The sequence below is a fragment of the Bombina bombina genome, chromosome 5 (assembly GCF_027579735.1).
Source record: "Bombina bombina isolate aBomBom1 chromosome 5, aBomBom1.pri, whole genome shotgun sequence".
Taxonomy (NCBI): domain Eukaryota; kingdom Metazoa; phylum Chordata; class Amphibia; order Anura; family Bombinatoridae; genus Bombina; species Bombina bombina.
In genome coordinates this window covers 492,394,312-492,466,400 of record NC_069503.1, presented here as the reverse complement: position 1 = coordinate 492,466,400, position 72,089 = coordinate 492,394,312, and the positions used below count along the sequence as shown (strand labels likewise).

At 34.6% G+C, this 72,089-nt stretch overlaps 2 protein-coding genes and 1 long non-coding RNA gene across 3 annotated transcripts; 2 read left to right on the top strand and 1 right to left on the bottom strand.

The window, feature by feature from the left end:
* Positions 1-31,702: 31,702 nt before the first annotated feature.
* Positions 31,703-38,289, bottom strand: IRX2 (iroquois homeobox 2). The gene is made up of 5 exons (XM_053714404.1): positions 37,609-38,289; positions 35,414-35,816; positions 33,776-34,462; positions 32,916-32,983; positions 31,703-32,370 (listed from the first exon to the last, which is right to left on the bottom strand). The coding sequence occupies exons 1-4, from the start codon at positions 37,843-37,845 to the stop codon at positions 32,940-32,942; spliced, it is 1,371 nt and encodes a 456-aa protein (XP_053570379.1). The 5' UTR covers positions 37,846-38,289; the 3' UTR covers positions 31,703-32,370; positions 32,916-32,939.
* On the top strand, positions 38,024-62,646 carry LOC128660509 (uncharacterized). Its single transcript, XR_008402539.1, has 3 exons — positions 38,024-38,303; positions 55,218-55,385; positions 62,305-62,646. It is a non-coding gene; the product is annotated as an uncharacterized LOC128660509 (long non-coding RNA).
* On the top strand, positions 48,045-51,333 carry LOC128660507 (catenin alpha-1-like). The gene is given in 1 exon segment (XM_053714403.1): positions 48,045-51,333. A coding segment is annotated over 1 exon segment (2,688 nt). The 5' UTR covers positions 48,045-48,183; the 3' UTR covers positions 50,872-51,333.
* Positions 62,647-72,089: the final 9,443 nt, after the last annotated feature.

Below are 72,089 nucleotides of genomic sequence, written 5' to 3'. Positions count from 1 at the left end.
TTGCCCTTCAATTTGATGCTTGGTTTTGGACTTGCTCTCTGGTTTTGACCCCAGGCCTGTTCACCGATAACTCTGCAGTTTTCTAGACTCCTGCTGCTGTTCTTTCTCTGCATTCCTGGTTCTTGTTTACAAATAATGTATCTCTTCTACTACCTGAATTATATTATATTATGCAAGTGTTAAAGCCTGTGTACACGGGCCAAAATGTGTAATGAAAGAAATATACCTTTTAGGAGGCATTGTGCACTTTTTCACTTTTACTCATCCTTATGGCAAGGTATGCAGCTGCCCAACTCCCTCCCCCCTCCCTCATTTACCCACCTCTCCCTTCAAGAACCTTTCCCAACCCTCTGATCCCTCCAGCCAATTGGATCCCCTCTCCCTTATCCCCCTCCCTGCCACTCTCAACATTTGTTTTTTCTGCAGCGCAGCGGCCCCACCCGCTTCTGCCCCATCCAGCGATGGGCCGCCCACCCACCTCAATCCTAACCCTTCCACGCTACCAACTATCGGCACCACTGCTGCCTAATGCAGAGAAGTACACAGAGTGTCCCTTTCTGCTTTTGTACCTCTGCAAGACTATTTCTGCACTGCCCCACTCGTGGGGCATGCAAAAATAGTGCAATCTCGCTACTTTTAGTGAGATCATGGCAGAGAGAGGTCCAGGACAGCAGCATCATATTGCCTGTACGAAGCTGGTCCTTAATTCCATAAGGGCTTAACAACCAGTGCCATCCTCGCGCTTGTTTTACTGTGCATCAGTGCTGGTCGTCAAGGGTTTAAGGCCAGGTATGTTTGTCTTGCACAGTCTCTACTACACATGACTACGTCGGACAAACATACCTGGCCTTTTATAATATAGTATTATATTATTTTACATTATATTATATTATACAATACTATTCTTTATTATATGATATTACATTACATTATACTATACTATTCTATATTAAATTATATTATTATATATAACATTATATTATGATACATTATACTATACTATACTATTTTTTATGATATAATATTATACATTTCTGTTGTGTTGGAGAGTAAAACTTCAGAATTTAATTTTTTTTTTAGATTTTTGCCATTTTGTTTTCTAGGTTGTTGTACTGTGCCTGTCTTTCTACTGATTAACACTTTAAAGCTAGGGATTATTTAATTTTGAAAATATAATAAAATAAAATGTAGTGGGTACAGCCAATTGAAAAATAGTATATCTGCTTGATTTATTCAAATACCATGTACTGTAAACCTAATGTTCTTATACTGTACCTATCAAATATCATAGGCACAATCCAACTGTTAATCGGGTAGATTACGAGTTTTGCGTTAACAGGGGTGCGGTGCTAATGAGCAGTTTTCTCTCACCGCTCACTTACAGACAACGCTGGTATTACAGGTTTTTACAAACACAGCGTTAAAAGACAAGAAGTGAGCGTAAAGCAAAATTTTGCTCCACTTCTCACTCCAATACCAGCGCTGCTTAAGTCAGCGGTGAGCTAGTGTAACGTGCTCGTGCGCGATTTCCCCATAGGAATCAATGGGGGAGAGCCGGCTGAAAAAAAACGCAGCGTTTAGCTCCTAAGGCAGCCCCATTGATTCCTATTGGGAAAATACATTTATGTCTACACCTAACACCCCCGACATCGCCGACATCTACATTATATTGATTAACCCCTAATCTGCCGCTCCGGACACTGCCGCCACCTACATTATACTTATGAACCCCTAATCTGCTGCCCCCAACATCGCCGACACCTACATTATATTTATTAAACCCTAATCTGCCACCCCTAACATCGCCGACACCTACCTACATTTATTAACCCCTAATCTGCCGTCCCCAACGTCGCCGCCACTATATTAAAGTTATTAACCCCTAAATCTAAGTCTAACCCTAACCCCCCCTAACTTAAATATAATTTAAATAAATATAAATAAAATAACTATCATTAACTAAATTATTCCTATTTAAAACTAAATACTTACCTATAAAATAAACCCTAGGATAGCTACAATATAACTAATGGTTACATTGTAGATAGTTTAGGATTTTTTTTTATTTTACAGGCAAGTTTGTATTTATTTTAACTAGGTAGAATAGTTACTAAATAGTTATTAACTATTTAATAAACTACCTAGCTAAAATAAATACAAAAGTACCTGTAAAATAAAACCTAGCCTAAGTTACAATTACACCTAACACTACACTATAATTAAATTTATTCCCTAAATTAAATAAAATTATCTAAAGTACAAAAAATAAACACTAAATTACAGAAAATAATAAAACAATTACAAGATTTTTAAACTAATTACACCTAATCTAATCCCCCTAACAAAATAAAAAAGCCCCCCAAAAAATAAAAAAAGCCCTACCCTACACTAAATTACAAATAGAATTCTATCAGCCAATCGTAGCTGAAGAAAAATTCCTATTGGCTGATTGGATCAGCCAATATGATTGAGCTTGCATTCTATTGGCTGATTGGAGCAGCCAATAGAATGCCAGCTCAATCCTATTGGCTGATTGGATCAGCCAATAGGATTGAACTTCAATCCTATTGACTGATCCAATCAGCCAATAGGATTTTTTCTACCTTAATTCCGATTGGCTGATAGAATTCTATCAGCCAATCGGAATTGAAGGGACGCCATCTTGGATGACGTCACTTAAAGGAACCTTCATTCGAGAAGAGCCGTTGGATGAAGAGGATGCTCCACGTCGGATGTCTTGAAGATGGACCCGCTCCGCGCTGGATGGATGAAGATAGAAGATGCCGTCTGGATGAAGACTTCTGCCCCTCTGGAGGACCACTTCTGCCCGGCTTGGATGAAGACTTCTGCCCGTCTGGAGGACCACTTCTGCCCGGTTGGATGAAGACGTCTCCCGGTAAGGTGATCTTCAAGAGGTTAGTGTTAGGTTTTTTTTAAGGGGGGATTGGGTGGGTTTTAGAGTAGGGTTGGTTGTGTGGGTGGTGGGTTTTAATGTTGGGGGGGGATTTGTAATTTTTTTTAAAGGTAAAAGAGCTGATTACTTTGTGGCAATGCCCCGCAAAAGGCCCTTTTAAGGGCTATTTGTAATTTAGTGTAGGGTAGGGCTTTTTTTATTTTGGGGGGGCTTTTTTATTTTGTTAGGGGGATTAGATTAGGTGTAATTAGTTTAAAAAGTGTGTAATTGTTTTATTATTTTCTGTAATTTATTGTTTTGTTTTTTTTGTACTTTAGATAATTTTATTTAATTTAGGGAATTCATTTAATTATACTGTAGTGTTAGGTGTAATTGAAACTTAGGTTAGGTTTTATTTTGCAGGTACGTTTGTATTTATTTTAGCTAGGTAGTTTATTAAATAGTTAATAACTATTTAGTAACTATTTTACCTAGTTAAAATAAATACAAGCTTGCCTGTAAAATAAAAAAAAAACCTAAGATAGCTACAATGTAACTATTAGTTATATTGTAACTATCTTAGGGTTTATTTTATAGGTAAGTATTTAGTTTTAAATAGGAATAATTTAGTTAATGATAGTTATTTTATTTAGATTTATTTAAATTATATTTAAGTTAGGGGGGGTTAGGGTTAGACTTAGATTTAGGGGTTAATAACTTTAATATAGTGGCGGCGACGTTGGGGACGGCAGATTAGGGGTTAATAAATGTAGGTAGGTGTCGGTGATGTTAGGGCCGGCAGATTAGGGGTTAATAATATTTAACTAATGTTTGCGAGGTGGGAGTGCGGTGGTTTAGGGGTTAATATATTTTTTATAGTGGTGGCGATGTCCGGTGCGGCAGATTAGGGGTTAAAAAATTTATTTTAGTGTTTATGATGTGGGAGGGCCTCGGTTTAGGGGTTAATAGGTAGTTTATGGTTGTTAGGGTACTTTTTAGCACTTTAGTTAAGAGTTTTATGCTACACCGTTGTAGTGTAAAACTCTTAACTACTGACTTTAAAATGCGGTACCAGGCTTGACAGGAGAGGGTCTACCGCTCACTTTTTGGAAGAGTCGTAATTCCGGCGCTATGCAAGGTAGGATACGCAATTGACGTAAGTGGATTTGCGTTTTTTCCGAGTCTGGCCAAAAAAGTGAGCGGTACACCTGTACCTGCAAGACTCGTAATACCAGCGGGCGTTAAAAAGCAGCGTTGCTTTTTAAGCCTAACGCACAACTCGCAATCTAGCCGAATGTTTTTTTATCATATTACCCATTTTTTAAGTGATAGCAAAAGTTATGTTTTTAGTTACCAATACACATCCAGTAATACACTAAAGAACCCAGAGTGCTTTTATATGTATTGTTCTAGAAAAAAGTGTGAATATTATGACAATAATTATTTTTATCCTAAAAAAAATAGTAACATTTCTATATTCCAAAGAGATTTAGATGATGTTTCCTTACCATCATAGCATGAATTACGAATGCAAAAAAAAAAAAAAAAATTCTCAATCCCTAGGTAAAACTGTGCTCCTTTAAATGATAATTACATTTTTCTTTTTGCTATCAGGTGAGTATTCCACTCCTAAATTATTCTGTAGACAGGGAAATACCAGTATGTTTTGATCATCTCATTTAAGAGATCAAACAGATGACAAAACAAAGAATTCCTTCAAACCATTTGTAAATAAAACTATTGAACTTAGAGCCTGGTGTTCAAAAATGTTTTTTTTTTAAAAAAAGTCTCAAGTCACTGAATCAACTAAACCAATCTTAAATTCCAGTTAGAGAATAAAACCTTGGAAGTATAATTATGATGAAGAATTATGCTGAACACAAGAGAGAGTTTTTAAGGATAGAATTGCTTTTCTTTCTCCACCTTGTCCTCAGCCGAGTGGCAGAAAACAGCTGGCCAGAATTTTTGAGTGCCTTTAATGAAGTGAATTCTTAGTCGTTGGGATTTGTTGATTAAATGAAAAAAGACTAATATTCCTAGGTGGGTTTTCAAAAATACGATTGCCTGAAAGAAACATCGGTCTCCAAGTGAGTCATGTCCTGTGAGTAGATTAAACACACACAAGCAAGTGTATCCCTTTGATGATATTTTCTTAATTTATTATAGTTATGTAATTAAACCTAATTTAGATTTTTCAGAGGTATTTATTTGTATAAACACATTTTTTTCTATTTTTAAATCTGTATATATAATATTTTAGCTCTGTTTTCAAAATTCAAAGTGTATCCTTATCATGTAAATGAATACATAACATTGTAGATTTAAGCACCTTATTAATTCAATTTGAAAGCATAAACAATCCTGGAAAATACAAACTCAGCATCTCCCAGATGAATTTCCTTTATTCAAAGAAGCATTTACTGATATGTTAAAAAATTTAAATTACAACTTAAAAAACAAACAAATGGAGCTGACAACCTAGTGGAGACTGTGTCATGAAATCATTACACATTATTTAAAAATAATTGTGAAAGCAAAATGCTACATATTTTTAAAAAGGGAGACATATCCATTTCATCTACCTATACATTTGTTTAAACCATTTTAGAAATTTGCTCTAATGAAAAGAAAATATCTCACTGAAATTAAAATGAAACATGTGCACATTTACATATTGCATACCCACATGTTTGTGCTGCATGTGTTTGTATATATATATATATATATACAGTATATATATATGTATGTATTTTATATATACAGTATACACACACATACACACACACACAAAGGTTTGGCTATCCCATAAGTAGTCTTACAGAAGGTGTTCTAGAGCAGTGGTTGCCAACCGCGGTCCTCAAGGACCCCCAACAGTCCTGGTTTTCATTATAGCTAAACCAGTGCACAGGTGAAGTAATCAGCTGATCTGTAACCAACCTGCTCTCATCCATCAGCTGATTATTTCACCTGTGCACTGGCTCAGCTATAATGAAAACCAGGACTGTTGGGGGTCCTTGAGGACGGCGGTTGGCAACCACTGTTCTAGAGCATCTGTATTTCTGTGGTGGGTGTACTATGTTGTTAAAATTAATCTGAGCAGGGGTCACTTACCTTTTGGTGGTTTGGATTTCAACCTTCACAAAATTAGTGTTGACTGAAATCATATTTGTTATTTGATAAAAAAGTAATTATGTTTAGTCTTCTGTCCAGAGTAGACCATATCTCCTTGTCTTATTTATGGGTTGTTGATTATACAGTGTAGAAGGTACCAAGGCTGAAGGCCTAAAGGTTAGCCCTGGGAGGAACTAATCTAAGTTTTAACCCTTTATATCTCGCATATCTGACCCTTTTGAAGACAATCTAGAGTAATCCATTTTAGTGTTCTTAAATGGACAGTCATCTCCAAAAATGTTATTGTTTTAAAAAGATATATAATCCCTTTATTACACATTCCCAGTTCTGCACAGCCAACATGGTTATATGAATATATTTTTTACCTCTGTTATTACCTTGTATCTAAGCCTCTTTTGACAGCCTCCTGATCACATGGCTATATATTTATTATCTATTGACTTGCATTTTAGCCAATTAGTGCAGTGTCATGCACAACTCCATAGGAGAAAGCACAATGTTATCTATAAGGCCCACATGAATTAGCGGTCTTCTGTTGTTAAAAGCTAATAAAAAAAGCATTTGATAAGAGGCTGTCTGTAGTGGCTTAGAAACAAGCAGAAATGTATTGGTTTAAGTGTTACAAAGTATATTAATATAACAATGTTGACTGTGCAAAGCTGGGGAAAGGATAGTAAAGGCGTTATTTATCTTTTTTTTCTTTTGTTTGTTTTAAAAAACAAACAATTTTGGTGTTGACTATCCCTTTAAGTATACTTGATGCTGCAATGTTTTCTAGTGTTTTCCAGTTTGTAAAATAAAACCTGTATCCCCCTAGAAAATTAAATTGATGATGATATATGATGTGATGATGATACATGATGTATGACTGCTTACCATATCTAAAGATTGTTTTATTACCTCATATGAACACCTTTGTTGAAGATTGCCATATTACATCAAATAACTACATACTAGACATTTGCATTTGTTTCATTACAATTGCATATTCATGATGAAAATACGAATATTCGTTTCCACAAAACAAATATCTGAACGAATGCATAAACTAAAAAAAAAAAATTCTATACTTACAAAATTAGTGTATATTTGTTCCCTTTAAATTAGCTTTAAAAGGTAAAATACAAATGTATATCATGCTGGGGAGCTGCACTAATTCTGACCTTTCTTCACAGAGCCCAGGGTCTCACTAATAGAAGGCTTAACGCATTGGATCCCAGAGACTGCGCTAAAGGAGAAGGTCCTTTAGCGCAACCTCTGGCATCCACCACGTTAAGCCTCCTATTAGCACAGCCCTGGGTTCTGTAAAGAAAGGTCAGAATTAGTGCGGCTCACCCAGCGAACTATAGGTAAGTATAAAAGTACAGGTTGAGCTATAGGTAAGTACAGGTTGAACTTTAGGTAAGTATAAAACTACAAGTCGAACTATAGCTGAGTATAAAATTACAGGTCGTGCTATAGGTAACTATAAAACAACAGGTTGAACTATATGTAAGTATAAAACTACAGGTTGAACTATAGGTAAGTATAAAACTACAGGTCGAACTATAGGTAAGTATAAAACAACAGGTCGAACTATAGGTAAGAATAAAACTACAGGTCGAACTATAGGTAAGCATAACACTACAGGTGAAACTATAGGTAAATATAAAACTACAGGTTGAACTATAGGTAAGTATAAACTACAGGTCAAACTATAGGTAAGTATAAAACTACAGGCTGAACTATAGGTAAGTATAAAACTACAGGTCGAACTATATGTAAGTATAAAACTACAGGTCAAAGTATAGGTAACTATAAAAATACAGGTTGAACTATAGGTAAGTATAAAACTACAGATTGAACTATAGGTAAGAATAAAACTGCAGGTCAAACTATAGGTAAGTATAAAACTACAGGTTGTACTATAGGTAAGTACAAAACTACAGGTTGAACTATAGGTAAGTACAAAACTACAGGTTAAACAGTATAAAACTACAGGTTGAACTATGGGTAAGTATAAAACTACAGGTTGAACTATAGGTAAGTAAAAAACTACAGGTTGAGCTATAGGTAAGTAAAAAACTAAAGGTTGAGCTATAGGTGAGTATAAAACTACAGGTTGAAATATGGGTAAGTATAAAACTACAGGTTGAACTACGGGTAAGTATAAAACTACAAGTTGAACTATAGGTAAGTATAAAACTACAGGCTGAACTATAGGTAAGTATAAAACTACAGGTTGAGCTATAGGTAAGTATAATACTACAGGTTGAACTATAGGTAAGTATAAAACTACAGAATGAACTATAGGTAAGTATAAAACTACAGGTTGAACTATGGGTAAGTATAAAACTACAAGTTGAACTATAGGTAAGTATAAAACTACAGGTTGAGCTATAGGTAAGTATAAAACTACAGGTTGAACTATAGGTAAGTATAAAACTACAGGTTGAACTATGGGTAAGTAAACTACAGGTTGAAATATGGGTAAGTATAAAACTACAGGCTGAACTATAGGTTAGTATAAAACTACAGAATGAACTATAGGTAAGTAAAAAACTATAGGTTGAGCTATAGGTAAGTAAAAAACTACAGGTTGAAATATAGGTAAGTATAAAACTACAGGTTAAACTATGGGTAAGTATAAAACTACAGGTTGAACTATAGGTGAGTAAAAAACTACAGGTTGAGCTATAGGTAAGTATAAAACTACAGGTTGAACCATGGGTAAGTATAAAACTACAGGTTGAACTACGGGTAAGTATAAAACTACAAGTTGAACTATAGGTAAGTATAAAACTACAGGTTGAGCTATAGGTAAGTAATAAACTACAGGTTGAACTATGGGTAAGTATAAAACTACAAGTGACAGTTTTCCACCTGCAGTAAAGGAACATTTACATTTGTTTTAATGAAAACAAATGTAAATGTTACCAAATATTCAGTATTCATTTTAAACTAAACAAATAGTGAATAAGACAGAAAACAAATATTCTGAAAGACAAATTTTTCAGACTATTCGTTACAAATGATTTGTTCTAAACCGCTGCTGTACAAATCTACTGCATAGAATAATTTGGTGATATTCAAATCTGAATGAACATAAGCCATGTAAAACCTTTTTATATTTTATATAAATCAGCATTAATATACAATACTTATTGTTTAAAAACACATTGAACAATATATTTCTATATCCATTCATCACATTACGTGCAGAATAAGCATATATAGATTATTTTTTGGGGATATATATTGGTGTAAAGAGTCAGGATTTACTAGTTATTGACAGGCAGAGCACATATTTTTTAACAAAAACTTGTTTTCCCGAATATTTGTTGGCATACTATTTGGTATTCATTTCATTTTAAACAAAATTAATAGTGAATATTCTTAGAAAATTTATATTTGTTTTTGTTAAACAAATATAAATGTTCCAAAGCTAAAGGTGAAACAGTTCAGCTATAGCTTTATACTTACCTTTAGCTCACTGGAGAGCTGTGCTTACCCATTCCTCTTCTTCACAGAGTCCCAGTTGCCCTAATAGGAGGCATAGCGTAGCGGCTCCCAAGCCTTCACTAAAGCAGTGTTTCTCAACCGCAGTCCTCAAGTATCCCCAACAGGCAAGGTTTTCAAGTAATCAGTTGATCAGTTACACCATGGTTACTATTCCTGCTCTCTCTCATCAGCTGATTATTTCACTTGTGCACTGGTTCAGTTACAATAAAAACTTGGCCTGTTAGGGGAACTTGAGGGTCGCGGTTTAGAAACAATGCACTAAAGAACCTTCTCCGAATGTGCAGTGTTTTTTATCTTCTCAAACTCAGAGGTGATATATGTATTGTAATTTTTTTGCTGTGTTTACTTCTACGTTGATTAATATTTTAACTTTTTTTTACTTTTTTTTTTTAGTACTGGCACTCATATGTGTGAGTTCTACAGGAAGTTTATATGTTGAGCTGGTTGAGTCATCCTGGCTTATAACTGCACACTTAAAAAAGTTAGTCACATGTTTAGATTGTGTATGTTGTGTAGGTTCAGAATCTGCTTCTTACACACCTCTGAATTGTCACTATTTGAGATGGACAGTCCCTGATTCTGAGCTCTGTCCTGCTGTCCCTCTGAGACAGCCCTATATCACTATATGCAGAATGTCCTTTTGCCCCACCCAGACATACCCATAAACTGTCCAGAAACACCCAACAACCACCCAGACACAACCATAATCCTGCCCAGTAACCACTCATGATCCCACCACTCATGGCTCCACCCACAAAATGGTGATGTGTGCCCATCAACCTCTAGATTCCCTGATACCCAGCCACAAAGGTTTGGGAGCTATGTTTTAGGATTATATTAAAGCACAATTTTCTTATTCTGATTGATCTATATGTTGAAAAGATGATGACTCTGGTGTAGGATTTCTTTGTTTTGCTTATTATTACTTTTTTATTATTTTTTTATTATTACTGCTCATAGACTGTTTGCATGTAATGTAGAGTAATTTAGCTGCAGTGCATAAAGACATTAAGTCAATTTAACTCTCATATGAACAAGCTGATCTTGTCTATTTAGTGTCAAAAAGAAAACAGTATTTTTATGAGGGTTTTGTAAATAAATGTTGGCCTGATAACACTCTAAACCCAGTGACTACTATTCCCATCTGAATGGCAGCACTTTTGGAAGAATACTTTTACAATGTTAGACAACTGTAAGAGCACTAATTAGCAGCAGTGTTTGCTACCATGCATTGCTCCAGACGTATGCACTTCATCAAGGAAGACTATGCAAATTAGACAAATTTTATAATAAGTAAATGTTAACCTTTATTAAAATGGTATGCTCTATCTAAATAAGGATAGAACATTTTGTTTTTTTTTATATTTCTTTAATTCACCTTTTTTGATCTGCCACTAGATGCATCCTATCTAATTTAAGTAATCTTCTTAGCATTCCTCACATTTTATGTGCAGTAAGTTATGTGTTAGAATATTTGATAGTCGTCTATGTTAGCTATACATTTTACAGCATATATGGTTACATTTGGAGCAGCTTTTTTTTTTTTTGTTTAAAGTTTTTATTGAAGTTGTAAGTCAAAATTACATACAAGGTCCGTCCATAGACCGGAATAATACACAAATAAAGTATAGATTAAAAGAACAGAAGCATTACATAACATACAGCTACAATGAGAGGAGATTGAACTAAGTGATCATTAAGGCTGCTTTAAGAACTTCGGGGTCTACATGTAAGATTATAACTGTCTGCCAATTGGTATTGGAGTCTACCGAAAGGGGAATAAATGAAAAAGTAAGGCCCTTAGATAGGCTCCTCTACCGCTTGGTAAACCGGACTGGACGGAAGAAAGTGGAACTTCATTTTTATGTTAAGTCGAGGACCAGATAAAAACAAATGGAAACAAATGAAAATGCTCCCCCCAATGTCAGAGGGGTCACTCTGGGATCTAAGTAATCTAGTGAGGGTAAAATACAGGGTGGGAGCTTATGAATTGGTCCTTCTCAGGTTAAGGTATAGAAAGGAGGAAAGGAGTGCAGCGGACAAGAGCTGCTCTTATTAGAAAAGAGGGGGGGAGCGGGCTGTCTGGGGTAAGCATATTAGTGTTGAGGGTGAGATGTTGGAAACATTCGGTTATGGGATCCAGGGATAGCTCTTAATGGGGGTATACATTACAATATTATAGATTTATATCAATATGAGATGGGAGACCTATCTAACTTATAAATGGAATTAAATATATAATCTTGGAAAGTGCATAGAACCCATAAGTCAAATAAGGTAGCATGAATATCTCCGGAATAGTAAAACCCCCAGGTCCCATTCAATAAATGACACTCTAATAGCAATAGTCCCGAACCGTAGCCTTGAATCATAAAAGTGTACATGGGGAAATCTTGTTCCAGGATATCTCAATCTGAACCATGTGCTAAAACAGGCTTGCAGTTCAGTTAAGCAGTATAGTAGTGCCTCTAGAAATCAATAAAGCTCTAAAGAAGGTGAAATACACTGATGCTCAACTAATAGTTATAGAATAACATTGTATGTAACTGAGCTAAATGCAAACAGTGAATACATTGCACATCTTATAAATTAGAGCATAGAATACTGCAATAATACAAGACTTTACATAGTGATAAGAAAACACAGTCTGTTTCGTGCTAGAAGTGTATTAAATGCAGTTTTTAAAAGTTACCATTGTGTCAAAGTTAGGACCAGGGAGCTTTTAGGCTGACTAGTGATATAGATAAACCCTCATGTATCTCCCGTGTAATCTGGGTATAACACCTCTAGAAAAGACTAAGTTAAAAAAAACATAAACATAACTTATGACGCTATAAAGTATGGGGATCTATGTAAAGAGAAATGTGAGCTATAACGTAGCTATTGGAAAGTGAGCAAATATGTATAGCATCTACATTTTGGGGAAGTATGAAATCTGATCTAGTAGGAGATAACGCTGTTGTCTAATATACATAAACATATAAGTGCCTGAAAGCAACAGGAATAAGTCCTGAGTAGTGTATGCCTATACAAATAAATTATAGGGGAATTACTCTGTAGCCCCTATGGGGTTTTATGTAAATGTAATAGTTTGCCTAGAGGAGAATCCCACATGACATTTCCAAAGGTTCCCTTGAGTAAATCACTTCACTATAGCTAGTTCAGGTCTCCTTTGTGCTAAAAGTAAATGAATTGGAGATAGCAGGAACCTGTGATAGGGGCTTACTGTAAATGACAGATATGGGAAAGAGAAAGTCCTAGAGTATTTTAATAAACATGAAACTCTAATAAAAACAAAGTAAGCTAAAAGTTCGAACAACAAATGAGTTAACAGGCACAAATCCATCTTTGTGGACTACACAGACTGATAGTGATGAACCTGTATGTTTTCCTGTCTATATAGAAGTCTCAAACTGACTAGGGAGAGTAATGTATCCGGGATTGCAGCCATCATAAATATCCTCTAGTGACAGGAACATAAGCTGTAATATAGTTCAGTTGGTGGGTATATACAAATGCTGCGCTTGATGAGCGTAGTGCCAAAAGGTAAAATGTAACATAAACAAAGGGTTTTTATCTCATGTACCCCACAAAACGATTCAAGCTGTTGTGGGCTTCTTTAATAGCCTTCCTCTAGCCAATACCCATAACTGTTGCCTTGCATGTCCCTAAGAGCCGTCTTGGAAAGAAGGGATCAAAGGCCTTTGATGATAGGCTCCACATGGTGCCTCCGTTAGGTGAGGTTGGGGGATCGTGGGTATCTGCCCTTCTAGAAGGCGAAAGACCTAAGGCAACTCCGGAAATCAGCTTGTGTGATGCCCCTTTCGTGAAATCCATTGGGTAGGTGTTTAGCTCCATATCTTTTGCTGACTTAGTCTCCGGCGCACTAGATCCAGGCCCCACTGCTTTCAAGCTGTCTGTCGGGTTCTCGCCGCTCTGGTTATAATGCTGCCTGCGAACTTCAGGAGATACAACAGCTGCTTTCTGAGAGACAGAGATTTTGGGACCATTTAAAACTTGCGTGCTAATAGTGCTAGCGGTTCCTAGTTTGTCCCAGCCATCTTGCACAGCATGTGAGTTAGGAAACTGTTCGCAAAGCTGCAGAAGTAAAAGGCTCATTTCGGAGTAATGGGCATCCAGAACGCTGCAAAAATGATCCTCAAACTTGTGTAGTGCAGCCTCTAGATTCATTCTGCGGGAGCAAGATAGGGACTCTTCAGAAGTATGAGATAGAGTTATACCCAAACTGCCTCGCCAGATAAAGCAGGCCCCAAACTGTGTCGCTATTGAGATAGATTCATAGTCCACAAATTAGAGGGTTATTTTTAGCAAAAAGTTAGTATACCGTATTACCCTTAACTACTAAGGCGTTGAGAAGTTGAAATCATTAGAAAGTTATATATTTGCTCAACTTTAGTTTGTTATAACATAGGAGCTCCATGAAGACACGTCTACTCTCCTTGTTAGTCAGCTCCGCCCTCCGCCGGAGCAGCTTTTTTTGTCAGTGAGCTTGTGGGCAGAACTTGAATCATGATTTTCAACCTGTTTTAGTTCAGACTCATTTTCTATCCTTGTCTGACAACTTAGTGTGATAAATTGTGAAAAAATAAAAAATAAAAAAAGAAGAGTGTGCATAGGAATAACATTTGTTAACAACGTATATGGACCTAATAACATTGATAAAGCGTTCTGGGATAAATTAGTTATACATCTTCACAAATTCACAGGCCAGAACCTTATTATAGCAGGGGACTTTAATTTAATAGCAGATCCCTCTCTTGATAGGGTTAAAGGGGTAAGTAGTCCTACCCCGGATAGAAAGACCCGCATTTTGCAGAGATTTTGTTCACAATTGGGATTAATAGATATCTGGCGGTTACAGAATCCGGATCTGAGATCCTATACGTGCTTGTCAAAAGGCCAGCAGGCACTCTCTAGAATTGATTTTTTTCTGATCGCTGAACCCCTGATTGGCCTAGATTGGGAAGCGGAGATAGGGGATATAGTGATATCAGATCACGCCATAATCTCATTAACTTGTAACTCTCCACGGCCAGATAGAGCAATGAATCAATCTATATTTTTTCCAAAATATCTAATGAACAACCTTAAATTTAATAATTGGTTGATCGAGCAATGGCGAGAATATGTGAGTTATAATCGAGACTATGAAAGCAAACCTGAAGTGTTTTGGGAAGCAGCCAAAGCTGTGTTAAGAGGCAAAGTAAAGGCGTATCTATGTAAAATGAAAAGGAAATCTAGGCAACAAGAAATTCAACTGTCCCATCATGTTAAGAATACATATAGTACATATCTTGCGGATCGCTCGACCCTTCACTGGCAGAAATATATTTCCGCTAAATCCACTCGAGATGTTTTTATTAAACAGAAAACTAGAGCAGAAATACTAAGGCAAAAGGCCCTCTACTGCGGTTATGCGGGTAGATCCGCTAAATTTGTGGCGAGATTGACCAAATCTAACAACAGAAACAAGATAAATGCCATCAGAAAGGGAACCGAGAGATTCACTTGTAGTAAAGATATCTCTAGAGTTTTTTATGAATTTTTTTCGGAACTATATGAGGCAGAAGAGCAAGATATAATAACTGAGACATTTTGGGGCAAATTTAAGGTTCCTAAAATCCCCCCTGAGAGCTTAGCAGAAATTAATGCTCCAATTACTATAGAGGATATTTTGGAAGCAATCGCAGCCGCTAAGAATAATAAGGCAGCAGGTCCTGACTGTCTGCCCTCTGAATTTTACAAAATTTTGCAACTACATATCGCTCCATCTTTAGTTAAGCTATTTAACTATTACTTTATCGAACATAATAAGTGTTCCCCCTACTTTGCGGCAGCGGTAATTTCTCTAATTCCCAAAAAAAACAAAGATCTTGAGTCGCCTGGTTCATACAGGCCTATATCAGTTTTGAATGGCGACTATAAATTGTTAACATCGATTATCGCAAAACGATTAAAACCGTATCTCGGCTTAATAATTCATGAGAATCAAGCGGGATTCATGGCTGGGAGAAACCCCTCCAGAAACACGCGTAAGATTATGACATTAATTGATTATTTTTGGTATAAGTTCAGCACAACTAGGCATAACAGGATGACAGATCTAGCACTTTTAACCATTGACGCGGAGAAGGCGTTTGATCGCGTCTCCTGGAAGCACTTATTTTTTTCCTTAGAGCAGTTTGGACTGAAAGGACATGTGCAAGAAGTGATTAGTATTATATACTCTAACCCAATCTCTTCATTGCTTATCAACGGAGAGTTATCACAACCAGTGGAATTACATAGGGGCACACGTCAGGGATGCCCCCTATCCCCGTTACTATTTAACATCTCATTGGAACCACTAGCAATTCTTCTGAGGCAACAACTAGACGGGATTCGAATTGGGGCATCGAAATTGGTTCTGCTGATGTATGCAGACGATATACTGCTCTGTTTAAGCAATATTAATAAGAATCTTCCGATATTTTTGGATACAGTTAATATCTTTGGTAAGATTTCAGGGTTTAAAATTAATGTATCCAAGTCTGAACTACTCTGGTTAAATAAAAAAGTTCGAACGATAAAACATCCCTTTAGAGAAACCGCACAGATAACTTATTTAGGGATTATATTAAACCCGAACCCACAAGAATGGTATAATCTGAACTACAATAAATGTTTTTCAGAATGCAAGAAAAAGATGGAAGACTGGATAAACCTCCCTATTTCTTTATCCGCTAGAGTCACGCTCATAAAAACTATTTTGTTCCCCAAAATATTTTACCTCATTCAGAATATTCCACTACATATTCACAAAAAAGACATAGTAAAATTTAATAAGGCATGCTCCAGATTTTTGTGGCAGGGCTCTAGAGCACGAATTTCGGTAGTACGATTGATGAACAATCTAGAAGCTGCTGGGTTGGCACTACCTAATATATTTCTTTACAGTCTTGCAGCACGGGTTAAAGTGGCAGTGGACTGGTTGACAAGACAAGATCAAGTATCTTCAATAGAATGGGAAACTGCATTAATAGCTCCTTATCGCTTAGATGCTATCCTACACTGCCCAATTACAGCTTTACCAACACAGATCTTTATGTTAGAAACTTTTAAGAATATCATTATAGCCTGGCAAAAGTTCTGTGTGAGTCTGGATATATCGCCTCATGTGTCTAAATACTTATCCATCACCGGGAATCCTATTTTTATGCCAGGAATTACAGATGAGGTTTTCAGATCTTGGTTCAGCAAAGGGTTAGTCTATGTAGCGCAAATGATGAACACAGATTTAGAACCTTTAACGTTCGGGGAAATTAGCAACCAATTTGGATTATCAAACAAAGAGTTTTATGCCTATCTACAGACAAGGCACCTTATATATGAACTTAAAAAAAATTACGGGATAGAATGGTCACTGTCCGAGATTCAAAGTAGAATTAACATCTTTCAAGGGGGGATCTATTCTATTGCCCCGTTTTATGCCCTTCTTACTTATGAATCAGATGTAGCTGAAATACAACATATTGTGACGATATGGGGAAAAGTATTCCCACAAATAGATAAGGAAACGATAGAGAATGCCTTTAAGGTGACTCAGAAAAGTTGGGTACAAACCACATGGAAAGAATCACAGATTAAAGTGGCCTTAATGGTATATTTAACCCCGATAAAATTAACCAAATGGTATAAGACATTGATTAGATGCCCTAGATGCAGCTCAGCTGAAGCCGATATGTTACATTGTTTCTGGGCATGTCCTAAAATAGCCCAATTTTGGGCCAAGGTAATATACTGGATGAAAATAACCCTTAAAATAGAACACGTGATACAACCCATAGAAATATTTTTTCTAATGAAGCCACAAACCGCGGTTAGGAATCATAAAATGATTAATATAATTATATTACTTGGACGTAATTTAATTTTAAGAGCATGGAAAGCTAAATCAGCACCAAATTTAAAAGAGCTGAAAAATGCATTGACCGCTCACTATATATTTGAGCAGCATAGTTTACAGAACCTAACAGATACCCAGCTAGCCAGTTTTTTGAAATGCTGGAAAAATTTTATTATCTCCTTTCCAGAGGAAACACAGAAGGCCTTAGTCAGGCCATTTAAAAACTCGGCTTATGTTCAACTTCAAGTTTTAGCAGGACAGTTTCCAGGTATATGGATAAATGATAATGAGGACAGAGATTAGACCAACCCAGTGGAGCCTGTGGGATTAGCAGTTTATCTATGTTCCGGGTGAATGACAGGGCGGATGGGGGGGGGGGGGGAGAGGAGAGGAGAGAGAACATCCTTTTTTTTTTTTTTTTTTTTCTCTTTCTCTTCTCTTTTCTCTTTTTGAGTTTGTTTTATGAAAGATAAAAAATTTTATTTTACCATACCTTTCGTACAATAGGAAGGAATTATACGGATAATGAAGTTTAAATTGTCTATATTAGAGTATATTGGACTACTGGGGGCCCTGCGTGGCGCATAAGGTAACTGACTTGTATATATGTACACCTTCTTGAAAATCAATAAAATATAAAAAAAAAAAAAAAAAAAAAAACATTTGTTAACAAGTTATAAGAAAAGTGTAACATAATGCAGAACTTGCAGGTCAGACAGGTATGTGGTTAGTTGAGAGAGTATTAATTATGATCTTGTTGTGAACCACAGTGAACAAAAAATACAGGATGACTATACAACTAAATAATAACTGGGGATTTGTTTAGTGAGGCTTGGTGGAAAGATTGTATGGAATGCAGACAAAACTTAAAGGAACATTAAACATAAATAGGAAGCTGCATTATAATGTAACTTTATATCTGAGAAGAAATTTGCAATGAATAATGCAGCTTTGTTTTGTCAAATGAGCATGCTTTTACTTTTTCTTCACAAATTTCCCTGTCTCCCAGAACAAAGAAACCCTTGCTAACCAATCAAAAACTAATATACATATATAGGATGTGATCATGAATTGTTGTTTGTGCAGGTACAGTTACAGGCAGAGACTTAGGGGTAGCCCTGTCCTCTTCCCTTAAGGTGGTTTAGCACTGATTCAACTTTATTAATGAATAATTAGCTATTAAACTGGTATTTGACCTGAACCATTTCCACTCCTGTGCTGAGCTGTTTTGGAGTCTTTAAATGCTTCTCACAATAAGCCCTGTTGTCGGTTATTTTTCAGTGAGAAACCTACACATATTATAAGCTGTTATTTTAATCACACCCAACAAATTCATATTATATAACTTTGATGTGTACATAGGGGCTCCAATGAGACTATACTCAAATAAATATGCATTAATTAATGCCAATTATTCACCAATATCACAGTAATATCACAAGTTTAGTAATCAAGGTTACACATAATGTTTTGTGTTTTTGTTTTTGTGTTTCTAAACTCTATAGACAAACAAGACGACAAGTTCATAGCCTTTGGATATATTTAAATAACTTTGATTTGCAGTTAGGGGCTCCCTTTAGCCTCTACTCAAAGTAATGCACATTTATTAACACCAGGTGATCACTCGGTGATTTAAATGTACAGTCCTGGCCAAAAATATTGGCACCTCTGCATTTCTGTCAGATAATGCCCAGAAAATTGTTGCAATTTTTGGAGTTTTGCAGGGAATGTGTCAGATTTGGCTATTTTTCTCCACTTCTTTGTGTCATACTAATAAAAACAAGAGAAATACACATAAGAATGTCTAATGCAACACTTTTCTGGCTGAAGTGGTGCATTATCTGCAGAAATGCAGGGGTGCCAATATTTCTGGCCATGGCTGTATATAGGTGCTTTATTTTAAAGAGGGATTATGGGATTTATAATAAATGGTTAGAGGGGGGGTCCCTAGGCCTTTTTATGTCATATCATAATAATGGGTATTGGAACATTTTTTTTATATATTATTATTTTTAAATAAACTTTTAGTTTAACATACCCAAGACACACATATGGTCGGTCTTAGGTGTTTCTAGGGCTTAAGGGTACTGAGATTGAGGGGTTTGAATATGTACCCCTCTATCGAGCTCCCTTAAAGGCACAGTTTACTCAAAAATGTTCTCCCCTTTAATTTGTTCTTAATGATCCATTTTACATGCAGGAGTTTATTAAATTGTTTACAGGTATTTCCATTACCCTTATATTGGCATTTTAAATAGTTGATTTAGCCTGTGGTATCCCCACCTATCTTGTGAAAGTTTTTTGCCTTAAGGCCAAGCTATGTAAACACAGCCAGTAGAATAATTTACTCTCAGTGGGGTATAGAAGAGATAAGGTGACAAAAAAAAATGTCAATTGTTCTCTCCAAGTATAGGTGATTGGTTAATGGGCAGATATACGATAAAGAAGCATGTATATGTACACAATGTGATAAAATAATGAGATCCGATTATACCTACAAGCTCAACCCATTTTATTAGGTTGTGGCTTCAATATATAAATACAAAATATATAAATACAAAACCAGCTAATTCATATACACAAATAAACCTTATAAAACAAATATTATACATTTTTTACTCTGCAGCTGGTAAAAAAAGTAATTGGAAACGCATTAAGGAAAAAACTATTTTATAGTATACTGTCCCTTTAAGCTCCTAGCTGCTGCATGTACTTCCAGGTCTCCTGGGCATGGGCCTGGTGATTTCACCATGGGGCTGATGATGTCACTGGCTAGATGAGCTCCAAAAGCACCAATTTAATTAAGGGTGGAATAATATTTTTATTTAGAGGTTAATTGTCAGATAATTAAAAATTGGGTATTAATTGTATTAAGAGAATTATTAAGGTAGATGGTAGTAAATCAAGTGGTAATTTGTTTATTAGGGTGACTATTAAGGTAGAGGGTAATTAAGGAAAGGAAACTCATTTCATAAAGAATGATAGAAAACAAATTTAGTTTGTTACTTTTATGTGTGTGTATTTATGTAGGTGTATATGTGTATGTTTATGTAGGTGTATGTGTGTGTGTATTTATGTAGGTGTATATGTGTATGTTTATGTAGGTGTATGTGTGTGTGTATTTATGTAGGTGTATATGTGTGTGTGTATTTATGTAGGTGTATATGTGTATGTTTATGTAGGTGTATGTGTGTATGTTTATGTAGGTGTATGTGTGTGTGTATTTATGTAGGTGTATATGTGTATGTTTATGTAGGTGTATGTGTGTGTGTATTTATGTAGGTGTATATGTGTGTGTGTATTTATGTAGGTGTATATGTGTATGTTTATGTAGGTGTATGTGTGTATGTTTATGTAGGTGTATGTGTGTGTGTATTTATGTAGGTGTATATGTGTATGTTTATGTAGGTGTATGTGTGTGTGTATTTATGTAGGTGTATATGTGTGTGTGTATTTATGTAGGTGTATATGTGTATGTTTATGTAGGTGTATGTGTGTATGTTTATGTAGGTGTATGTGTGTGTGTATTTATGTAGGTGTATGTGTGTGTATTTATGTAGGTTTATGTGTGTGTGTATTTATGTAGGTGTATGTGTGTGTATTTATGTAGGTGTAAGTGTGTGTGTATTTATGTAGGTGTATATGTGTATGTTTATGTAGGTGTATGTGTGTGTATTTATGTAGGTGTATATGTGTATGTTTATGTAGGTGTATGTGTGTGTATTTATGTAGGTGTATATGTGTATGTTTATGTAGGTGTATGTGTGTGTATTTATGTAGGTGTATGTGTGTGTGTATTTAAGTAGGTGTATATATGCATATTTATGTAGGTGTATGTGTGTCAGTGTATGTATGTGTATGTGTATATATGTTTATGTTTGTGTGTGTATAGGTGTGTGTTAGTGTGTAGGTATGTTTGCATGTCTGTATGTATGTGTACATGCAAACATTGTTTATTAATTACTTTTTATTCATAGTTATATACTGTACTTCTGTAGATTTCTGTAGAATATCTTGATGATAATAATTATATTTACTGAAGGACTAATGAAATCTGCATTAACCTCTGTGATAATAAGTTACATGGTTGCAGATGTGTTCTAAAAGAAAGCCCTTTTTCTGTCAAACAAATGATCCTGTACTGGAATAAAATAGATTGATGTAGGATTGTGAACTGTGTCATTGTCAACAAATAGAGCAGTTGGAATCAGTAAGCAATAAATCCCTAATTATGGGATCAGTTGTGCCCAGACCTGCACTTCCTGTTTTTTTTTTTTTTGTGGATTTTATTTTTTTTTAAATGTTTCTTTGAGGGTTTTTTCATAGGCATTATATATATATATATATATATATATATATACATATATATATATATATATATATATATATATATATATATATATATATGTGTGTGTGTGTGTGTGTGTGTGTGTGTGTTATTAACAGTATAATGTCCCTTTAAAGAAGAGAGTTGTTAGTAGTCTATTTATGGTATTATGCTAGGCTAAACAAAACTTTTATTTTTCCCCTTTTTCCCCTTACTGCATTATCATCAAATGGAAGATCCAGAAGTGAGGATATAAAATGTATGCAAACATTAGCTGATCTGATACTCCTTGTCATGCACAAGTATACTTGCTGCCTTTAAAGTTTTTTTAAAGTTGTGTTAAAAAAAACCAAAAGACACATATTACATGCATGTGTGACTTACTTTGCAGAATAAAAAGGTAGCATAATAATAATAATAATAATAATAATAATAATAATAATAATAATAATAATAATAATAATAAAATAAAAAAACAACATTGTTTCTATCCATGGTAAAATAAGCGTTTGTACTTAGTTGTTATATAGTAACTAATCCTGTTCCTGGGATGGGACAAGTCCTAATAAGCAAAAAGGAATGAGTGACAACTGGAAAAAAAAATTCTTAAGCTGTAGAACAACTTAATATATGTTGCTTAAGGGCTAATAACCATTTGTCCAGACGTCAAAATATATATAAAAATGCAGAGCAACACGTTTAAAGTATTTAGAAATGAAATCGTTTAACCTACTTAGGAGCCAACACGTTGTAGAAGAAGAATATTATCTTCTGTCGTTGAAAGATTAATTTTCTTTTTTAGTTTGTTATATGTTTTATTTTCTAGCACTAAAATATATATAACTGTTAAAAAAGTGTTTATTGGGGAGATTTTTCTTTCCTTTAATGCTTCATTTTCCAAGTGTGAAGTGGCGTCACTCCTGGGAATAAAACCAAGACTACAGAACGACGTCCAGCAACACTTTAGGTCTAATATTAATTTCCTGCTGATTTCCTACTTTTCGGAAAGTTACACAGCAGGAATCATTTAACAGAGTTGGACTCTTCTTTCGCCTGATATATTTATTCTGAAGTGAAAATCTAGTAGAGAAACACACAGAAACAATAATCCAAATAAACCCTTTTTTAGTAGTGCAGATCATACGTCCAGCAGGGTCTAAAACGTTGCATTATTATAACCAGGACAACAATTTAGGATCAGGACATAAACATAAAAATGAGGACGATTAAGAAGGGGACAGAGTGGATAGTTAGATTGATAAATAGATAGATATAGATAGATAGATAGATAGATAGATAGATAGATAGATAGATAGATAGATAGATAGATAGATAGATGATGTTAGACAGAGATAGATAGATAAATAAATAGATAGATGGATAGATGATAGATAGATAGATAGATAGATAGATAGATAGATAGATAGATAGATAGATAGATTAATAGATAATAGATGGATGGGTGGGTGGATGGATAGATAGATGATAGATAGAATATAGATAGATAAATAGATAGATAAATAGATAGATAGATGATAGATAGATAGATAGATAGATAGATAGATAGATAGATAGATAGATAGATAGATAGATAGATAGATGATAGATAGATAGATAGATAGATAGATAGATAGATAGATAGATAGATAGATAGATAGATAGATGATAGATAGATGATAGATAGATAGATGATAGATAGATAGATAGATAGATAGATAGATAGATAGATAGATAGATAGATAGATAGATAGATAGATAGATGATAGATAGATAGATAGATAGATAGATAGATAGATAGATAGATGATAGATAGATAGATAGATGATAGATAGATAGATAGATAGATAGATAGATAGATAGATAGATAGATAGATAGATAGATAGATAGATAGATAGATAGATAGATGATAGATAGATTAGATAGATAGATAGATAGATAGATAGATAGATAGATAGATAGATAGATAGATAGATAGATAGATAGATAGATAGATAGATAGATAGATAGATAGATAGATAGATAGATAGATAGATAGATAGATAGATAGATAGATAGATAGATAGATAGATAGATAGATAGATAGATGATAGATAGATAGATAGTGATGATGGATGGATGGATTTATTGATTGTTGGGTAGATGGATGGGTGGGTGGATGGTTGAAAGGTTTATTTGTTCAGTAGTTAGAACTCAGTAGGATATGTGGTAATGTTAGTATCCACAAAGATAATAGTTACCCAAGACTTCATTCAAACGCGTTTTCATGTAACAGTTAAAGGAATATAAATATCAATAATGTTCAGAAATACTGCATTCATTTTACTGGGGATAATAGCCAATAACCCGGTGGTTCCCATCAGTTGGTCGAACAAGTAACAATAATTATTCATGCTTTATCATTTGAAATTTCTGGTAATAGTTTTCCTCGTTTAATTTCAGGCCTTGTGACAATGTTGTTAGTGCTAAATAAGCATGGAAACTGTTAAGCTACCTTGCTTGGTGTTAAGTGTTCAGAGGTGATTATATTTGCCTTGTTGAGCCTTGTAAAAACCTGACTTAGTCATGTAAACTTATGTATAAGCAAAATAGAAAAAAAAGCTTCAAAGGGTCAAAAAAGCCTTTGGGGATTTATACTGAGACGCCAGCAATAGATACTAATCTGGCTTCTGAATTCTCACTATATTTGTCTAAGTAACTGGTACCAGTAAAACTTTTAGAGGTTGAGATAGTAGATTGATTCATTGTATATCTCCTCCGAGATTTCTGCCTTTGTTATACTCGTGTCAGAATTCTAAAGTCAATGGATGTCTGTTGGTCCAATATGCTATGGGATGAAGTTCAGGGTGGTAATTTGAGATAATGATTTTGTAACAGACTTGGGCAGACCTTGGGCAGGGAGAATTGAGAGATGTTATCACTCCTGCATTCCATTTAAAATGCAGTTTTTTTTTCATTCTCCTTGTTTACTTCCAGTTAGTCAAAACTACATTAACATTCCATACAGGACTGCTAAGGAGAATCTTAATTAGTCTTGATACTGTTGTGCAAGAGGTTTATTCATTGTACTCTTAACTAATGGTTGCTGTCAGTATATTTTTTTCTCTTTGGGGATATCGTGTTGTATTGCAAGGCATGACAGAAATGTAATGTGTATGGCAAAGAAAAAGTAGCAGATCAGGCATTGAAGGCCTAGGCAGACTCCAGTGATATCTAATGGAGAGATGATTAGTGCTAATGAGAGAAACATACAAAATAACTCTCCTCCTATCTGCTCAGCATCTCACACCTTTCAAAGTCCTGGTACTAATCATTTGAAAAGCAGACAAATACACTGACTCTTTCACATCTAGGCAAATAATACTGAAATCTAGCAAATTAATTATTAATGGGTAGGTTTGTGTGTTATCAGATACGTGGTTCTTTTAGTCCCTGTGCAGAACAGTAAAGTTTATAATATATATAGTTTTTTTGCATTCATATATCTTCTCAGCGTTTTCTTTCTTTTTTTATCTTATTCCTCTTTATCATATAATATAAGGCATTCTTATGAAACTTTAAGTAAAATATTCAGTACTGACAAACATGTTATGAGCTTTACATTGTATATGGGATTGAATATTTACAAACTCTTTACCTTATTTAAAGGAAACAGTTTTAATGTTTGATATTAAAGTGGAAATTGTGTATTGGTTGTAATTCTGTATGTTATTGTGACACATAACAACACATTTTCCCTTGCTATAGATGTAAATTAGACTTTTTTGTCCCTTTCAATATCTATTCACATCTATGGATAATTCATCGTTGCCCTTTATGGTGATCTGCTTATGTTTAGAAAGTACTTCTAAAAGTAATCAAGTATAAGTTTTTATTTATATATATAGATCTATACAAATGTATATATATATATATATATATATATATATATATATATATATATATATATATATATATATATATATATATATATATATATATATATATATATATATATATATATATATATATATATATCTGTTTATTTATATATCTATTGCCTACCAACCTATAGTATGCTAAAATATTTGACTTTACATAGCTAAAATATTTGGCTTACATAAAGCTTCATCTCCTTTGAGCTTTGATATTGAGAAAGTGCTACATTTTTATTTCAAGTTCTAACATATTAACCCATAAACAGGGGGGCTCTCAAAACCTATAGCAAACAAAATGCTATCCTAACAACTCATTGATGTGGTAAAATCTGTAGAAAGTCTGGCATGCCATTCGTTACCAATTAGTTTGTACGTTTGACCTGTTTCAGCTCTGTTAACTGTTTGTGTTTGTGCTGTAGACTGCTTCCTTTGATGTGACAAATTGTGTATAATCTAAAAACGACTTTTAGTGGTGTGAAAAATTCAGACCATGATGTCAGAACTGTCAACCTCTATTATTTTCTACTATATATTTCTCAAGCCATCAGAACAAAGAATAGTCGTTATTTAAAATGAAACTGCATCTAAGTCAACTGATTATAATAATAAATAACGTTTTCTTTGCATTCTCCATAATAATTTAAATTCTAGCACGTGTTCAACAATTTCCAAACCTGTTATAATTAGACCCAGTTATCAGTCACTTAATTTAACTCTTTCACTGCTAAAGAGGGCTGCAGGACCTTTATACTAACCAATGTGTTAGTGTGTGTGTGTGTGTGGGGGGGGGGGGGATGTACAGTGTATCTACTCATAATCTGGTGTCTGTACACAAATCTTCACTTACTGTAAAAAAAAAAAAAAAGTTTCCGGTATGCTAATTACAGGTTTCCTAATGCACTCATCAGCATTACCCAGCTATGTACTCAAGAGAATGCTAATTCTTGGTAATTAATACTTCAGGCATGTCATAGACCTTTAAAGAGATCAAATCGCTTTCTTTGTATTTTAAAAATAACATTTAAACTGGTATTTTTAATTAATAGTGTATTCAAAACAAGGCTTTTGTTCTTACTATGCACTCAGTGCATTTAACAAAACAATAGCTATACTAAAGGTGCTGGTTTTGTAAGTGTACAGTATATTTCTGCCACTAAAGAGCCTGCAGCATATATTTATGTGCTAGTCTCTATGGAAGCTATTGTGATTCGTTACCATGTAATTAAACAGTTTGTTTTCATACTTAGATCTGAACTTTATGATTAGAAAATTACTACTAGGTGTCTTTATGACTCTATTACAGTCTGCTACAGTAAACTAAGTCAATTTACTACAGCATTGAGTCACTCTCTCTTAATGTCAATCAGTTACAATACAATGCAATAATAGAATAAATTAATTTACATCTCAATCAGCTAATTTATTTTCATGTCATAAGCAATACACTGCAAACTAGTTTACTAGTGAATAAGTGTTAGAAATGATAACATTGCCATTCTTCTATGTATGCAGTTTAGTGACTATGTGCAAGTGTTTGTAGCTTTTTATGGATCTCAAATCGACCATTCTTCTTCAGTATTTGAAACGTTATTCTTCTTCGTTTAATCCACAATATGAACTAATTGTATAAGTTGATCACTACTTTATCTCAACAAAGATATACTGAATACAACGTCTTTATATATATATATATATATATATATATATATATATATATATATATATATATATATATATATATATATATATATATATATATATATATAACATTTCTCTGTTTAATAAGGACCATCATATATCAAATGGATCCACTTTGAGGTATGTTGTGTAATATAGCACTGATAAGAAAGGGTTAAATAAAAGAAAGCAGGCGAATGCACAGGTTAAAAATATGTAAAAACGTCAACATCAATCATACGTTGAAGTAAAAATCAGTCTAAATAGCAATACTGTTTGGACGTACTGAATAATAATAATAATAATAATACATTATTATTATTATAATTATTATTATTTAATGGCCCATATCTATTAAAATCGAAAAAATATGCTTGTCTATGTAACTTCATATATTCAGCTTGTCAGTTGTTTTGTGTTTCTGCTGTCCTAATGCATATATTTTAATTATAATATTGAATAGAATTGGAGTGTAATGAAAGCCAAAAAAAAGTGTTGTCTTTTGTTCCTAAACTGTAAAAGAATCAAAAATGTTCCTAATATACTGTAAACAACTATTAGGGAACAAATATCCTTTTGTTTGAATCTTGGGAATTAATAACGTCCTCAGAGTTGATCCTAGTGTATAAACTTTTTTTTTTTTTTTTGGGGGGGGGGGGTTGAATTGAGGCAAAAACTTAACCACAAAGCTAGCTATCAAATTTGTTGTTTATAATGATACACCTATCTCTTTATTTTTTTAAAAAACTTTGCACTTTTACCCATGCCCTTGCTCTGCACAGGACACTGGTTAAAAAAAGATGCTGCCTTGCAATTCCAGGTGCTGATTGCACATTTCGTGGTTGGACTGCAAGCAGATATTGAAGTCTGGGGTAATGCAGTTATAGGTTAAGAATCTAACCCATAATCAATTTTATAAAAATAAGTTTTCAACTATAACATTTAATAAACGAACAAGACCTTTGTGTTGACGTACATTGGCAAACAAGGCCCATATGCTGAAACGTAATTGTTCTGTAAACAGGTTTTATAGCATTTCCCTGAAAAAGGTGACCTAATATAACAACAATTTTATTATTTTATTAGTGATGAAATAGGTTATAGCAAAACGAGAATCTTATTATTATTATTATAAAGTTTACCATAGCTTCAACTGTTTTTAAAACACTGTAAAGGGACACTGAACCCTATTTTTTTCTTTCATGATTCAGGTAGAGCATGACATTTTAAGCAACTTTCTAATTTACTCCTATTATCAAATTTTCTTTATTCTCTTGGTATCTTTATTTGAAATGCAAGAATGTAAGTTTAGATGCCGGCCCATTTTTGGTGAACAACCTGGGTTGTCCTTGCTGATTGGTGGATAAATTCATCCACCAATAAAAACGTGCTGTCCAGAGTTCTGAACTAAAAAATAAAGCTTAGATGCCTTCTTTTTCAAATAAAGATAGCAAGAGAAGGAAGAAAAATTGATAATAGGAGTAAATTAGAAAGTTGCTTAAAATTGCATGCTCTGTCTGAATCAGAAAGAAAAAAAATGGGTTCAGTGTCCCTTTAATGGCTCCTTTGGCTGAATAATTATTTATAGTAAACTGAGCTAAAATTCTACACTTCAAAGATATTAAGTTATATTATTTTACCCTGTTTCTCCACTATATCACTCAAACGTGCATTTTTTATAATAACTACATTAATCTTTTGCTTATAGTTCTCAACACTCCAGACTAAATTGCAATTACTGAAATGCCAGGATTATTTCAGCACATAATTCATTAAAAGTTATTTTTGAAAAAAGGCATACAAAAAGTAATACATTTGTTAAAGTATGTTACTTGGCAGTTTTTGTTGTTGTTGTTGTTATATTTGCTTGCACAGCACCTTTAATATTCACATTTAGAGTAGAAAATCATTTTTACCACGTATTATGTACCTATTTTATTTTAATTCCACAAAATTAAATTTTAATATATAAAAAAAAAATCTGTTTTATTGGACTTAAAAAAAAAGTTATTGCTATTTTATTTTAGTAATATTATAACTTTTGCATTTTGCCTACATAAAATTCTAAATGATTTTAAATCAATATTATTTAAACACTAAGAATGCTTCATTCATAAACTAGCTTTATGTTGTGTTCTCTTTCTCTTAGATCTCCCCCCCCCCCCCCCCCCACCCATTCCACTTAGGGACTTCTAATACATTTATTTACACCGTGTGGGTTTAACATATTTTGTCTCACATATAGGTGAGACGTTTTTAAGTTTCAGAGGCAATTGGTGAACAGCTTTGTAGAAACAATAGGTCTATTATTTGGAACAAATGTTGACTTTTGAAGAAAGCTCAACCTGACCAGCCAGGGATTTTGCAGAGTGCTGAATGTGCTTCTAGTCTAGTTCCTCCAGATTACAACCAATCATTTCCTCTGACACCCCACCTGTGATTAAGAATTTAATCTATGAAAAGTAGAATGTAGACTGAGATGTTGTTTAAAAAATAAATAAATGTTAGGAATGTAAAAAAAAAAAAAGTTTACGTTATTACTTAACCTCTGAAACATCTAAATGTAAGATCATATTTACACGTAAGTTAAAATCAGCATAAAAATGTATATTATGCAAGTTTTGTTGTAGTGTACATGGTATTAAAAATACATATTAAAAAAAAAAAAGATTTCTGATTGTTATTCTTTAGTAGGCTGTTATAATATGTAAATTAAATGTATTCTATGTGTTAATAAAAAAAAAAAAAATTGTTGTAACTCAGGATGAAATGTCTAAATGTTTTATTGGTATCCTTTAGATCATCAGTATTAGTAAACCTCATCTATCTATATACTTTATGATTTATATTTAATCACAGTGAATTCAATAAAAATTTGCTGCAAATGTATGATGTTATTTGTATTCATATGCAGTATAGATGTTTGGTCTTACTTAAAAGTCCACTCGGAGTAGTTATTTTATTAGTAAAGAAATATATTTATCTCCCATTTACTACAATTAATTTAATAATTAATAATAAAAAGAATGTTAAAAAGGTGAACATTCTTACATTATATGCTATAACCTAAGACCATTAAGATCATATGAACTATTTGTCCCTATATTTAACATTACTAAATCACACACACGTATGTATTTGCATGTGTGTGACTTAGTTACTATACTGTATCAATCTGTCTGTCCACACACACATATATATCATTTAACGTCTTTCATTATTCTTTGTGTAACAGTAAGGGTGTAAAATGCTGCCATCAAATCAGCTACTGTTTAAAAAATGATTCCCATTACATTTTCCCCTTCCTTGAGTTAAAATGTCTTTTTATTCTGCTAACTGCATCTCCAGAAACTAAGATCACTTTCAAATGCCCTTTTTAACAAGATCAGAGCAAAAGGCCACTAATTTTCACTGAACAAAAAGCCACTAGAGAGAGATCCGTTTGTCAATATCAACTGGTCCAGCAATTTTCCATCTTCACACTCATCGGCCTATCTGAGCTGGCAGATGTTTAGACAAGATTTTATAAATTGTTCAATATCAGCCCATAATGAACCCCAACTGACCATTCTAAACAACTAAACGCAGACAGGATCTCCCCCGCTGGGATCTAATAATGCTCACATGCAGCAACATTATTAATCATAGAATAAAATAGATGAGGCTCTCGAAAAATAAGTGTATGATTGATTAAAGGGCAATCTAAAACGCTATTATTCTTGTTTTATTACCTTATGTTATATTCACTCAATTTATCTTTGTGGGAAACAAATGCTTGTTTTTTTTTTCTCTTCAGGAGCCACATAACATTACCTCTGTTAGTAATCTAGAGATTATGAGATAGGCAACAATGCATTGCTTAGTGCCAGCAACATTACCTTGATTCATTCAAATTGTTTATGTATGTATGTGTATATATATATATATATATATATATATATATATATATATATATATATATATATATATATGGCAAAGGCCCATTGCTAATATGTATATATATACATATATAAATATAAATGAATATATCCAAAGATTGTATGCCTACTACTAAGATATACTGAGTAAAATTATCACATACGAATGTCTTTCTCTCTCTATTTTCTTTCTTTTTCTTTTTTCTTTCTCTCTCCTTTCTTTCTTATTTCTTTTTCTTTCTCTCTATCTATCTCACTCTCTCTCTCACACTCTTTCTCTCTCTCTTTCTTTCTCTCTCTATCTCACTCTCTCTCTCACACTCTTTCTCTCTCTCTCTATCTATCTCACTCTCTCTCTCACACTCTCTCTCTCTCTCTCTCTCTCTCTCTTGTTACCTTCATTCTGTAGATAGGTAGCTGAACAGACACTAAAGTGCATTAACCAGACTAATCTGTGTTTATTTACATTTAAGGATATAAATTAGTAAAGAATACTGGTCGACAATCAGAAAATTTATATTCAACATATTTTTTTGTTAAATAAAAACCAGGCAGAATTTATTTACAAAAAGTTTTTTTCAATGTCTTTGCAATACAACTTGCATAAATTACTATAAGCTTTTTTTTTTTAATATCATCATTACAAAAATAAATATCAAATCTGTTTATGTTTTCATAATCCCAACTTTTTAAGTACTCCAGTTCATTCATGTCTTGAGTTATTATTTCTTTCCCATATTTTGTCAGTTTTGAACAATAGTTTTTTGTCTTTTTTCATTCACATCTTTTACAATAAATTCTATCACACCTATAGAATATATATCGTGGCAATGAAGCGATCAAGTCAAGAATATCCTGAGAAAAACAGATTGTTTTGCAAAAAGTCACAATATACATTAGGGCATCTATACTATACCAATATTTTCACATATGTCGAAAGGGTACTCTCCTTAATTATTTTAAAACAGTCTGATTTAATAGCGCTATGTGGGTCTTCTTTTATACAGTGGCACAAGATGTGATCCGCATTTAGATTTTGTTATATAGATTGGGGGGAGTTGATGGCTTGCTGACATTTTTTCAAAGCAATTGTGACACCTACCTGTGAATTAAGGAAAAAAAATCAGATCACTACAAATTCTTTTGGTACAAGTAACACAATATACAGCAAAAATTCTAGTGAAAAATATAATGTACTCGGGCTTTTTAAATTTAATATATTGCTACATATACCTTAAATAATAGTATTTTAATAACAGTAATACCTGAGTATGTACTTCATTAAGAAACAAAGAAGTCAATAATTTTACATACATAAATAAACAATATATATTAATACATGTATTCATTTGTTAAAAAAATATTTTGGTAAAAAGCACATCCAGGTACAATCTTATATAAATTTAAATTAACAAAAAAAAATTGCACATAAATAAATACATGTAATTATATGCAAATCACATAGAATAACTGTATTGTTGCTTACAGTTATGAAAAATATGATAAATTATATGCTAAAGTGCTATAATGAGTATTTAAGCACGATACTGGTTATAGTACTAGATATAAGTGCAGGTTATAGTTGTAAAGTATACATTAGACAGTCCCACATGATCAGGGCAATAGTAAAAAAAATGTATTACTTACTTGCAGTGCTGTCTGTTTGCACTTCTATAGGTATTGTTGTACTCCTACTGTGCAGACTTCAGTGGGATCTGTCAAAATATAACCGTCAGTTAGTCACAGGACACAGCCAACTAACTAGATTAGATGTTCCAATTCTCAAATGGACTAAATTCCCAGCCAGGATATTATAAAGATGCATTTAGTACACTCTTTGGTTTTCTATTAATGTGAATAAATCTAGAACCTGTAAGTGGTGTGTGTCAACAACATAAGTAGCATGTCATTTTATTTTAATAGATTTTTACATCGATCTTAAGTGCAAATTTCTAATTTGTTTCAAACGATGTTTACACCTTTATCTGAGTTAATATATTTCTAATTGTGTGTGTGTAGTTGTGTTTGTTTATGTAGGTGTGTGTAGGTGTAGGTGAGTGAGGGTGTGTGTGTAGTTTTGTGTGTGTTGTTGTGTGTATGTTTATGCAGGTGTGTGTGTGTAGGTGCAGTTGTGTGTGTGTAGTTGTGTGTGTTTATGTAGGTGTGTGTAGGTGTAGGTGAGTGAGGGTGTGTGTGTAGTTGTGTGTGTGTGTTGTTGTGTGTGTGTTTATGTAGGTGTGTGTGTAGGTGTAGTTGTGTGTGTTTATGTAGGTTTGTGTGTAGGTGAGTGAGGATGTAGGTGAGTGAGGGTGTGTGTGTATGTGTGTGTGAGAGAGAGCGAGAGAAAGAGAGAGATAGAGAGAGAATATTAAAGAAGGTTGTGTGTGTGTGTTATTCTGAAACAAAAAATCAAATATATTATTACGTAAAAAGTAAAAGGATTAACATTTATGGTTACACTGATCGATTATATCATTATTAGCTGTTAAAACGAGCATTACTCCTACCTTTTTTAGATTCATAGTTTGATGATCTGTAGTGCTGGTCTATTTGGTTGCTGGCAGTTTTTATAGAGTCACTAGAGTGTTTGTGTAGGGGGCTTGTGTTTAAAACTGCTTGACTTAGTCCCTCGCTTGAAGTCACTGCTGAATTATACCGTAAGATTCCTTGGCTTTGCAATGCAGTGAAATTGCCATAGTTCGTATAATTGCTATAAAAAGGTGATGTGTAATAAATATGCCTTCCAAGCAGTGAAGAAGAAGGATAAGGTGAATTGTGAGGTGTAGATGAGGAGGTGGCTGACGCAGTACAGCTCTGTCCCATATTCTGATGCTTAATGTCTGACGTGGCTATTTCTGCCAGTGACCACAGTTTGGGTTTATTGACTTGTGTTTGCGAACTTGGAGAAATCCTATTGTCCAAAGATGACTTATTTGAGTTTCTAGGGCTCCCTTCGTGCTGATGGTTCAAAACAGGTGCTTCTACTCCAGTGAGAGGTGATGAGGTCACTGGTTTAGTAGGGAGGACTCTGTCTTCTTCATCCTCTTCCTCTTCATCATCATCGTCCTCATATTTGTCCTTAGATTCTGTACCAGATTCACAAAGATGGTCCCTAGCTCTGCAAGGCAGCTTCTCCCCATCTGACTCTGCAGAGCACGAGTGATCTGTAAGGGAGTCCACGTGCAAACTAATACCTAGACATGGCAGAAAAATATGTTATTGACAGAACTTTGTAAATGCAAATAAATAATAATAATAATTATATAAATATATATATAAATATAAATATATATATATATATATGTGTGTGTGTGTGTGTGTGTGTGTGTGTGTGTGTGTGTGTGTGTGTGTGTGTGTGCTAGTTTTAAGCTAAAATATATATTATTTCAATACTTTATTATGGTGTTATGGTTTATATGCACTAATATAATAATTATAATGTTGCCTTTAACTTCATTTTTTAAGATATTTAGTTTTACAGACAGACAGACAGACAGACAGACTGGCAGACAGACAAATAGATAGATGTCACACATAGTTAACTAAAGGGTGAATAAACGTATCTAATGGGTGCAGTAATTATCATTTAATTAACAGAAAGTTTAAGGTCGTGGGAAACTAAACTATTACTCATAGCTATACTAAATTTCGGTATAAAGAGTCTGCAGCTAATCATTAAGGGTTATATCACAATCCATCAGAAAAGCTGATCAAATTATTTTTTTTTACAAAACTCTCCATTTACTTTAATGATGCATTTTATAGAAAATAAGTAGATAAGCTTTCCTACAGCATTGTGATCGCCCCCCCTAGTTAGGTATGTAATGTAAATGTACATATGCAAATTGACCTATAAATCTTATCCATAAAATGAGCCAGATGTAATAGACTGTATGTACCATTTTCACGGAAAACAGGGGGAGTTGGTGTAGTTTGGGGTGGGAGAAATGTTGGGGGTAAACACTGGAGGGTCTTGTGTCCCTGTCGCATTAAACTAGACTACCATAGATTAACAAAATGCTACTCAACGTTTACTATAAAGGGATTTGATACGAAGTTGTTAAATCTTTACTAAATGGTCACTTCAATATGAGAGAGGTTATGGGGTTTGGCCTATTTTATTCGTTGATGTACCTTACACTCACCTTCGTCCTCTGCAGATGTCTCATTGCTGTCATGCACTTTTAAATGCTCATCCTTTCCTCTTTCTCCATCGCCTTCGTCTTCATCCTCATCTTCACTTTTAGTCCTAGGTGCCCAGGTCATTTTGTTCTCTTTCTTGAGTCTCCTCCTGGCGTTGGCAAACCACGTGGAGACCTGGGTGAGGGTCATCTTGGTGATAATGGCTAACATGATCTTTTCACCCTTGGTTGGATATGGGTTCTTTCTGTGCTCCTGAAGCCAGGCCTTCAAAGTAGCCGTGGCATCTCTAGTAGCGTTTTTCCTATAAGCTGGGTCATTTAGTTGGTATGGATATGCTGGGCTTCCATAAGGGTGATAACTAATAGCCCCGGTCATACCAGTGGTGTGTGCATCGTAAGGAGAACCCTAAAAAATACAGAAAATAAAATATGAATTTTATTTATGTTCATGATTGGAATAACATCAATTTTCCCACATCAATATTTTGACATAATTTATAAACCATGATAAGCTACTTTCGCACCAAATTTGTTCTTATTTGGCCTTTTTCTAAAGCTAAAAACTTCACTTCTGTTAAGAGTCATTACATTAAATTTAAACACACATAAAATCTAATTTCTACTACTGATTGTGGTAAGAAGAATAAAATAGACAATTTAAAGGGTAGTTTATTATCAGAGATCTACAGGTAGATTTGATATAAATCAGTTTTCTAAATAGCTTCAAAAGGCAGGTTCTTTTACTCTTAAATAGTATATAACAATGGCCTCTCTGAGCGATTCACTGATCTAATGCATTGTAAAACCAATTTGCAAATCAGAAGATATGCATGGCTTAGAATTGTTCAAATGCAAGTCAATTTGCATTTTAATTCGGTCTTTAACGTTCAAATTGCCATTATTAAAGTTTGCATAATGTTGGAAAGTTAAGGATATGATCTAAGTAACTAAACACAATTTACACGCCAAGTCAACCTCTTCATATTATCTCAGCTTTTTAGGGGTTATATATAATATAAAACAAATTACACAGTGAAAAACTGAACCTATGTATAAAAAACATTTTCATCTGTTGTTTTTTTTTTTAACTATTAAATTTACATTAATCATATAATGTGTAAGAGGAAAATAAATCAAGATAAAGCATTAATTTCTATGTTAATTATATTTAAAGAGTTCTCTAATATTTTAAGTAAAACAAACAGTATAGTAATTCATTAATATTAACACAAATAAATACAACTAAATTCTATTTTTTTACAAAGAAGTCTAAGCAAGTAATATGATGTGTCTACAGTTTAAATTACCTATCCAATTATTAAATTAATAACCGCATTGCAAATTTAGAATCACATTTTCCCGAGATCATTTTTATGCAACAAAAATCAAATATTAATTAAAACTTCAATATGACTAATCATTAAAATGAATATCCGGCCTAAACTATTTTTTTATTATTATATTTTGATCATTTTATCAAATTGATTACGATTAACTGTGCACATAGTAGCGAATAATGTGTGTACAATCATTTTACAGCTGAAAGAGCACATTCAACTTAGTTTAAAAATCAATTGTTCGATTTTGAGAAAGCTTACATTGTTTTGAATATAAGAGTTATTGAACCAAATATGTTATAAGTGTTTGCAAATATTTAGTTGCCGAATACAAAAACAAACTGCCCAAATAAAAGAAAACATTAAATGCCTTAAAATATGGGGGGGGGGGGGGGGGGGATATGAGGAATGGGGAAACATTTATTATGTTACATTTGCAAACTGGAAATAGAAATGTATCTATCTAAAGCGATTCTTTTCAACTAGATTGTCAAACAAAATTAGTGCTGAGGTTGAAAAGATTTTAAATGTATTTAATGTTTAATTATTTCAGGATAAAGTCTTAACATTGAAATAATCAAGTCATACATTATTAAATAATCCATTTTTTTCTTAGATCACAATATTTATTTATTTTATATAGCTCTATTGAATGGAGGTCTACAGTTTTTGTAGACATGAAAAAAAAAAATGTAGGAGTCTCAAATGAATTTTAAAAAAAAGTACTAAAAACATCAAAAGGTTGGGAACCACATAAATGTAATAGATGTGAAAGATAAAGTAAAACAAACAAAAAAGTTAGAAAAAGCAGTGAAGTGGCACTAGTGATAAGAGGAAATGTGAGTGTTGCAGACTTCTTACCATGTAAGAAGGGAATCCGGTGGGGTCGCCTGAGTACTGCAAGGGGCTGCTGAAGCCTGTGGCTGCCTGGGCGCTGAAGGCAGCAGACCCTGGGTAAGGGCTGAAGGCTGATCCTGAAGAGGACCTGGCCAGTTCCTCGCTTCTAGGGGCAGCCAGTGCTGAAGCCCCATAAGCAGGGCAGGAATAAAGAGCCAACGAGCCAGGAGGCTGGTAGAGGTAACCCTGAGGATAGGACATTGCAGGTCCCGGTTGCTGCAGAACTGGATCACCGGTGCTGGTTGACTTACACAAGGATCAGGGTTGAAAAAAAGAGGAGGGGGCTTTGGGGTGGAGGGGGGGCGAGGTCAATAAAGACAGCGCTTCTGCTCTTATTCTTTTTCAGCTGTGGCTTCTAGCTTCTGTCCTCACTCATGCAAGGAAATAAAGTGTCCTGCCTCCTCCACCCTCCCCTCTTGTGCACCCACCACCACCAGCCGGAGATCAATCTATTATGTGTGTGATCATTTAGAGTTATAAATCCAATCAGAGGATTATTCAAAACGGTGAGTGTGATCGAGGGGAGAAGCAGATCATGAAGTGGAGAAAGGGAGAAGAGGCACTGCAAGGAGTTGTAGAGCAGAGTGCTCTAGGTGATCAGGGAAGTAAGCTGCTGCATAAGGAGCTCCTGCAGCCAGCCAGCTCCCCCAGCGCCTGCTGTGAGTATGTATTTTTTTAGGAGGAGGAGGAGGGTGACTTGTGGGTGGATTGTACGGGGTGGAGGGGGGGGGGGGGTATGAGTATGAAGTGAGGAGTTGAGGCAAGAAGCAGCGCTGGAGTTTTCAGAGGGACATTGGAAAACGGAGCTGTCCATCACAGCTTTGTCATCTGCATATCCATTGTGACCCGCCCCCCACCTCCTCCTTCACTGCTTGTGAACTGAGCAAGGGAGGAGGAGAGCCAGGCTGGCTTTTGTATTGTAAGTAATCCTCTCTCCATTAGCCAGTCAGCACTTGCTGGGAAGGCAAAGCAGCTTCTACAAATGATTCTTATTTCTCTTATGTGTTTACACTTAGGTGATTCTGGGGAATATAACTTATATGTGTGGGTGTGTATATATATTGAATCTGTTGGCGCTCTAGAAATACCTAATAATAATAATAATAATAATAATAATAATAATATATATGCACTGATATACAGTCTAACTAATTTATCTATCTATCTATTATATATCTATAGTTTACACACATATATATGTACACATACACAATATATACATATATATATGTGTGTGTGTATATATATATATATATATATATATAGTGTGTGTGTGTAATTTGTAGTGTACATTTATAGTAAAAAACATTTATTTTTAAAAATAAGTTAATAAAAGTTTGTTTAAATAAATTTACTGCATCATACCGTGTAATTATATGCGCTGTAAAAGTGTATTTCATGTATAAAAGGAAGAGACATTTTCTCTAATGAAGAGGTACTGTGTGTAGAAACACTATAGATTACAGTGTGTTTATGTGTAAATGAGCTTAGGTGGATAATTAATGCCAGCAAAAAAAAAGAGTAATAGTTACAGTAATTTAAAAGTTAAATCCTCATTTATCTATTGTTCCATTTGCAAGCTTTGGTTGCTAGATCTAAAACAGCAATAATACCTTCAAAGGTGACACAGTTTGACCTCTTTACCGCAAATAATTCACAACCTGATCCAGTTTCCAAGGCAAATTATACAGAGCTGAAAACACACTCAATTTGATTAATAAGGTATGAGAAACAAATATTTAAAAATAAAGGGTCATTTTGTTATACTTTACACCCCAAAAAGGATATAACTGACACAAAATAAACATTCCTATAGCTTTATATATATATATATATATATATATATATATATATATATATATATATATATATATAGATATAGATATAGATATAGATATATATATATGACATTCTATCAACGAGATACATTACAATTTATTTGTTAATAAAGACTTTATATATAAATAAACGTCTTCAAATCGTATTATACATTGCATCCCATCCGTTCTATAAATAATTTTAAAGATACAATTCTTAAAAGTGACACTTTTCTAGATTTACTCCACAGAGATAGATCTATGATTTGACCTGTAGGAGGTGCACTCATCCAAAAATAAAACAAGACTTGGTGGACAAATAACCAGCCTGACTTGGGGAAGATTTTACCCTGCTTGTCAATGCTGTGTGTCCTCATGAAATGCTAATCTCAAGACATAACACAGAGAAATGTCTGTCTATAGTCACCTGTCCAATAGTTTAAGAATAATGTTTAAATCGTTAAATACAGGAATATTATATTTAGTGGCATTTATATATTTATGTTTAAGTACTAATCAATTAAACTCATAGCATCTGAAAATTACATGCATCCTTGTATAAAATGCATTCATAATTTATATTTAGCATTTCAACTTACTGGTGTTTGGGAGAGGAAACTAGGTCATTTTTTTTGGAAGTAAACAGTAGTTTAAGCTATATTATTTTGTTCAATTATTTATATATATTTCCTTCAATTTCAAGTGCTACAATATAAAGCGATCCAGAATTACGTACAAGTTCCTCCTTTTAATAATTAGTTTTGAAACTGAGGTCAGGAACACAATGGAAGTTGTGTTTACAATATGTCATTAAGTGTATATAATTAGACGAATACTAATGAGATTGAGTACTTACGAATAAACCCAGTTGCTAGGCGTCTGATGATTTTAATATAATAGTTTTCAAAATAATACAGAAGACAAAGGATATTTGTAAAGTAATTCTCAAATCCCTTTACACACAAATTACTTATTTTAGTTCGAATAATCCATATGTGTGTGTGGCTTTATATATATATATATATATATATATATATATATATATATATATATATATATATATATATATTCACTGTTATACAGTGTAACCATTTATGCTTTTATAAATATATGTATCTATCTAATGATAGGCATATAGATACATAGATATATAGATAAATTGATTGATAGAGGTAATATATATTGAAGAACTATATCCTACATCCATGGGAAACAACATTACACACATATATACACTGCAAATGTCTTTTCTCTATTAAGCTAATCATAATCACATTAACAATAGGTAAATCAGGTACAGTTTTATATATAAAAAATATATTTTTTAAAACAGAGTCAAAATCTTTATTCTTAGCTTGTAGAGGGTGTTTGAAATGAAAATAATAACTATATTTTCTATAGTTCCTATGAAAAATTGGCACGGTGGTGACAGCCTACAGATACATTGTATGACTTTCTATATATTCAAGAAAAAAAACTTTTCAGTATTGTGCTGATTTATAGAATCAATCTATATAATTATAACATGGTCTTCTGATATCAAGCCTAAAATTAATTTCCTTTTTTTCATTTTTATTCCTCCCAAGTTGAAATAAACTAATGTTTCATCAATATAATTAGCCTACTATAGAAAACGGTTTCTTAGAATGAATATATACATACACACACACACACACACACACACACATATATATATATATATATATATATATATATATATATATATATATATATATATATATATATATATATATATATATATATATATATATATATATATAGTGAGTTAACTAAATCCACATTACGAAAATTTTCTCACTCAACACTAAAATAATCAGACACCTCAACTTTCACATCCTAGTTTAGTTTTTAGACATGCATTAATAAATAGGTTCATAATTCTTATTTTTAAACCAATAATAATTGAGTCAAAATGTAATTTAACAATAAAATCAAACCGAAATATGATCTGTAGCCTAAAGCTATAACTTACTTTTGTGGCTTTCATGCAATTGTATAGTAAAAATGTAGATCTTGGGTATGTGGTTCAACATGAAAGGATATTAGCAGTTAATTTATTCTACAAATGACACACGGTTATAATTCAGTTTATACACAAATTGGACAATCAATGTCATTGAGCCGTATAGATGTTATTGAATTTATTTATGGAGTCTCGTAATTTTACTGTACAGTATAAATTATTTGCAGATGTTGTGCCTTCCATATGTAGGGTATTAGTTACTTTGTTTGATGGAAGAACAACTTATGAACAGGGGTACTGGAAGCCATAGTTTTTTTTTTTTTCTTTTCAAACGCAGTTGTTAATGTTAACATTATTCTGATTTCATCAATAAAAATACTTTTACTTTATCTGTGAGCATATTTTCTTCCAGCTTGTAAATATCAAATAAGATAATTTAAAGAAGTGATTAGTAACTACCAGTCCAATTTAAACTTGCAGAAATTGAGATACTGCTTTACAGAAAGATAACAATGAACACATTTATTGTATGAGGTATAATAATAATTTATATAAATATAATATATAATAAAGTGTATAATGACTACTTATTAGATATTTAATATATGAAGATAGGATTTATTAAAATATTTGATTTTGTAATTTAATGCTATACCCATTCTGACCAAGAGAGGGCGATGTGGCAAATGGATTTAATGCGCTCTGCAAAACAAAATGCTAATAATGGCAAAATACATTTTTCAATGTTATAATGCATTCCATTATTTCTATATCACTTAGTGTAATTACCATTAAAGAATAAATTTGTCAAGGTATAGACTTTGAATTTTGCTCAATAAATGGGCATGTGAATTATGTACAAACTTGAAATCATTCTGTTAGACCATCAATGTAATAAACATGTTTGATGCTGCATGTATGCTAATAAATAGAGGTAACTCGTAATATCAAATATTAGAAAAAACTGATTCAAACGCAGAATTATGCAACAACCATATGTCTGTCTATGTGTTTGTCAGTTTGTTTTTCTCATGTCTTAGTGTGTGTTTTAAAGTCTAATTTATTTGAAGAAAAGAAATGAGTGGCACAAACTCTCTGAACAAGGTTATCATGTCAAGTTTGCAAATTTTCTAGGTTTCTGAAAAAAAAGTTTATGAGAGATTAGTTTGCAAGAGTTTCACTGCCTTACACACTGTAGTATATACCAGTTGAAGAGAACTGTGCAATTTATAAATAGTTTTTATATAGTTAAATAAATATAGCTTTTAAAAATTCGTAAATAAGTTAATACTTTTACATAACTAATGGATGTCTACAGCCGTAAATTAGAGGCAAATTCCATTTGCTTAATTTTTTAGCTCTGTGTTACACAAAGAAATTACAAACACGTTTGAAATGTTACAATTAAAAATATAATAGCAGTGAATATAAAAAACTGAGAAATAACACAACGTAGCTACAGCATTCCTTTTAAATATATATATGTGTGTGTGTGTTCAATCTATATACATTTAGGTCCTTGCTTTGTCTGTAATAGATTAGATTTATTAGTATTGGTTAATAGTTTAAAATAGCATCTGTCGTGTATGAATATATATGTATGAATGTGTATATATATATATATATATATATATATATATATATATATATATATATATATATATATATATATATATATATATATATATATATAATCTATATAAATGCAATTATAATATAGATTCCTGTTTATGTTTACAATTAAATTACATTAAATATAAAGTTCATTCAGAGCATCATTTATTTATCCATTTATCCAAGTAAATCTTAAAATAAAAAATAAAAAATGTTCATACAACACACACACACACACAAACACACACATATATACACACAGACACACATATGCTAACACAAAAACACATACACACACACACACACACACACAGAGAAACATACATACACACACATAAACACACACACAAACACACATATACACACACAAACACACATACACACAAACAGACATACATACACACACAAACAAACACACATATACACACAAACATACACACACAATACATATACACATATTTTATATATCACATACTATCTCTATATATCTGTTTACAAAAACAGAAATTTAATATATAGGTAAATTAAATACATTTTATTCCCAATGTTATTGATATCAGGCTACATAAATACTCTTGAATTTTTTCAGATCCATTCATTCTTTGACCACTAAATTCAGCCATATCCGTGGAGAAAAATAACCTATGTTATTTAATGTAAACATAGTGGGAAGCTAAAATTCTGGCAGCTGCCAGCACTGAGTTCTCTTTTCAGCACTTTTGACACTAGGGTGCACCTGTTGCAAAGAAACTTCTCTAGAGACTCAAAGTCTACTTCCCTTTTTATAGAACAAAAGAATACAGGTTTTCAACCTATCCAGTAAAGCACATGTCCACTTAATGTAAGTGGAAAAGGAAAAAAGCTAAAGAATAATCTATAATCAATCTATGTATCTATCATCTATCTATCAATCTATCTATCTATCTATCTGTCTGTCTGTCTGTCTGTCTGTCTGTCTGTCTCTGTCTGTCTGTCCTCCTGTCCGTCTGTCTATCTATCTATCTATCTATCTATCTATCTATCTATCTATCTATCTATCTATCTATCTATCTATCTGTGTCTGTCTGTCTGTCTGTCTCATTTTCTGCATGTCTCTCTGTCTGCCTGTTTGTCTGCCTGTCTATCTATCTATCTATCTATCTATCTATCTATCTATCTATCTATCTATCTATCTATCTACTGTATAAATACATTTAGTAAAATTAGACTGTGTATACTGAACAATGCTTACCACTAAAGCAAAGCTGTTTTGTATTCGCTTATTTTTTTTTTCTACTAAAACATTTTTTTGCTTTCACTTTAGACTGCTATAACTGTTTGCACGTAGTATATGACATTTGCACATATTCCTTGGTAAGTACAAGACAGCTGTTAAGGCATCAAAACCAGGCAAGGTGTCTGGTGCATATGGAAAGAAACAGCATCACATTTCACATTACTATACATACTCATTGCTCTATTCCCTTCAAGAATAATCCCCTAACTAGAGGTCCCCAGTTTAATAAGTAACAGGAAGCAATACAAAGTTACAAACCATTCCTGACATACTCTCTTTTTCCAAGAGGAATCACTTGAACTTTTAAAGGGGTGATTTGCAGTATATAAACAATGTATACAAAAAGATAATCAAGGATTAAATATGCACATTTATAATTCTTCTCAAAAAAATCGAAGTCTGAAAAGTTATGAGATGGACTTCCATAGGCTTGAAACTGCAGGCGCTCACCACATTGTACACAGAGTTACAGAATGCAATAAGAAACATTGTTACATTATAGTTTACATATAAATTCAGCTCCAAACAGCAATGCATTATTTATTCTGTCCTTATCTTATCTAGCAAAACAATGAAGAGAGGCATATGGGGATGTGCAGTCATAGGAGGCAGGGGAGGCACTGCCGCCCCTGCCATATTGCACCAAAGTTTAGTTAAATTAATTTTAATTTAAAATTTTTTTTTTAAAAAAATCATAATTTTTCCCCCCACCCATGTAATGCTATGTAGAGGCATCATAAATGACTGTATCTCTTCATAGGAAAACATGGATACATTTCTTCAATAGCAGCAGCGCCACCCACTGGTGGTAAAACTACCTTAAAACTACCTGAAGCAAAAATAATGACCAATAGGAGGCATCCTTCATGATGCCTCTTAGCGAGGGAGCCAATCAGAGAAGTAAAAACACATTTTAAACTCTTCTTGGCATTATTTGTTATGCAGAATGCAGGGCTGGCCCTGTCTGATGTTCACTGACTTGCTGTTACTGTGATCCAGTCTGGGACCCTCCCACTAGCACAGGCTTCACTAGAAACAAGAGGGGAGAATAAGGACTGCAGGAAGAAGTGCACAGCAAGGGGTAGGGTTTATAGCTTTCCTCATTCTGTTAAATGATAGTGTTAATATTAATGCTTTTAATGTGATCTGTAAGCTTTCTACTTATTAACAACGTTGGCTGTTGACTGTGAGGAGTGTTGGATATTGATAATAGTTTCCAACATTTTGCTGGTAGGTTATTTGAACTTTTTATTGTGAATATTTTGTTTTTAATGTGTTCTGGTAATTTGCTGCTTTTTAATAAGTTAACAACATTGACTGAAGAGCATGCTTTATTACTACAGCTCTCAGTAAGTAGTCTGACTGTTTAAGCCACTACAGACAGCCTCTTATCACATGCTTTTTTATTAGCTTTTTCACAACAAGAGACTGCTAATTTATGTGTGTCATATAGATAACATTGTGCTATCAGATACTATTCTAATCGTCATTGTGTAACCTGCTAATTTAATCGTAAATTTAAGTTACATCTATTAGGTTCATATATGTGCTTCTCAGGCATATTATAGCCACTGCCTCACTAGCCTATGAGCTGACCGCACGTGTAATCACCATTCACCAGCCTTGTTAAGTTTTGCATTGCACATTCACAATTCAAAACATGCAATTAAGAAACATAAAACAAAAAACTTTCTAATGTACTTTCATTATAAAAATGTACACAATGTTTTTATATGAACATCTTCTGAGGAACAAGCCCCTACTGAGAATGTGCAAGTTTCATAGTAAAAACTTATATGCATTTCAAGTCTCCTATACTTGCTATATTTATTAACATGACACTAAAGTCAAAATTAAACTTTTGGATTCAAAGTATGCAAGTTTAAAAAAATGTCAAATTTACATCCATAAGTATGTGCAAGAGTTCACAGTATATATGTAAATGCATTTGTGATTGGCTGAGTGCTGTCACATGAAACCGGTGGCAGTCTAATTAAAGGAACTTTGAAATTTGTCAGGAAAAAATCTTCTACTAATTTGAAATTCAGATTAAGGGGTCGATTTATGAAAGTTCGAGCGGACATGATACTATGTAGCATAGCATGTCCGCCGCACATCGATAAATGCAGACAGCATACGCTGTTGGCATTTATCATTGAACCAGCAGTTCTTGTGAACTGCTTGTGCAATGCCGCCCCCTGCAGGAGGTGTCAATCAGCCCGATTGTATAGGATCGTGCGGATTGATGTCCACAGCCTCAGAACAGACGGACAAGTTATGGAGCAGCGGTCTTTAGACTGCTGCTTCATAATTGCTGTTTCCGGCAAGCCTGAAGGCTTGCACGAAAACAGGGGCATCAAGCTCCATTCGTCATTCTATTATGCATTTGTTGGTTATGCAAATCTACTGTATTTATTGATCCTTTAAACAATGTGTTTAACCTCTTTGCATGGTTAAAGGGACAGTGTACACCAATTTTCATATACCTGCATGTAATAGACATTGCTATACAGACGAATATGCACAGATACTGATCTAAAAATCCTGTATAAAACCTTTTAAAAACTGACTTAGAGCTCCCAGTTTAGCGCTGTGGATGAGGTTAGGCTATGTGGTTAAAGTTGAATTTCAATAAAAGGATCAACTGCTTTTAAAATGGAATCTGACTTTACGTTTTAAACCAGTTTGTATAGCAGACTTATTGTTTTTGTGCAGACTTTAAAAAGGCAAAGTCAGTTAAAATGAGTTCAAACAAAACAGACCCAGTTAAAATTTATTTTTATCACCAAACCCAACATTTTTCTTTCATGATTCAGATAGTGCATGTGATTTTAAACAATTTTCTAGTTTATTTTTTATTATATAATTTGCAACATTTTATTGGTATCCTTAGTTGAAAAGCATACCTAGGTAGGCTAGGGAGCAGCAATGCTTTACTGGAAGCTAACTGTTGATTGGTGGCTGCACATAAATGCCTTTCTTCATTGATTCACCAGATGTGCTCAGCTAGCTCCCAGTAGTGTATAGCTGCTCATACCAAGAAAATGAAGAACATTTAAAGGGATAGTAAATCCAAATTAAACTCTCATGATTTAGATAGGGCATGTCATTTTAAACAACTTTGTAATTTACTTTTATCCTCAAATTTGCTTTGCTCTCTTGTTATTCTTAGTTAAAAGCTAAACCTAGGTAGGCTCATATGCTAATTTCTAAGCCCTTGAAGGTGCCTCTCATCTGAATGCATTTGACAAATTTTCACAGCTAGAGGGTGTTAGTTCATGTGTTTCATATGAATAGAAGTTATTTAAGAGTCAGCACTAATGCTTGTGTCTTAAAATAAAACGTCTACCATAGGAATTTGTATACTACGTCACTTCCGGTGACGTATAGTCAGCTGGTGGAGGTTTGTAGCGCTCACTGCACATGCGCTAGAGGCACAAACTCCTTACAACAGCTGATGAGAATTCGATCAATTATGTGACTCGCGCACGTTACTAATCATTGAACATTGGTGGAGTTATGTGTCTGCCTGTCAGGGGAGTGGATGCAGGATATGATGTTGAGCATAATGACACTACGAGTGTATAGTAAAACAACAGCATTGTAAACTATGCATTTGTATTGTAGACGTTTTAATTTAAGACACCGGAGCTCTATTTTATGCTTTGATCTCTGTAATGTGTGTCAGTACAGAACTTGGGTGAGGCAAGAGCACAGCCGGTCTCATCCTGTTTCCTTTGAGTTCACTGACTGGGATAAAGTGGAATTTGAGAGTTAAGACAAAGCGGCTGCCATTGGCCTGAGCCTCCGCCCTGGTCATTCTTTCTGGATAAAACATCGCCGGAGAAATGACTCTAAATACAGGAAATATAAATTTCAAATGGGACCCGAAAAGCTTAGAAATACGGACTTTAGCAGTTGAGCGGTTGCTTGAGCCACTAGTTTCTCAGGTGACAACCTTGGTAAACTCAAGTAACAAAGGCCCGTCCAATAAGAAGAAAGGCCGTGCATCTGTTGAACAAGCAACCCAAAATTTCTTGGAGAAAGGAGACAAGATTGCGAAGGAAAGTCAGTTCCTCAAAGAAGAGCTTGTTGCAGCAGTAGAAGATGTTCGTAAACAGGGTGACTTGATGAGAGGTTCCTCTGGAGAATTTGCTGATGATCCTTGCTCTTCAGTGAAACGTGGAAGCATGGTCCGAGCAGCACGTGCTTTGTTGTCAGCAGTGACTAGGTTACTTATTCTGGCAGACATGGCTGATGTTTATAAACTACTTGTACAGCTGAAAGTGGTTGAAGAAGGAATAGTAAAACTAAGAAATGCTGGCACTGAGCAAGATTTAGGAATCCAGTACAAAGCACTAAGGGCTGAAGTGGACAAATTAAATGCAATTACTGTAAAACGTCAGCAGGAACTGAAAGATGTGGGTCACAGAGATCAGATGGCTGCAGCCCGTGGGATTCTGCAGAAGAACATCCCTATACTTTACACAGCTTCACAGGCATGTCTACAGCATCCAGATGTAGCAGCATACAAGGCCAATAGGGACTTGATCTATAAACAGCTTCAGCAAGCAGTCACTGGCATCTCAAATGCTGCACAAGCGACTTCATCTGAGGAGAGTGCTAATCAGCCAGGAGGTGGAGAGTTAGCCTATGCTCTCAACAATTTTGATACTCAAATCATTGTGGATCCTTACAGCTTCAGTGAAGAACGATTTAGGCCTTCCCTGGAGGAACGCCTAGAGAGCATAATCAGTGGAGCAGCCCTAATGGCAGATTCGTCCTGCACACGTGATGACCGTCGGGAACGTATAGTGGCTGAATGTAATTCAGTTCGACAAGCTTTGCAAGACCTGCTTTCATAGTACATGGGAAATACTGGACGTAAAGAGAGAAGTGATGCGCTCAATTCTGCTATAGACAAAATGACAAGAAAGACCAGAGACTTGCGTAGACAGCTGCGTAAGGCTGTTATGGACCATGTTTCTGACTCTTTTCTGGAGACCAATGTGCCACTGCTTGTGTTGATTGAAGCAGCAAAGAATGGAAATGAGAAAGAAGTTAAAGAATATGCCCAAGTGTTTCGTGAACATGCAAATAAACTTATTGAGGTTGCCAATCTGGCGTGCTCAATATCCAACAATGAAGAAGGAGTAAAGCTTGTTCGTATGTCTGCTAGTCAGCTTGAAGCGCTTTGCCCTCAGGTGATCAATGCAGCTTTGGCATTAGCAGCCAAGCCACACAGTAAAGTTGCCCAAGAGACCATGGATCTTTTCAAAGAGCAGTGGGAGAGACAAGTACGTGTTCTGACTGACGCTGTTGATGATATTACATCAATTGATGACTTCTTGGCTGTTTCAGAGAACCACATTTTGGAAGATGTCAACAAATGCGTCATAGCTCTACAAGAGAAGGATGTTGATGGTCTAGATCGTACAGCTGGTGCAATTCGAGGTCGCGCTGCAAGAGTCATACATGTTGTTACTTCTGAAATGGATAATTATGAACCTGGTATTTACACAGAGAAAGTTTTAGAAGCCACCAAGCTTCTTTCAAACACAGTAATGCCAAGTTTCACGGAACAAGTGGAAGCTGCAGTTGAGGCTCTCAGTGGAAATACAAATCAGCCAATGGATGAAAATGAATTAATTGATGCATCACGTCTAGTGTATGATGGCATTCGTGACATCCGAAAAGCAGTACTGATGATAAGAACTCCGGAGGAGTTGGATGATTCTGACTTTGAGACTGAGGACTTTGATTTGAGAAGCCGAACCAGCGTGCAGACTGAGGATGACCAGTTGATTGCCGGTCAAAGTGCAAGAGCTATAATGGCTCAGCTTCCACAGGAACAAAAAGCTAAAATTGCTGAACAAGTTGCAAGCTTCCAAGAAGAAAAAAGTAAATTGGATGCTGAAGTGTCTAAGTGGGACGACAGTGGAAATGATATCATTGTATTAGCTAAACAAATGTGCATGATAATGATGGAAATGACAGATTTTACAAGAGGAAAGGGGCCATTGAAAAATACATCTGATGTTATTAGTGCTGCTAAGAAGATTGCAGAGGCTGGATCAAGAATGGATAAGTTGGGAAGAGCAATCGCTGACCAATGCCCAGACTCTGCTTGTAAACAAGATCTCCTAGCATACCTGCAGCGTATTGCCTTGTATTGCCATCAGTTAAATATCTGCAGCAAAGTCAAGGCTGAAGTTAATAACCTGGGTGGTGAACTTGTTGTTTCTGGAGTGGACAGTGCCATGTCCTTAATACAAGCTGCCAAAAACTTAATGAATGCTGTAGTACAAACGGTTAAAGCTTCCTATGTAGCTTCCACCAAGTATCAAAAGTCCCAAGGAATGGCATCTCTGAATCTTCCAGCCGTCTCATGGAAAATGAAGGCTCCAGAGAAGAAACCTCTTGTCAAACGAGAAAAACAAGATGAAACGCAAACTAAAATTAAACGTGCATCACAGAAAAAACATGTCAACGTTGTTCAGGCTCTCAGTGAATTCAAAGCTATGGAGAGCATATAAATATATGTATTTAGAATCAACTATCTTTTATTTACATTACTTTTTTTTTTTTTTGATTCACTAAAAATTGCGTAATATAATTAAAATATTGTGTGTCTTATCTGGTGATAAATAGTTTGAGTGTGAGTGAAATATTTTGATGGGGAAAAAACATTTTAGTAGCATTTATACTCAGATCTTTCATTCTCATTTTTACTTTACTCAACATCTAAGAGCATTCGCTCAAATTTTAAAATAACTTTATATGTACCACTTATATTGAATGATTTTTCCCCTCAATTTTTTATGAAAAACCATTTAATTTCCACTACAATCTTTTGATAGCAAGTACTGCCAGAATATTTTAAATGCTTTGTATAGATTAAAAATAAAAGATTTTATTGTATACAAGACTGGGGCACAAAATGCTACATTTAATTTGAAATGTGTGTTTGTGAGTTGTTAATAAAGCTACTTTTTTTAGTTATTAAAAAAAAAAAAAAAAAAAAAAAAAAAAAGAACTTGGGTATGGATTGGGATGGGTGTGAGAGAGAGGCCGAATCAGTGATATTAATGTTTTCCAGCGCTTGTCGATTTCCAGCTGTCTGTTAAGGGTCCAGCCCTTTAGGGAGAAGGAGAAGTCCGGTGTCTTAAATGAAAACGTCTACCATATAAATGCATAGTTTACAATGCTGTTGTTTTACTATACACTCGTAGTGTCATTATGCTCAACATCATATCCTGCATCCACTCCCCTGACAGGCAGACACATAACTCCACTAATGTACCCAGACTCCCTTAACTAAACATGGAATAGCTACTCAATGTTCAGCTATCACCCTAGCTGGTTCAATGATTAGTAACGTGCGCGTGCCACATAATTGATCGTATTCTAATCAGCTTTTGTAAGGAGTTTGTGCCTCTAGCGCAGGCGCAGTGAGCGCCACAAACCTCCACCAGCTGACAAACGTCACCGGAAGTGACGAGGTATACACATTCCTATGGAGTAGACGGATTCCTTTAGAACACCTGAAATGCAAGTCTGTCAAAAGATCTGAGATAAGGAGGCAGTCAGCAGAAGTTTAGATACAAGGTAATTACAGAGGTAAAAAGTATATTTCTATAAGTGTTGGTTATGTAAAACTGGGGAATGGTAAATAAAGGGATTAGCTATCTTTTAAAACAATACAATTTTTGGTGTTTACTATCCCTTTAAAGGGATATGAAACCAAACTTTTTCCTTTCATGATTCAGATAGAGCATGGAATTTTAATTAACTTTACTTTATTATCCCTTTTTCTTCTTTCTCTTGGTATCTTTATTTGAAAAACAGGAATGCAAGCTTAGGAGTCAGCCCATTTTTGGTTCAGAACCTGTGTAGCACTTGCTGATTGGTGGCTAAATGTAGCCACCAATCAGCAAGTGCTACCTAGGTTCTGAACCAAAAATGGCAAGCCACTAAACTTTACATAATTGCTTTTTCAAATAAAGATGCCAAGAGAATGAAGAAAAAAATGATATTAGGAGTAAATTAGAACGTTACTAAAAATTGCATGCTTTATCTGAATCATGAAAGAAAAAATTGTGTTTCATATCCCTTTAATAATAAAAGTAAATAGGAAAGTTGTTTAAAATCACATGCTCTATCTAAATCATGAAAGAAAGAAAAAATTGTGTTTTTTGTCCCTTTAAAGCACAACTGAACACTGTAGAATAGCATAACATAGAAGTCAAAACAAAACTTTAATAATTCAGCTAAAGTGTACAGTTAAAAAAAAAACTTTACATTTTAATTCTATTTACAATTTCCCTATTTTCCTTTATATTCTACACTGAAATTTAGGGGCCAATTATCTAAACCTTGCCAGATCAGAAGTGTTTTTTTCATGCCAACCCTCGCAGGGGCTGCACTGGTGGAATTATCTCAAAAAAGGGTCAGTCCCTGCGAGTGGTGAAATGTCTCCTATTGAAATTAATCAAGCGCGCTGGAAAGGGAAACTTTGCTGAGAAGGGGGCGCACTTTAAAAATTAAATCCTGTAGTCAATATAAATCACATTACACTGCTTTCTGGGTATAGCATCTTATAATTATATTTTTTAAAGCATGTGTTTTTCTATTAGGGTATTAAGTATTTCAAGTATTTTGTCACAATCTCGCAACACATTTTCATTTGTGAGAAAAAAACTATGAAAACTGTAGGGCAGAAATGTTTAGAGAATTACGCTGGGATTTGAGAAAAAATGTCATACACACCTTTGTTTAGCCTATTTTACGAAAAAATATGTACAAATTTGTATGTGTTTTTATGCACATTTAATGTACTTAAATTATGATTTACGCTGTGCATTTTTAACATTATTTATTCCGGTGTAATTTACATACAGGTTTTACGTTTTCGATAAAATACGACTTTTTGTGAAGAATTTTATTCAAATTTATGATGCACCTTAAAGGAACACTCAAGTCAAAATTAAAATTTCATGATTCAGATAGGGCATGCAATTTTAGAAAAACTTTCCAATTTACTTTTATCATCAAATTTCCTTTGTTCTCTTGGTATTCTTTGTTTGTTGAAAGCTAAACCTAGGTAGGCTCATATGCTAATTTCTAACACCATGAAGGCCCCCTCTTATCTCAGTGCATTTTGACAGTTTTTCACAGCTAAACAAAACTATTTAATGTGAGCCATAAAGATAACATTGTGCTCACTCCCATGGAGTTATTTATGAGTCATCACTGATTGGCTAAAATGAAAGTCTCTCAAAAGAACTGAGATAAAGGTGTAGTCTGCAGAGGCTTAGATATAATCTAATAAAGAGGTAAAAAGTATATTAAAATAACCATGTTGGTTATACAAAACTGGGGAGTGGGAAATGAAGGGATTATCTTTTAAAACAATACATTTTTTGGAGTAGAGAGTCCCTTTAACAATACAATTTTTTTTCCTGTGTATTTTTAAAGTGAATAGTTAAAATATTTGTTTTGTATAATTTTTAAATTACGCATTTAATTGTACACTTTTGTAATGTATGCATCTCCTCCCCATAGGAAAAGGAAGTATATGCCCCTTAGGGCTCGATTTATCAAGTCCTTCGTCTGCCTAAGACTGCAGGTTCTCACAAGAGAATCTGCAGTCAGTATTTATCAAGCAGCAGTCATCACCCTGTCTTCCCCAGCTTGATATATCGATCCCTTAGGGAGACACCCAGTTTTCATGGTAAAAAATGTCTTTATATAATTCCACCAGGGAAACAGAAGGACTGCGAGTATTCTTATACAATCAGACCGGCCCAGAGACCTTTAGATAATCCGTCCCTTAGTTCATTTGTATGAGAACATACTGAGGTAGACTCAGAAGAGTGCACATGTTCTGGGATCTATTACATTGTTACAAACATATTTACAAACATACAAGTGTACAAGTACAAGAATATCCAGAAAAGCACTACATTTCAACAAACAATACCAAAAAAGCAATAAATGTGATATCTATTAATTATTTTTTAAAAGTAAGCTGTGTTTACATTATAAATTTTTGACTTACATGTCACTACAACTAAAAATAATTGCCAGAAATTATGTTTAAAATTGACATCTATAATTTAATTTTAAAAAGCAGGCCATATAAATTATTTATATTGGGGGAATACATACACTAGGGAGAGATTACTTGAATTTTTAAAAATGTATATATATAAATGAAAGCTGTCATCTGTAGATGATAACATACATTTGATATTATTAGAATTTGGTTCATAAGGACCATTAAACAAAGTAGAATTGCATAATCAACAATCACATAATATAAAGACAATGGAATAACACTTATCTCCTACACTGTCCTTGTGGGAAATTCTATGTGGGGAAAACAGTGGATACCTTGACAAAATGTATGACAAACCATATGGCAATTAGTGTAGCCATAGAGAAAAATGAATCTGAACAACCAATGACTAGGCACTTTACTGAGTCTCTGACATAAAGTATACTATAATAGATCATATACCGCCACCAATGAGAGGAGGGGATAGCACAAGAACCCTACTCCAATGCGAGGCAAGCTGGATCTACAACCTAGACACTCTGAGCAATCTATTAGCCCAGTTTTACCTATTTTGGGAACCATCATGTGTATAGAATAAGTATATGAAAAATTTACAAAGGTACAAAATAGTGCATATTATTACATTTATGGTGTATACATATGATCCCATAGAATAGAGATAACAATGGGTAACTGGGGCCCAGTGGTATGACAGAATACAATGAAGTGACCAACCAATAATGATCATGTGGATTGTTTTTAAATATATGTCTTTAACTTGTCACTTACACACTTTTGATGTTATCATATTACACATATTAGGTGCACTACGAGTTACCTTGGACGCTGTGTGGTGGCGCTGGGGTTGACATAGATCCGGGCATGTTATGCGTGGTTAGAGGGCTACGGACGCATGATGAAATCAAAGGCTTCCGGAACGCCGCCGACAGTGGATTGGCAAACACTTGATGTTGAAGGGGTATAAGTAAGGTAAGAGGAGATATTTTGTGTGTAAATTGTTGTCTGAGGACAGGGGTAACCCCGAAATGTTACATATGGATTGTATTTCTTTATTTAGCATCAAGACTCTTTGAGTGTTTTTATTTTTGGGAAGATCAATATACGTATAAATATTTATATACTTATACCTATATATATATATATATATATATATATATATATATATATATATATATATATATATATACACCTATATGATTATATATAGGTATAGATATATAGATATATATAGGAATATCTCTTTAGAAATACATAGAACATATTCTTCTATGTGCAGAACATTGGAATGTGAAATATTTACAGTAAATACACACTATAACACTTTAATAAATATGATATGAGAAATATGTTTTTTCATGTTTTCATCTACTTAACTGAAAAGGGCTCTCTTCTAGTTCGCATTGCACAGAAGCATTGTGCCCATGAGAGCCTGCTTCCATAGACTCACTGCATGAGAACTAGTGCAGCGAAGGGGGTAAGTCACGCAGCAATGGGCAGCAATTTTAAAAATGTATGTATGTATATGAATATATACATATATATTTATGTGTGAATATGTGTATATACACATACTAACACATAAATATGTATATATATATATATATATATATATATATATATATATATTATACAGTAAATACATATATATTTACAAGGAACACACAGTTCCCATAGACTTTCAGTGCCATTTTGCTAACAACCCACACCCGCCAACTTTAGCACCTTATAACTGCTTTGTGCAGTTTCTTTATTAAAACATAAAGATGCTACTACTTTTATTTTTTGATAAAGATTACTATACTGAAATTTGGGGGGTAAATGGGGGACATTTAGAAATTAACCCGAGGTCTGACCTCTGGTTAATTTTCTGAGCGCTAATTGCTACTGGAAGCTCGCAGTATCAATAACCAGTCACTTGTAATGGCTGGTTATTTATCGCACGCTGCAAACGGGCACATTTTCCCATTTACCGGCGAGCAATAAATTAGCACTCCACTTGTAATCTAGCCCTAAAACGTTAAAAACAATCACTCTGCAATTATTTGAAATTAATATTAACATAACTATAAGTATTAATTTTAAATACACATCTCTAGTTAGTTTTGTTGACTTTGTAATGTTTGAAGCATATTTATTAATCTTGGCACAATTTGAAGTGAGGGCAATGTCAGATAAAGGGACATTAAACACTAATACATGCTAGATAAAATAATTTATTCAAACCAAAGTGCAACCTGAGAAAAATATGTAGATTTATAAAAAATTATATTAATTGTTTAAATATTGAAGATATACTGCCCCATTTATCTAATGACTGTCAGCCCAGAACATGTCCGCCCGGCATCGTACATGAGCAGGGTCTGTCAATCACCCCTATTGGACAAGTTAGCAGTAATTTTTATAGGTTAGGAAATAGCAATCTGATGACCACTGCTTCTTAAAGGGACAGTTAACATCTGACTTTTTGTTGTTTAAAAAGATAGATAATCCCTTTATTACAAATTCCCTAGTTTTGCATATCTAAGCCTCTGCAAGCTGCCCCTTATTTCAATTCTTTTGACAGACTTGCGTTTTAGGCAATCAGTGCTGACTCCTAGGTAACTACACGTGCGTCAGTACAGTGTTATCTATATGACACATATGAACTAATGCCCTCTAGTGGTGAAAAACTGTCAAAATGCATTGTTATAAAAGGTGGCCTTCAAGGTCTAAGAAATTATCACATAAGCCTACCTAGATTTAGCTTTCAACTAAGAATACCAAAGAACAAAGCAAAATTGGTGATAAAAGTAAATTGGAAAGTTGTTTAAAATGACATGCGCTATCTGAATCATGAAAGTTTATTTTGGACTTGACTGTCCCTTTAACTACTGGCTGCACATGAAAGCCTGCACTGAAGGTGCTCCAAAGCTGCATCCACAGTTTGATAAATGAAGACCAAAAGATTTAGTTTCTATTAAACATATTAGTTTCTATAAAGTAATGCAGGTTGTCATGTTGAAACTAAGGTTTCCCCATATCTATTTCTTCTGTTGAGGGCAAAAAAGACAGATATAAAAGTGAGTGTGCAAAAAATGCGATACCTAGATTTCAACATGGCAGTGACCGTTACTTTATAGAAACTCAGTGAAATTGAGAAAACCAACAATTTTCTGAGTTATATTGCAGGAAATGTAGAGAAATAAATAATTAAATATATTGCAAAAATTGTTTACTACACAATTAAATAATGTATACTGCAATCTCAAAGTGTTTAGTGTTCCATTAAAACAGGTAAAGAAAAAAAATTAGAGTCCAGGTGAAATAATAAGCTGATCAGTAACCATGGCTACTAACCTACTCTCACCCTTCAACTGATTATTTCAGCAATGTACTAGTTAAAGTATTGAGGAAAATGTGGCATTTTAGAGATACTTTTAGTGATGTCGCGAACCTAAAATTTTGCGTTCGCGAACAGCGAACGCGAACTTCCGCAAAAGTTCACGAACGGGCGAACCGGGCGAACTGCCATTGACTTCAATAGGCAGGCGAATTTTATAACCCACAGGGACTCTTTCTGGCCACAAAAGTGATGGAAAAGTTGTTTCAAGGGGACTAACACCTGGACTGTGGCATGCCGGAGGGGGATCCATGGAAAAACTCCCATGGAAAATTACATAGTTGATGCAGAGTCTGGTTTTAAGCCATAAAGGGCATAAATCACCTAAAATTCCTAAATTGTTTGGAATAACGTGCTTTAAAACATCAGGTATGATGTTGTATTGTTCAGGTAGTGTAAGGGTTACGCCCGCTTCACAGTGACAGACCAAACTCCCCGTTTAACGCACTGCAAACAGTCCATTTGCACAACCGCAAACTACCCATTTGCACAAGGTTGGATACCAAGCTAGCCATGTCCCGTTCCTTGTCCTCACTGATGTCACTGCACGTGCAATCACTTCCTGGGGTAACAGAAAATGCTCCACCCACAAGATGCTCCTATTATATTACTGCACTGAGGATGCTGGTGGCACTGAGCAAGTAGGCACAGTATATGCTGTGAGCCTGACACACAGGCTGGCAGTGGCAGGCTGGCCTGGCAACTGAAATTAGATTACACTAGCAGACTGATGTAAAAGGTTTTTTATTTTTTTATTTACACTAATGTTACACCAGATATGAGTGGTTGCACTGAGCAAGTAGGCACAGTATATGCTGTGAGCCTGACACACAGGCTGGCAGTGGCAGGCAGGCAACTGCTATTAGATTACACTAGCAAACTGATGTAAAAGTTTTTTTTTCTTCTAAATTTACACTGCTGTTACACCAGATATGACTGGTGGTGGCACTGAGCAAGTAGGCACAGTATATGCTGTGAGCCTGACACACATTCTGGCAGTGGCAGGCAGGCAACTGAAATTAGATTACACTAGCAGACTGATGTAATTTTTTTTTTTTAAATTTACACTACTGTTACACCAGATATGACTGGTTGTGGCACTGAGCAAGTAGGCACAGTACACTGTGTGCAGAATTATTAGGCAAATGAGTATTTTGACCACATCATCCTCTTTATGCATGTTGTCTTACTCCAAGCTGTATAGGCTCGAAAGCCTACTACCAATTAAGCATATTAGGTGATGTGCATCTCTGTAATGAGAAGGGGTGTGGTCTAATGACATCAACACCCTATATCAGGTGTGCATAATTATTAGGCAACTTCCTTTCCTTTGGCAAAATGGGTCAAAAGAAGGACTTGACAGGCTCAGAAAAGTCAAAAATAGTGAGATATCTTGCAGAGGGATGCAGCACTCTTAAAATTGCAAAGCTTCTGAAGCGTGATCATCGAACAATCAAGCGTTTCATTCAAAATAGTCAACAGGGTCGCAAGAAGCGTGTGGAAAAACCAAGGCGCAAAATAACTGCCCATGAACTGAGAAAAGTCCTACTGCCAGTTTCTGGAAGACACCTTCTTCAAGCAGTGGTACAGGAAGAAGTCTGCATCCTTCAAGAAAAACATGATTTTCATGCAGGACAATGCTCCATCACACGCGTCCAAGTACTCCACAGCGTGGCTGGCAAGAAAGGGTATAAAAGAAGAAAATCTAATGACATGGCCTCCTTGTTCACCTGATCTGAACCCCATTGAGAACCTGTGGTCCATCATCAAATGTGAGATTTACAAGGAGGGAATACAGTACACCTCTCTGAACAGTGTCTGGGAGGCTGTGGTTGCTGCTGCACGCAATGTTGATGGTGAACAGATCAAAACACTGACAGAATCCATGGATGGCAGGCTTTTGAGTGTCCTTGCAAAGAAAGGTGGCTATATTGTCACTGATTTGTTTTTGTTTTGTTTTTGAATGTCAGAAATGTATATTTGTGAATGTTGAGATGTTATATTGGTTTCACTGGTAAAAATAAATAATTGAAATGGGTATATATTTGTTTTTTGTTAAGTTGCCTAATAATTATGCACAGTAATAGTCACCTGTACACACAGACAGGACACTGAATACACTAGCCTAGCTATCGATTTCCATATTAAATTAGCAGCTACACTGTCCCTCCTCTCACTAGCAATGCAGCTTCCGAATGAATCTAAAATGGCTGCTGTCCATGAGGTGTAAGGGTCTGGGATGGAGGGTCTGCTGCTGATTGGCTGGAATGTGCCTGCTGACTGTGAGATACAGGGTCAAAGTTTAGGCAATGATGATGAATAGGGGGCGGATCGAACATCGCATATGTTTGCCCGCCGCTGCGAACAAGCTATGTTCGCCGGGAACTGTTCTCTGGCGAACTGTTCGCGACATCACTATTGAGAACTGGAGTTGAGAAACACTGAATTGCATTATTCTTTAGTGAAGTTCCTTTACAAGTCAGTCAAACCCAGCAAATCTTGAAATATTGTATAAATTGTATTCATTACATTAAGTCAACGTTAAACCATGTTGTAGCATGTTTTGTTTAGGTATATTGCAAATGAAACTTATCCTGTTCCTCAAGACTCCATAACTTTGTAAGTGTCTCTGTTTTAAAAATCCTCAAGGGGGGTGATATAGCCAATTAGAAAGCAGAGCTTTTGAACCAGTGTTTTCAAAGACAGGAAGTTCACAAGTGCTCCTTAGATAAAGGTAGCTCATATACAATGTCTCTCCTATTGAGGCAATGAACACTCAGGAGCATGCTGCCATTGAAAATAATGACTTGGACACTGGCCACTGATTGCTATGTCAACAGACTATTAAAAAAATAGTCACAACAGTGGTTGTATGCCTAGTTTTTTTAATATGCATAAATCAAACTTCTACAGCATATTTTAAATGGTGTCTTATAATTCAGTCCTCATGGTGAATTAAAATGAATCCATAACTCAAAGTTCCATTTTAAATGTACAATCAAAAATAATATCTCCTCACAGAATGTAAAGGCATCAATGCATTTAATGGCAATCTAACACTAGGATCTATCCTATATCATAGGGGTCTATTCACTGCAATATGACTATGCATCTGTTAAGATTTGGAAAAGTGAAAATTATATAAAATGTTTTCATTATCCCATAATTGAATGCACACAGTAGCGTTACATTTACTAGATTCCTGATTTAATAAATGCAAAAAGAAATACAAATCTAGTTTAATTCATACTTTTAAATTATGGAAATAAAACTCAAGTAAAATATAGTCAGCAGAATGTTCATTTATGATTTTAATAAAATGTATTCCTGTTTCAAAGAAATGTACAAATAAATAGTACATATAACTGTATAATAATATATATACTATTATATATAGCAGTGAAAACAAACTAAATTCAAATATATTAGACAGTCATTAATTATTTAGGGCTAAATTACAAGTATAGCACTAATTTATTGGACACCCATAAACGGACAAATTCGCCCGTTTGTTGGCGCAAGCTAAATAACTAGCCATTACAAGGTTAATGCTACCGCAAGCTCGTGGTTGCAATTAGCGCTCCGAAAATGAACCAGAGATCATATCTCTGGTTAACTTTAAAAATGTCCCCCATTTGCCCCCCCAAAAAACTGTATAGTGCCTTTTGTAACAAAACAAAAAGTAGCATCTTTCATTGTTAATATAATAACTGTACAAAGCAGTTTTTAGGGGTTAAATTTAGTGGCTGTGAGGTGTTAGAAAAAAAATGGCACTGAAAAGTGCCGTTACATTGCAGTTTATGGGGATTGTGCGTTCACTGTAAATATATCTGTATATACCCTTTGCTGCCCTAGGTTCTCTGCCATGTCTCACGGCATAAGAACGAGGCTCCCATTGGTGCCTATGGAAGCGCAAAGCTTCCCTTCAATGTGAATGTGAGGTTGCGTTCGCATTGCGTCTCACCTCTAATACTAGCACACAATTGCGTGTGCTGTAATTACTAGTGGAGTGTGACTATCGTGCTTGCAAAAGCGCATTTTTGCTCTCCAATCTGGCCCTTAATAAAGTAATAACCTTCCGTGAAAGTTTACGAAACCCAAATTGCAAAATCTGTAAAATTCTCATTTCTCATAGTTTTTGGAATGGAAAATTTAAAAAAGATTACCTGACCTTAAATTCTTTAGTCTGGATTTAATTTTTTTGACAAATACCCAGCATGCATTTCGTTAACTCACTAGAATGTCCTTTTATATATATCTCAACATTATTCCAATCAATCAGTGAAACTGGCAAAATGACAAATCATCCTGAAAAAATATTTCCTGGCTTCTGGCATTGTTTTTGTTTCAGAGCTTGGAAATAAACCAAACTGTATTTTTAAAAGACTGTTTTCAAATGCTTAACATTTATATTAATGATGTTTTGAGGGGTTTCTCGGGGCTCATGTCATTTTAAATATATTTTTACAGATGTTACACAGTCCTTTTTTTATTTTATTTTCATTTCAGAATGAGAATGAGTCCAAAGAAGGCTGACAGTTCAAAATCACATACAAAGAATAGGAAGAGTTGTATCATCAGTTCATATCAGAAGAAGCTGCGTATGGAGTCCCAGTTAATGTCAATATGGAGGATCCAGTAGCAGTCCGACTCAACAGAGGGCCCTGGTGCAAATATTTTTTGGCAATCCATGAAGTTAACTCTGTAATAAGCAATAGTAATATTATACATGCTTATTGTCTTTATTATGATAATGATATATATATATATATGTGCGTGTATATATTTATATTAAACGTGCATTTGTTTCATTATAAATGCACATTAGTAAGTGAGACAAATATCCAAACGAATGCAGCACGAATAATGCAGAATTTGACATTATTTATTTGTTTCCTTTAAATTGTTAAAAATATTTACCTATGCGCGTTGGAGAGATGCGCTACCTTGCTCCTCTACTTTACAGAGCCCTGGCTGCGCTAACAGGAGGCTTAGCGCGGTGGCTCCAATGGCCTGCACTAAAGGAGAATGTTCTCCTTCTGTTAGCTCGGCCAGGGCTCTGCGAAGGGGAGGAGCTGGTTAGCACGTCTCTCCTGTGTGCATAGGTAAGTATTTTAGTCACTATAGGTGAACTTTTTTTACCTGTAGCAGTGGAACATGTACATTTGTTTAATAAAAACAGAATGTAAATGTTCAATGAATGGCTGGAATTTGTTTAGTTTAGTTGTTTAGTTAGTGTAAAAAGTTTAAGAGCAAGCAAAACCTATCTCACGCTAAGCAAAGGACTTTGTGATATTGTGACCGCGCTAACGTTTTCTCCCCAAAGAAGTCAATAGACAGCGCAGAAGAAAATACCTAACACCTGTCACCCATGCACTAGCCAACAGGAGTTATTCATATTTCACATTCCAATGTTCTTCACTTACAGAACAATATAAATTTAATTGTAAATATATATTGCTATATATTTCTATATACACCTATACCTGTATATCTATACCTATATATCAGCCAATAGGAATGAGAGCTGCTAAAATCCTATTGGCTGATTTGAACAGCCAATAGGATTTCAGCAGCTCTAATTCCTATTGGCTGATTTAAAATTTTCAGCCAATAGGAATGCAATGGTACCCCCAGTATAAAAGGGGTACCTTGCATTTGAATCCTCAGTGTGTGGCGGACGATTGTATGAAGTGTACCTCCTCGTCCGATTGATAGACCTCCACCTGGACCTCCGCCTTGGACCTTCGCCTGGACCTACACCTCTGCGCATCGACCGCTCCTCCTCTGCAGGGATGAAGAAGATGCCGGTCCCTTGATGGATGAAGATGGAGCCACCTGGATGAAGATGGAGCCGCTGGGATGAAGATCGTTCAAGCCGGACTTTCATACATCTGTGAGTACCTAAACAGGGGTTAGTGTTTTTTAAGGTTTTTTTGGGGTGTTTTAAGGGCAAGAAAAAGAGGTGAATGCCCTTTTAAGGGCAATGCCCATACAAATGTACTTTTCAGGGCAATGGGTAGATTATGTTTTTTAGTTAGGTTTTTTTATTTTGTGGGTTTGGGGGGTGGGAGTTTGTAATCTTAGGGGATGTTTGTTTTTATACTGTAGCAAAAGTGCTGATTTCTTTAGGGCAATGCCCTACAAAAGGCCCTTTTAAGGGCTATTGGTAGTTTATTATAGATTAGAGTTCTTTTATTTTGGGGTGTTTTTTTTTAAAAAAACGGGGTATTAGAATAGGAATAATTTTTATTATTTTGTATAATTCATTTGTTATTGTGTGTGTGTTTTTTTCAGGACAATGGTTAGATTAGGTTTAACTTTATTTTTTTTGTGGGTTTGGGGGATGGGGGTTTTTTATACTGTTAGGGGTGTTTGTTTTTATTTTTTAGAAAAAGAGCTAATTTCTTTATGGCATTGCCATACAAAAGGCCCTAGGAAAAGGAATAATTTTTATTGTTTTGGATAATTTTGTTTGTTATTGCTTGTAATGGTAGTTTTTTATTTTTTGTAATGTTAGTTTTTTTTTTTTTTTGTAATGTTAGGTTTTAGTGTAAGGCAGCTTAGGTTTTACCTGTGAAATAAAAATGAAACCTAAGCTAGCTACAATATAACTGATAGTTATATTGTAGCTAGCTTAGGTTTTTATTTCACAGGTAAGTTTGTATTTATTTTAACTAGGTAGTTAGTAAAAAATAGTTAATAACTATTTACTAACTAGTCTACCTAGTTAAAATAAATACAAACTTACCCGTGAAATAAAAACCTAAGCTAGCTACAATATAACTCAGCTTTATTGTAGCTAGCTTAGGTTTCATTTGTATTTCACAGGTAAGTTTGTTTTTAGTTTTAAATAGGTATTATTTAGATAATAATTGTAACTTTAATTTAGGTCTATTTTAATAATGTTAAAGTTAGGGGGTGTTAGGTTTAGGGTTAGGGTTATGGTTAGGTTTAAGGGTTAATATAGTTTAATTTAGGTTGTTGCGATGCGGGGGGCTGGGGGCCAGTGGTTTAGGGGTTAATAGATTTATTTAGTGGCAGTGATGTGGAAGTCCAGAAGTGTAGGGGTTAATAACTTTATTTAGTGGTGGCAATGTCAGGGAGCGGCGAAATAGGGGTTAATAAATTTATTTTGGTGGCGGCAATATCGGGAGCAGCAGATTAGGGGTTAATAACATTATGTACGTGTCTGCAATGTCGAGGGCAGCAGATTAGGGGTGTTTAGATGTGGGGTTAATGTTAGGGTGTTAAGTTTAAACGTAACTTTTTTTTGCCCCATATACAGCAATGGGGCTGCATTACAGAGCTTTTCATTCCGCAATCGCAGGTGTTAAGTTTTTTTCTAACACTCTCTCCCCATTGATGTCTATGGGGAAAGTGTGCATGAGCACGTCAAAGCAGCACTTGTATTTTGTGCGGTATGGAGGTTAACACAACCATATCTCACGCACAAGGCGGCTTTTCAAGAACTCGTAATGGCAGTGCTATGGAGGGTGAAATAACGCAACTTTTGTTGCGTTTGTTTCGCACCCTCTATAGCGCAAAACCTGTAATTTAGGTGAGTTTGAAAAACATAGTAATGTAAAATATGTGTAACCCAATTCACTGTTTGTGCTTTAGGTCTAATGTAGTGTTGGGTTAGCCTACATGAAGAATTGCTAACCTCAATGCTCGTTATTTAAATATTAAATATTAACAAATATTAGCAATTATTATTAAACATTATTATACGTACTGTAAAAAAATCTAAATAACCCAAAGAATATATAAAAATATATATTTATATATATTTATAATATATATATATATATATATATATATATATATATATATTACATTATGTATAACATTTTTTTTATAATTATTATTAATATTTTATTAATATTTATATTTAATATTTCATTCACTTGTTACACTCAGTTAATGATCTAGCACCAATATGGGACAAATGGTATTCCTTCTCAAACCATTAAAAGTATGCATTTAAAAGACATCAAGTAGTTGCACAGTTACTTAAGCAAAAATGTACAATATATAATGGCCAGTTATGACACCATTATGAAATTAATGTTTTGAGGCCAGTCTATGGGGGGAAAATAAGCAAAATATATGAGATTACTTACTTAAAAGGATATTTTACTCCAAATTTTTTATTGTTTAAAAAGATAGATATTGCCTTCACTACCCATTCCTATGTATTGCATGCAGTCGCTCTTTTTGTGCAGGTGTAAGTTAACGTTGAGTTCACGCTTCCATCCGACGTCGGATTTCTTGAAAATCAAGTTAGTTGTTATGGTAACCCAACCTTTCACTATAAAATGTACGTTTACTGTCTGTGCTCCTTATCTATGATCACCTCTAAAGAGAAACAAAAACAAAGATTCACTTATTTATAATACATATTTTTTAACTATAAGCAAATGCTATATTTTATTATTATTATATTTTCCACTTTATTAATATATGTAATATTTATTGCTGCTTTAGGCATACATTTTTATATGTAAAGAGATACTGATATTCCAATAAGAACATAAGTGCAACTATTCCTTTTCATGGGACAACGCTAAATATTATATATACAAATTATTTCTGAAACACTTGCATTGTTTGCAAGATTTATTATTTCAATTGAAATCAGGCCTATTACAACTAGTTGAACTGGGTGTATTTTTTTCTCAATGTATTGACAGCCTCTGATAGTGTATTAATGGTTTGCGCTTTCATTGGAAAGCTGGTCTAAGTTATGGCTTAACACGGCTTCTAATACTTTCTATGGGGTCCAGCTGCCAATATTGAGGTATAACGCGCCATCAGAAGTAATCGATAAACTAAATTGCTTCTGACAGAATATTTATCGGTTTGTGAAATTGCACAAACCTAATTACGGCTCAGTGGAAATGAGCCCTGAGTCAGCACTGATTGGCTAAAATGCAAGTCTGTAAATAGCACTGATATAAGGGGTGAGTTTGCAGAGGCTTAGATAGAAGGTAATTACAGAGGTATATTAATATAATTGTGTTGGTTATGCAAAACTGGGAAATGGGTAATAAAGGGATTAGCTATCTTTTTAAACAATAAAAATTCTTGAGTAGACTGTCCATTTAATATAAAAAAACAAAACTTTTTAAACTTTTTGTCCATGTAATTCAAACATACAGGTGTGTGTTAAATTAAGACAAGGCATTATATTAATCTTAAATATTTAAAATATAACTAAATCTATGTTGATTATCTTATAAATGTACCAAAACACATTTATGCATTATAGCATTTTCTTAACGTAGATTTGTGTCATTTTAATTAATACACAAATTTTATTTTTTTAGTATATATATTTCAGATTGCTCTCTCTGGCAATATTACCAGTCATCTCATGACTGAAACTTCAACTATACTCATCAACTGTCTGACAAATTTTTTATCAAATTAGTGGACCCAGCTGACTGTTCTGCCATATAAATTTAACACAGGCAGTCAGCCTTATCTTAATATATTATGCTCATATTTTTTAGGTGAGCATTTTATAAGTGAGGCATTAAGAATTAGGCAAAATAATTATATAATAATTGTATACTATTGTAATATTGTGTTTTGTGTGTTTCACTGATTCCCTTTTTTGTACAAATCATACATATCTTCATGTTCCTTTTTGCTACCTCTTGTCTCTATAACATACTATTTTATTATTTTACTCCTTCTCTCTTACCACCAGCCACATTCATTGGCCCATCTATTTTATTTCCTAAACTGTCTATCTCCTCCCTGCACCTTTTCCCAGAGACACTCTCAATACTGCAAAACCGCATCTCATCTTATTTCACTATCCCTCTTGCTGATTTTAGATACTGGTGATATCTCCCCAAATCCTGGTACCCCACAAATTCCTAACCTTGCAGACTCATTTATATCTTTCCATAGACCTAAAAATCAAAACTCTTTAAACCTTACTCAAATTTCTTTTGTATCTAAAGCCAACACCCTATTCCCTTGTGCACTCTGGAACTCTCGCCCTGTTTGCAACAAGCTCACTTCTATCCATGAACTCTTTATCACCCACTCCCTCAATATTCTCCAAGAAAACTGTCTCTCTCCTTCAGACACAGCCTCAACTGCTGCATTGTCACATGGGGTCTCTACTTTTGCCACACCAATAGGTCTGGAAACATGGTGTAGGTATTTTACTTTCCTCTCGTACATTTCAACAAATACAATCTCTTCCCTCACATTTTCTTACTTCAAAACCATCATGATTAGTTTATTATTTTCCTTCTTGGAATATGTTGTGGATATGTATTGCCCCCTATTTCCTCAACTCAATTTCTCAATCATTTTGCTGCTTGGCTACCTTATTTCCCCTCCTTAGACACCCCTGCCCTCATTCTTGGGGATTTCAACCTCCCTGCTGCAAAGCAATGGGCTGACTCTCTCACTCCCAAAGATTGACACTCCCTTGATCTGATTTTCAGCTATCATTGCACTTTATAAAACTTCACAAATTCCCCTTTTCTTTTTTCTGACCATCATCTCCTCACTTGCAACACTAGAGCACTTCCTGCAACTATTCCACTATCTAACCCTCACACCAGACTCCACAGTAGCATCAAGTCACTAGATCAGCAACATCTATCAATCTCACGTAAAACTTTGCTTTATTCCATCTCCTCTTTTTCCTGCCCTGGTCAATCTATTTGTCACCACAACTCCACTCTTACATCAGACCTTGACAATTTGTTCGCCCCTACAATAGCTCCAAAATCAGACACTCATCCGCAGCCCTGGCATACTCATTTGACATATTAAATATGCAGATGTTCCCGCACTGCTGAATGTCATTGGAAAAAATCTCAGTGTTCAGCTGTCTTTCTTCACTACAAGCTCATCTTGAAGTCCTATTATTCTGCCCTTAACCTCTCTAAGCAGGATTACTTCTCAACTCTTATTTCCATTCTTTCTTCAAACCCAAAAATGTCTGTTCTCCACTTAAAATACCTTTCTCTGCCGATCCCCACCTCCTACTATAACATCTCTCACCTTAAGATTTTGCCACCCACTTCATCAACAAAATTTATTCCATCAGAAATTAAATAATTTCTTAATCATCCAAAACTCACAAATCAACATATTCAGTTATTTTGCCCCTGTTATTAAGGCAGAAGTTTTTGCCCTTATATTGTCCTCTCAACTCGATCCCATCTCCTCCATATCTCCCACCATTACTCTCATCCTCACATACATTTTCAACCTCTCCCTCAGCTTTGATATATTTACCTCTTCTCTCAAACATGCAGTAGTCACACATATACTAAAAAAAAAAAATATTTTGATTCCTTGATACCCAAATCTACCTATCTGCACCAGTCCTATACCCTTTCTTGCTAACCATGTGTCACTAACTGTCTTTCTAATATTTCTTCTTGGATGTCCTTCCCCTACCTTAAGCTTAATCTCTCAAAAACTGAGCTCCTTATTTTTTCCCTTCTTCCAAAATCTCTATCCCCCATCTTAACTTTCATCTGTAACTTTTGACAATAACATTCTTACCTCAACCCTGCATATCCAATGTCTTGGGGTCACACTAGACTCAGATCTTTCTTTCACTCCTGATATCCAGTCTTCGGCCAATTTTTGCTGTTTCCATCTTAAAACTTCTCTTTAATTAAACTTTTCCTTATACAACACAACTTAGAATATAATCCACTCTCCCATCATTTCCTGCCTTGACTGTTGAAACTCCTTTTCTGGTTAACCAAGCTGCCATCTATCTCCTTTACAATCCATAATAAATAACTCTGCCAGGCTGATCTTCCTTACACAGTGCTCTTCATCTGCTACACCTCTCTGACAATTTATCAACTGTCTTCTTCTAGCCTCCAGAACTAAATACAAAATCCTTACTCTAGCATTCAAGGCTCTCAATAATGCTACCCCCCCTATATCTCAGACCTCATGTCCAGATACTCTCGCTCCCGTCCCCTTCATTCTGCTCATGACCGTCTTCTCTTCTCCTCTCTTGTCACCTCCAACTACTCCTGTCTACAGGACTTCTCCAGAATGGTCCTTATTTTGTGGAACTCTCTGCCTTGCTCCACAAGACTCTCCCCTAGTGATGCATACAATATAAGCTAAAATTTTCTTACCTCAGTTCATCTCCTCCTTTTTGTCATCCCCTTGAATTCCCTTAGCATGTTAGCTTACGATCCCTGGTGTTTTGTAGATCACCTTCGTGAATGCTGATTTACAACAGTGTAGCTATTGGCAGCAGGCCCTCTACCCACTTGTTCCCTATAAATGCTACTTTTCATATCATATTTAATGCATAGTTGGGTCACTTTGCCCTGTTTCCATATCAGAGTTATGGCTTTTTGGCATCTAGTATTCCATGAAGATCTCTTCTGACCAGACTTCTCCAGACAATAAATGGGTGTACCAGGGTCGCACTGGTTTCTGCTAATTCTGAGCTGATGGGATTTCAGGAAATCTTCTTATTGCAAAGGGAAGAAAGCACAATTTGTCTTTCATCTGCTGCACTGATTCCTTAGTTAAACAATGCATCTACAGTCATCAATGTTGCCCTTTTCTCTGTGCTTCTTTAGAAGAGCTTGTAAATCACATCTGGACACCCCTGTCTGCCTTGAAATTTTGAGAGAGATTTTGCTGTCTTAGCAACCATACCTTGGGCTAGATTACAATTGGAGTGTTAAACAGCCTTTATGCTAAGCCGCAAATTGCGCTGATGAGATTTTTCTATCATAAACCTAGCTCATGGTGTTTTGGCGAGGGATTACAAGTTGAAAGTAGAAACACTGTTTTCTCGCACCATTTATGGGTTAGTGTATATTATCACAAGCGGATTTTCTATAATATCATGCTACACCACTTAAGTGCTCAAAGGCCTGCTTAAGCTATAAAGTAATTAGAGGATAAGAACATGTTTTGTCAGTTAAAACAGACTAATTAATTAGGCCAGTTTTGTGTGCGGCCCAGCATTGAAGCAGTTAATTAGGTAATTGTACCCTGCAATTAGCAAACACTGCACAATGCAGACAATAAGGTGTGGTTCTCTTACTAGCTCTTTCACTGCTGGGCCGCACACAAAACTGGCTTTAGAGACCTTAGAAGGAACATTGCTTAGAACAATTGCATATTAACACATCTACCATGTGAATATCATATACAAAATTTAATCAAAGGGTCAGAACAATAAAAGTCAGCACAGGAAAGGAAAATGGTCACTTTAATTTGATTTACATCTTTAGCACAGTTTACAACGATTGCTGAAGTACGCCTAGGGTTGACACCTCAACCATGATTTATGGAAATTAAATGTGCACTGTAAAAATTTTTGCTTTATCTGAAATTTTCTTTTCAGTAAAATTACAATTTTTGTTTTAGTTTATTTTTGTTCATGGTCATATTTGTTTCCACAGAATTTTACTTTAAATTTTTGTTGTGAGCACAATGTGCTTTAACTCTTACAGTTTCAGTAACTCGATGGTATTGCGTCAACCAGCAACCATTTTTACTTACCGCACACACAATCTCACTCTTACATGCTCACTTTAAGTTTTTTTTAAGTTTCTAGTTGCTTACTAAGACTGCTTGTTCTGAAGTTGTACTCAGTTAGTTATTTTTTTAAAGTAATACTATTTTTAAAACGTTTCTGTTGGCAGCAACTATTTCTTTTTAATTAAAAAAACCTTTGAAATGCTGATAAATAATCCTGCTAAGAAGGGCCCTAACCCCCTCAAAGCCTGGTGCAGACACTTTCCTTCCCCAGCTACTACAGGAACCACAAGAACATCATTGGAAGCCCCACATAGCAATGGTGCAACTCTTTGCCACCACCACCAGCAGTACTGTTAGAGAGTAAGAGGGGACGGCATGTTGGTTCACTGGCTGGGACCATCAGTGGTGGCAGTCACCCTTTCACTTCCCTCCCTCCCCCTAGCAATGCTAGTTGACTAGAAAATGTCCCAGGCTTCCAGTGACAGACTGAGATAAGCTGTCAATCTATTTTGCTTCTCTTTCCTGCTTTGCATTCATTGGACAATGCCTGATTGCGTCATACAAAACAGTGTACACCAACCAAAATCAAAAACTTTAAAAGAAATTAACACAGTCGTTTTAGTTTAGTTTTTTACAGTCGTGTTAGTTTAATTTACTCAGGTCAAATTCAATTTTCATGATTCAGATACAGAATATAATTTTAAACTACTTTCCAATTTTCTTCCATTAAAAAAAATGTGCACAGGGGAGGCGGGGCTAGCTTCTGAGCTGAACAGACGTGT

What these genes read in the sequence shown, in the direction of transcription:
- IRX2 (XM_053714404.1), bottom strand. Translation starts at nt 37,845, where the DNA reads ATGTCCTATCCTCAGGGTTACCTCTACCAGCCTCCTGGCTCGTTGGCT. An exon ending in GACATCTGCAGAGGACGAAG is followed by an intron (nt 34,463 to 35,413) that starts GTGAGTGTAAGG and finishes TGCCATGTCTAG; the next exon opens with GTATTAGTTTGCACGTGGAC. An exon ending in AAACTATGAATCTAAAAAAG is followed by an intron (nt 32,984 to 33,775) that starts GTAGGAGTAATG and finishes ATATTTTGACAG; the next exon opens with ATCCCACTGAAGTCTGCACA.